This window comes from Hylaeus anthracinus, unplaced genomic scaffold, assembly GCF_026225885.1.
Source record: "Hylaeus anthracinus isolate JK02 unplaced genomic scaffold, UHH_iyHylAnth1.0_haploid 12002, whole genome shotgun sequence".
In the NCBI taxonomy this organism is placed as follows: domain Eukaryota; kingdom Metazoa; phylum Arthropoda; class Insecta; order Hymenoptera; family Colletidae; genus Hylaeus; species Hylaeus anthracinus.
In genome coordinates, this window is record NW_026534349.1 from 18,293,206 (window position 1) to 18,359,903 (window position 66,698).

The following is a 66,698-nucleotide window of genomic DNA, read 5'->3' on the forward strand; positions in this document are numbered from 1 at the left end:
ATATGACGTTTTAAAAAAGTGTCCCTTTAATTTTGTCCGTCAGTGTATATCTAGAACTGGGCAGTATTTATATAAATTGACTAGAAATTATTTCATACGTTTTAGTGCAGTTTTAATACTTTTTCGAAGTCGGTTATATTTTTTTTCCAAAAATTATTTTATTTCACCCTTTTTAGTGGCAATCAATAATCAATAAGTTTCATGGAATAACAATAGTTATGAGTAATATACAGGGTGTCCCAAAAATATTGGAGCTCCTTGAAAGGGGTGGTGCGGGGGGTGGGGGAGGTGGTTTAAAACAACTTTTTTCTTAGTGAAAATGTTGTCCAATGCTTCGTGAAGAAGATATTAACAGAAAACTCCGGTCAATCAGAGCACGAGTATGCTGGTAGAGCACCTGAGAAAGTGTAGGCTACGTGATAGGCGTCCGAAGGCGCTGCACCGGCATATTTGCGCTCTGCTTGATCTGGGTTTTCTGTTAATGTCTCGTTAATGAAGTCTCGGGCAACAGTTTCGCTAAGGAAAAAGTTGTTTCAAATCATGCCTCGAACCACCGATTTCAAGGACCTCCAACATTTTTGGGACATCCTGTATAGTTGCAAATGAGATCATCAGGAATATATGTGCAACTAAATGTGAAAGGATTGATCGCATTTGGTAAATTCCTTGTCGAGCTACAGCAGAGAATAGAAATTTTGCAGCAACAATGGTATTAAAAAATGAAAGTGTCCATAAATTTTTGCAAACGGGAACATCACGAAATCATCTGTCATTAAATCCAGAAAGCTCCATCTCAATCGGGTAATTTCTTGACGAGTTACAGAAAAGAATAGGAAGGTTGCAATAACAATAGTTAAAAACAATAAAAAAATTCATAAACATTTGCAAATGTAATCATCGCAGAAACCTGTCCGGGAGCAAAATATATGGGGTTTCATGGATTTTGTTAATTTCAGCCCGAATATACATGAAAAATAGTACTCTTTGCAATAAAAAGTGATATAAAGTGGTAAAAAATAAAACAACGCCAAAAGTTTTTTTATGGGATCAAGTGCCAGTGATACTCTACCAGATGCAAGGGGTTTCATACCGATTGGGCAAGCCATTTCGGCATAATCGGCGAACAAACATTAAAAAAAGAAAAATATTCATGTAGAATTGAGTAACCTCCTCCTTTTCGAAGTCGGTTAAAAAAGACAGTTTGATGAAGAAGAAAGAGAGACTGATGAGGAATGTTTTTCTGTGTCCGCCTGCGATTATTTTGATTTTTGGATATGTTTTAAAGGACTGAAAAATAAGATACAGTCGAGTACCCGTTATAAGCCTGGTTTAGGGGACGTAGGAGAAATTTTAGCGCCACCATTACCGCGCAGTTAGTTTTGTTGCCCGACTACCTCTCATAAGCTTGTTCATTTTTTTTCATAATTTCAAACATCATATTTACGTTTAGTATTGATTTAATTATTTGCCGCAAAGTATATACTGTAATTTTCCCGTATTATTTTGTGCTTTTTTTCTATTGTTAATTAATAATAACAGTAATAATGAATTTTATCTTCATGCATACTCCTATGGATTACTTGCAATTTGCTTGCAACGTCTTTTCGATAAGTTACATCTTCTTTAACAAATCAAAGCATTCCTATATGTACTTAGTTTATAATTTTGACAATTTTAGGGCAGGCATATGCGGGGTAGTCTGGCACAAAACGTAAAAGAGTGATGAAGTGGGAGAAGTCGTTTCGACTCAGCAACTGTTGATTGAGGAGAAGAGCCTTATTAGGGACAGGCTTATGACGGGCATTCGACTGTATATGTTCTTTTTATTTTGGTCCGTTTTCATATTTAGGGGGTGAAACGACCTCAGAAAGTTTCAGCTGCAATAGAGTACCTCCGAAATTATCATGGATAGAAGAAATTTTTGTAAGGAAAAGTTTCATGGTTTTAAAATCAATAAAATCAGTCCACGTACAAGAGAGATTTCACAATATCATGTCATGAATCTATCAGAAACGGCTGAGTCTTGTTCTTATTCTTCTGATTCGTCAAGGAATTTTTCGTCAACACTAAGCCAATAGGAGCTAAGGCCGTTCGTCGATTCGTCGACTCTCGGAATCACTCGACAGGGCTCGTCGGCTGGCATTTTAATGCAATAAGAAATACTCGTGTATCGTATGTGTTCAAAAATCTTCCGAATTCATTTGTAGTACTAAGATTATTTGTAGTTGTAAGTGAATTATTTTTATGTTATATTTACAGTTATAATTACATTTGTTGTACAGCTTGTTAAATTGAAATAAACTGAATGTTACAGTTTACGGTCAACCGATCGCGCGGGCGCTCGAACGCAACGCGGCCCCTCTTCGCCTCTCGCACTCCGCCAGAGTCACACGTGGATCTAGTGTTATTGCTTGCTGGTCGGTTGGCGCATGATCACCAAACTAGGTCTTCTAGAGAAAAGATCCGCCTAAACTTCCCCCTTTTTTTCGAGCAGTCACACTGCATAGGCGTATCCTGATACCTGAATAGTGACCTGGCTCCGTTGTTCGTGCGGGCGTCCGGTCTTCGAGGGTTAATCTTACACCAATGATTACTATTGCCCTCTCACTCTATCTTGTTCACGGTCCTCATCTCGCGGTAGCGTTTGCCTTGGCCAATACCGAAAATGCGTAATTTGACCTGGCGAATACCGTAGATGCGTGTGGTTAGGGGTGTCGACCTTCTGCGCGCCAACTCAGCAGCAAGCGACAATAGCACGAGCTGTTCTGCTGGCCGTGGGGGAAGATCGACCGTGATCGTTGCCGTCGGTAAGAGACTCGATCATTGTGTCGTTATCGATAGCCGAAATCTCAAGTATTTATCTTACACGGATTCCATAATATAAGCATAAGAAGCCTCTTACAGAATTATCTCGCGGGAATCGTCGATTTCACTAATCCTCGCGTAATTTACGACGGCTTTCGGGGTTTTCGCGTCTTACATACTACAGATCGCCTGCACTTCGAACATTTTAATTTAGTTCTTGGCAAGAATTAACCTTTCCGTTTTGAAAAAGTATTCTTCGAACAGTATGTATTTAGTATGCATCCCAAAGGGTTTGCATGGTCCGCACTTTCATTCATAATTTCGTTACAACCTATGCTTACTCTACCTTTAAATTATCCTTATTCTACCTTATTCTATCCTTTTTTGTTCGTGGAGAAATGCATTTACGCACCCCTTGAAAGGAGGGGGTGTCCCCACCCCTGGGGCCGTCGGAATGGGCTTCCCGAGCCTCCATCCGGTCCACCCACAGCCCCCGGCGTCTTCGTATCCGTACTGGTTCAGGAAACTAAGAGCTCCCTGAAAGCCAGGACAAGAAGACGCTGACACCGATAAGAGAGAGTCGTCGGAGGCGTGATCCGGCACGCCCCGACCCTCCCCATTCCACTCACCAAGCGCCCCCACAAGACCCGGTAGTCCACGTGGGGATAGGTCGAACCGATATGGTCGGCCCGTTCCGAGGGGAATTATAGCTCCTCGGGGGGCCAGGGTCAGCCCACGCCTCGGTCCCCCACATTCGCCGCCTCTGGGTTTCTTTCCCAGGCTCGCTCGGCGGCCTTCTTCTGCGACATAACCTCCTCGCCAAAGGAGGCCGCCTTTTTTTTTTTTTTTACGTGAGTAAATGCGTTTACGATGGAGGGGCTAGTGTGGGACTCGCCCCTTGATTTGATATCAAGGGGAATACCCACTAAAACCTCACTGTGGCTGGCCTTGGCGCTTTGGGGAGGGGCACCGGGATCTCTTTCGAACGCTACCAGTGCACCACCTGATCGCGGGTGCCACAGCCCACGGTCTCGCCTGTCCCTTTTAGTCGCCTCTTACGACAACCAGAGATTTCTGTGGGCGTATTCTGCTCCCCGCCTCACTGGGAAGAATGCCGCTAGGGGCAAGCGGCCTCCGGTGACGCCAGCGCCGGGCATGGAGGGTTGGGGTCGGTTGACGGCCCCATCACGCCCGGCGACCCGCTGACGGCAGGCGAGCTCGAAATTCGAGCTCGCCGCCTATACATGCGGTGTCGCCCCTACGTGGCAGACGGCCAGGAGGAGATGAGGGTTTATGGAGGGACACCCCCCCCCCCCCCGGCGGCCGGGACGGCAGCTAACCGCCGCCTCCTAGCCCGCCTCAACCTCCTCCTTTCGATGCGAGCGGGATCGGTGCGCTTCCGATCCCGCTGGTCATCCTTCTTCCGCGAGACAGCAGCCTCGCAGGAGGAGGACACCGCTTTCCACGACCCCCGCTCCCAACCATGGCCGAAACGACGGGCAGGGAGCGAGAGGTCCCCTCCTATAGCCAGACGGAGCGCCCGCCTCTCTCTCCAGAAGGTCCGGGCACTCCTCCAACATGTGCTGCGCGGTGTCCACGTCCGCGCCACACTGATGACACACGGGCGCCTCCTCGGCTCCCACCTTATGGAGGTACTCACCGAAACAACCATGTCCGGTGAGCACCTGCGTGAGCCTGTACGTGAGTCGCCCGTGCCGGCGGTCCAGTCAACCATCGAAGCTCAGCAGAGCCGCCCTCACCGCACGCTGCCGAGCGGCGCCGCTCTCCCGGAGCTGGCGCCGCCACTTTTCGCGAGCAAGCTGTCACCTCTGGCGTCGGAACACTTCGACCGCCTCGTCCTGCGGATCGTCCCCGTTCCGGCGGAGGTCCTGCAGACGCCGATGCACATCGGCACTCCGCCTGGAAATCGAATGGGACGACCCTTTGCAGGGCGGCCGTCGCCTCATGGGAGATCGTGCGATACCCCCGCGCGATCCGGATGGCCATATGGCGCTGCATGGGCCGCAACAGATGCCGGCCGCAACGGCAGGCCACCAGATCACACGGGAGACCCGTATAGGGCCATCGATCGCACGACTCCAGGTAGAGGCGGCGGACCTTCTCCTCCAGCCCCCCGAGGTTGGGCAAGAGACGACCCAACAGGGTCGTCACAGCCTCAATTCGGAGGCCAGGCGGTCGAAGTGCCCCTTCAACCGCCAGCGGCTGTCCAGGTCGAGGCCCAGGTACTTCATGCGGCCCTCGACTCGGACAGCCGCATCACCCATACGGATCCAGGTGTGGGGGACCCGTCGCGACATAGGTAGCCCATGGAACATGACCACCTCCGTCTTTTGCGGCGAGATTTGGAGCCCCAAAGCCCGGATCCTTGCGACTACAATCGCGACCGCGAGTTCCGCCAGCCTGTAAACTCTGGTTTCGTCCCGACCCACCGCGATGATCAATGTGTCGTCTGCATAGCAGACCACATAGACACCGGATGGGAGGAGCCCGCGCAACACCGAGGGGTACTTGATCCACCTGTCCGACAGGTAGTCGGCCAACATGACCCGCAGATAAGGAGGCACTCCATGTTCTCGGAGCGCCTCCCGGATCGTGTCCCAGGGCAGGGTGTTAAAAGCGTTGGCGACGTCCAAACTGATCTCCAGCGCCACCCCACCCCGGGAGACCACCCGGTCCGCGAGGGCTCGCACGTGGTCGATCGCATCAAGTGTCGACCTCCCTCGCGGAAACCGTATTGGCAGTCGGCCAACTCAAGACTACCGTCGGACAGGCCCCTCGACATGCGGGCAGCGAGCACACGCTCAAAGAGCTTGCCCACTTCGTCGAGGAGGCAGATCGGCCGATACACCAATACACCAAGGCGAATCCGCGGGCTTGCCCTTTTTTGGACAAGGACCAGCCTCGCCTGTTTCCAGGCCAGTGGAACCCGCCCCGACTCTAGGCAGCTATCGAACAACCGCCTGAGCCGGGGTCCCAGGACGCGCAGCGCCAACACGAGCGCCCGCCCAGAGATACCGTCGGGCCCCGGTGCCGTGTTTTTGACCACCATGCGCCCGACGGCCGTCCCGAACTCTCCGTCAGTGACCCTCAGGGCGGCAGACCAGTTACTGGCCTCCGCCGGGAGTAGCGGCCGCGGGCCCTCTTCTGGGTCTATTGGAAAGAGGGTATCCACGACACGCTCCAGAACAGGGGGGTCGAGAGACTCCGTGACTGGGGGGAGGGGGGGGGGCGGGCACATGTGACCTAGCACAATTCGATATGGCCGCCCCCATGGATCCCTGTCCAGAGTCCCGAGGAGCTCACCCCAGGCACTCGCCTTGGCCCTCCCGATGGCGCGCTGGAGGTCCACCGTGACCTGTCGGTAGACCTCGTACAGCCCAGCCTCCCCCGCCGGGTCGCGGTTGCGTCTTCGGTGGGCCCTCGTGAATCGCTACACGTAGCGCGCAGCGCAGCAATCGCGTCGCTCCACCAGTAAGCGGCCCGCCTCGGGAGCTTCTTGACTCGGGGTATGGCGGCGTCGCACGCCGCCATCAACGAATCCCAAAACCAATCGGCCTCCCGGTCGACGTCCACGACTTGTCCAGCCGGGGCATCCGGCCAGGACGCGGCGAGGGCGGCCTCTTAACTCAGACCGAACCCAGACCTAACTGCAATAAAACATCCATTTTACATCCCATCCATTTATACTTTACAATCTATGCCATGCGCTTGACACTCGTGTCAGCTGCCGACTCTAAGTGCAACTCCGCACGTGACACTGGAAAGCGCTTCACGAAATAGCTACCTGGCTTTATTCCTTACCAAAACCAGTCAAAGCTCAAATTTACTGCAAAAAAAAGAAGCCAGAAATAATGGACATTTGAAATAATGTACTCTTCAAATTAGAACTAGGATGCCGAGCAATAATAAACTCAGTTTAATTCCAAACATTAGGAACCATTAAAACTTCAAAAGAGATGGTATATCACCCTTCCAAACCCTATAACTTATCTGCAATCATACCAGAAATTACACCACCACACCTAGAAATTTTGGAAAGAACATAACACAAAATAATTTTTGGAAAAAAAATATAACCGACATCGAATAAATATTAAAATTGCACTAAAATGTATGAAACAATTTCTATTTCATTTATATTAAATAATATTCATAATATATTAAATATCTATTTTTTTTTATATGAAATTATGCTAAATAATCTTTTCGTAGTCGGCACAAAATTAAAAATTTTTAATTCCTGCTTAAGTTAATTTTTGGTGAAGGTGGCAATGTTGTATGCTGTTAATGTATACATGTATACTGTCTACGCGAAAGTCCAGGTCGGTTTCCTGAGGTTGTTGATGGCAATAGACTTCCCCAGAAAAAGAGAACCCAATGCAAATGCAAGACTGCTTACAATTGCTCAAGACTAGAGTTTTACGTCGTTTACGAGAACTTACCTCGATGAAATGTAATACTGGAGAAGGCCATTGTTTTTCCATTCTCTTTCCTGGTCGGCTGTGTGAGGGTTCGTTAGAATAAGAAACCCTACCAGTGGTCACTGGTACTAATAATCAGATTCCAGGGTCCCGTTTGTAGTTTTACAAACCCATCACCATTGTGTGGGTGCAGGAATGGCCGTATAGCTGAGGTACTATCCTATGGAAAGCTCAGCCAGACAATAAATGTCTATCTGAAAGTACTATCTGCGTAGATTTGGAATAGTTTTTGGTGAAGGCTCCGATGGTGAAAAGTGTTAATGTATATTGTTCCGTGATGCGATAACTCACACCCGAAATCTAGCGATGACGCGGGTTTTCACCCTTTTCAGGATGCGGAGTGCATGGTGCTGTTTTTAGGGAAACAGACGTGCAAGGTGCGAATATGGAAACGAAATGAGTAGGTGGATAGAATTTTCAGTCAGTGGTATGAAAGATCGTTGTAATAATGACGTCAAGTTTATTGTAACACTTATTTGTTAAATGTCGGCCCGTTTTGTTCGTAATTATAATAAGTAAATTTGTATGTTACGTATACAGAAACTCTCCGTTTTTAGAAGCTCGCGTTCATTAATCTTATTTTATCTACCCTTCTGGAATTTGGAGCTCGGTCTCACTGGAGTGCATCCTGCAGCTGCATCCTCTTAATATCATCTTTGACTCGCGTTGCGTGGGATACTTTCTAATCTACCCTTTTCCCAGGGCACACAGCTGCCGACCTCAGAGCAACGAAAATCCTAACCGTCAAATTTCCTAATATGGAAATCACTGGCGGTTCCCCACCAACATTTAGGGGTATATAAACCCACGATTTTCGTTGCTCAGGGGCTAGTACGAAAGAGTTACTCGTTAGAGACACATTGATCGTCTGTAGAGTAGTACTCTAGTGAGATCGGCCTTCAGTTCCTTTTGATTATCGTTACCATATAGATCCGCGAAGACGGTTTTAAAATCTATTACGGCCATAAAAGTACTCTCGACCCCCGCATCGCCAGTGCGTCAACACCGCGCAAGACTTAGGTAATTTTAACTTCATACACTAACCGCGACAACACGACACTGGACACTTGTAATTAGTATAGTTACTTTTGAATATATACTCTTTGTGTAAACTTAAAAGTCTGTAAGATTAATCATCAAACCTTTACTTTGAAATCACCACTCCTAGCCAGTGTAACGATCCCACAACATAATAACTTTACCGCTCGAGTTATTATTCTATTAAATTAACAAGTTGCGAGGCATTATTAACGACGCGTGTTACATTTTAACGATACGATTTAGTCATTGTGTACTCAACCCGAACTTCTAAACTTAACCTATCCTGCGGTTACCCTTTACTGGGAGATACCGATTCCTGCAACTATCTGACTTCGCTTCAGAGTCGTCTGCATTATCTACTCTATCCTCAAATCTTCGGCTCCATTGATACATACTAATTAATCGTATCAAGCAATTCTCGAATCCACCCCACTCGCAGGGCTCACACGCGCATCGCTATCGCCCTGGCTCGTAACATGTATAACCACACACAAACCGAAAAAGGTTCGTTAAACTGACTTGATCCACCGGGAATGTACCTTGGCAATGACGAGCACTTATATGGAAAATAAATGCGCGCGGAAAAATGCACACGCGATTTATTGGACAGTAGTAAAGGTAGGCTGGTTCTAAGCCATGGGGCTCTGAGGGGGGAGCGGGGGAGGGGGGAACCGAGGGCGAGGGGAGGTGTGAGGAGAGGGGAACTGAGGGAGAGGGAGGCGAGGGGGAGGGGGCACGAGTGGTGGGGATTGGTAATTATTACCTACGGTCGGTAAGGTAGGATGCAATTATTACCTACGGTCGTTAAGGTAGAGGGGGGACACCACTGGTCGGTAATTATCAGTGATCGGTAAGAAAGAAAAACGCAAATTTTACATGTAACGAAATAAATTCGTAAGAGTGGGGGAAACCGTTCTCTTCGCGCGCAGGAGTGGGGGCGCCGTTGCGGGCCTCGCGGGTTCCCTCTCTCTCGCGCCCGAGTATTTTCTTCCTCGCACTCATGCCCCGTGCAACATATAATATTACATTACAATCTTTGACTCAGCCATCGGTAGGAACGTCTCGCGACGGTGGCCTCGAGCAGAAGATCCAAAAACGCAAAGTTTGCAAATTACAATCCGGCAGCAAATCTTTTATTTGCGCGATACAATTTTTCAAGGACTAGATATTACAGAAACAGTAGGGGTGACATCATTCTTTTGATGATAAGAATACTGGAGAACGTGCGAAGGAAACATTACACCGGATGAGAATATGATATGGGAGGAAATGCGCTAGAAAGAAAGACACATATATCCAAGCTATTTCTTTTTATGATAAAAATATGAAAAAATGATAAATATATAAAATATGAAACTATAATAAAAAAATGAATAATATGTATATAAATACATATAAAAAACTAAAATAAAAAATGAAATATATAACCATAAGAAAATAAAATAAAATAAAATAAAATAATGAACCACTTTGCATTAGACGGTGACAAACCCGTTGATATAATAAAAAATGTGAAATAAAAAATATGAAATAAAAATGCAAATAAAATAAAAAACTATACGATATCAACGGGTTGCCCCCGTCTTAATGCAAAGTGCTCCATCGGTGTAAATATGAATTGACGTGCGATGCAGACGTGGCACCGCGCCACAGGTGCATATATGTATGATTGTCTCCCTACATCGCGCACAATTCGTGAAATTGATGAAGCGAAGCCGCGGGATCGCCAGATGCGCCCCGGACGGTGGGCAGAGCACCCTCTCCTCCGGTGGGAGCTCCCACCAACACGAGGCGCAGATTCGGCGGCGGAAGGAATCATTTGCCTCTGGGATGACGATGCCGCCTCCAGTCCCTGCATGCACACCAGTGACAGGAGGTACCTATACGCCTCAGAGTGCTCCTCCGGGAGGACCTCATCGAAATCGAACTCCTCAACGTTTTCCGGAATGTTGTTGTTGTCAATGTTGTATACAGGCATTTTTATAAGAAAAAAGAAATGATATTTTTAATATTTCTTTTCACGCACGCACATTCAGGAATATCCATTTCACTGTCGAGTTCGTGGCGTTATCAATATGACACATTTGCCGGTGAAATGCTATATCTACATATTAATAATCTAGTATTTTTAAAAAATGTTTACAACATTTTCACACATCGATAACGCCAGGAACTGGTCACTACTGTTTATGTATTTTTCACTTATTTTCGTTTTATAAATACGGCACTTCACGAATAACTTTCAAGCAATTGTCTTAACCACTGTCGGACTGCGAATGCCTTTGAAAACGTTACAGCGAAAGATCCAATCCAGCAAGAAACAAAAACTGTTGACTACGCATCAGCATTTGTCGGGGGAGACTGATATAATCCTTAGCGAGTATTATGATAAAGGTTTGATAGATCGGATCCAAGAACCGATCTTCCAGCGAGAAACAAAAACTGTTGAGTAGGCATCAACATTTGTCGGGGAGGCTGACAAACATTTCACCGGATGAGAATATGATATGGGGGAAATGCACTAGAAAGAAAGACGCATATATGCAAGCTATTTTTTATTGATAAAAAAAATACATACATTTTTTATTTCTGGTATATCAGCCACCAGTTGTATAATTTAAATACATTTTGTAAAGCGCAATTCGTTACATGGTTTATGCATTGCATGGTATTAGTAACATCAAGATTTTTCAAACACGCGATATCTTTGTAATCAGCATCCATGGTCTCAATAGTTACATTCACATTTCTATCAAGTAGATTTTTCAACCAGTCATGTTTTTGGCTTCCTTTGACATATGCGATAGGCCATGCATCGTCGTCGTCGACTACTGCCGTTGTAATCAATCGTTTCGCCATACTGTATGGAACGAAACCATCTTCCCACGACAGTAATACAAACAGCCCATGCAACAAAAAGTTGTCCGTGTTGCAAAGCGTTTCGTAACAGTCGTATCCGTAATAAGCTTTACGAAAACGTGCATACATATCAAAAAGAATACCATATCTGTTTCTATCAAAATCAAGATTCAAGTCATCGTATGGATAAAAGTCAGAGTTTCGATAAAGTTTCATGTTAGTCAATTTACATGCATCGACAACAGCATGTTGAGCGGTACACAAAAGTTAAAGTAACCTATCGGTATGTTTGACTGTGTGATCCATCCAGCATTCCGTAAAATTAGCGATTTGTCAAATGTTAGGGAAACAAAATGGCGTATGGGTTGTATGTGTGAGTCTCAATCTTGGCGATGCTGTCGTCAAAGATCGGTTCACCTCCAATGTTTAAGATATTAGTCATTTCGTACAACCATACTCAACGGTTTCAGAAATTCAGTATTCGATGCAGTCAGCTTCGCAGGTGATTGTCTTTTCGCCCAATGATTTTAGACCGCCAATATTCGATACAGTGAGTTTCACAGGCGATCGAATTGTTTTCTCTTTGTTTTCACGTGTCGTCTGCTCCGCTTCATTCAATACAAGCATCTCCCACTACGGCCGTTGTCTCCGTATATGCAGTCGAACGGTGATCTGCACCCCTCGAAAATCTAACAATTGACCGTCTTGATCCACGACGCGAATAGTCAAATCCGAAATGCTTCGTGCAGTGATCGGAAGGTAAATGATCTGTGTCGGTCTTTCCGATATCTTATATCCAGGTGGAAGGCGAAAACTCATGTATCGTGTGCACGCTCTTGTTAGTGCTGTAAGCACCAGCCGTCACGTTGCATTAATGCGAATAATATTTACGTCATTACATTGATTGGCGCATCCGATTCGTGCCATTTTCGCGGTTGCAGCATCCGATTCGTCGAAAACCCCAGCAACGAGCCAATAGTATTGGGTTTGGTAAAATTAATGCTGTAATCGCACATGATTTCTCTCTTCATCGTATTGTTGTTAGCTCTAAGTATCAGGGGTTCCCCCCCCCCTCATTACTATGCGAAAGCGATCGTTGCAAATACATGTGAATGTCATCCAGCTCATAAGATCCTTCCGGAATAATGATTTGCTTATCATCGTTATCGTAGTAAAATTTATTATTCGACAAATTTACATTCGGTATGGTGTAATAAGTCTCATAGTCCGTAAGACCGAGCTCGTAATCACCATCCCTCAAATTGATGGACGGAAAATAGCTTATTGCGAGAATGCTACTTTGGCCGGTGAGCGTTAACGTCAGCGACATGTTCAAACAAATACTGGAGTTAAAGCGTGCAATGACTGCCCTTAAATTGATTGTCAATCGTCTGCAGAAACTGCTAACATAGCTGTCCGCAATTGCTCTGATTATAGCGCTGATAAGGCCTGTGATTATACTCGATTACACTATTCTTGAAATACTGTATCAGTTCCCTCGGCGGTTGAAGATTGCCAAAACTATCGAAATATATGGTGCGAGTTCCCCGTTTTGCGTACGCAACCCAATGAGTACCAGGTCCCTCGAAAGTATCCAAATTTACTATTTCGCTCTCTTTCCTGTGTATCGCATCTGTTGGTAAAGTATTGCTCATAAAAATACCCCTGAAATATGGAACACGCATACGCTTTGCCACGTACGCTTTTTTTTTTCTCTTTGGAACTCCTCGTCCGCGTTTGTACGGCGCGAGATGTACTCCGCGACCTTCCATAGCACGATTATGCCGTTGCATTTCTTCCAGCTGTTTTTGCGCAGATTTGGCGTCGTTCACGGCCTTACCCACGCCATCAGCACCACCGGTTAACGCTCCTATAGCTGATAAGGCGGGAAGGAGAAACGGGAGGATACCGCCACGCTTTGTTATCGGTAGAACTCGCTCCCCCTTGTTCTTCTTACTACGACTCTTTTTCTTCTTGAACCCCATTCCAAGCTTCGTCTTAGCTTTCATCGCAGTCCAAACAGCTGCAGCAGTCGCCCTTTCGTCGAATGTAGCGTCCTTCGCAGTTATGCGCTGGACGTTCTCGAGCCGTCCTAGACAGCTGCTTCCAACGGATTTATACCTCGATCGCCGCGTGCTAAACGTTTGTCCAGGCGTGTACCCGGCCCGCAAAATTGATACCATGGTGCGTGTAGCTCAAACGGTAATTTGTTTATTAGAGTATTTATAAGTCCTGCTCCTGTCCTTCTACGCATAGGTAACAATCTTTTTTCATAGGCGTTGGTCCGTCTATGTGCGTACGTTGATCTGGACGATAGTAATGCAAGAGACACTTACGATAAGACTGGACTTCAGGATCAGCTCTTATATGTTTCGGCAGTTTATCCCACGCGTAATGAATGTCGCTAGCGAACCGATTCAAGAGTACTATCTTTGGCACGTATTCCAATTGCTCCACAGTCAAGTCGAACAGTGTATCACTATCGATCAGTATGAAAGCCATTTCTACACTGGCTGATACGTCTGGGTCACGCTAGTATAAATACCTCCCAACATCGACACATACGTTTTCTTTCATTTTTTACCTCAGCTACGATGCGGTTCGTGCGCCAATCACCTGCGATTAGAGTGACTAATGTAGACAAAAAGGCACAGTCTGAGAAAGAAGTACGCAAACATGGAAACATGCTACCGACCTCTATACATGGTATCATCTGTGGCCCATCGAATTGCGGCAAAACGAACATTCTGATTAGTTTGTTAGAAAGTCCGCACGGTGTTCGCTTCGAAGACGTATACGTGTACTCGAAATCATTGCAACAACCGAAATATCGATATCTAGAAAATATATTCTCGTCGATACACGAAATTGGTTATTTTACATTTTCGAATAATAGCGACGTCGTTCCATCAAGCGAGGCACTTCGGAATTCGATTTTATCTTTGACGACGTGGCATGCGATAAGCAAAATGCGGTAAGAGAATACCATGCAATGGGTAGGCACTCGGACGTTGACTGTTTCTATCTTTGTCAGACATATGCGAAGATACCGAAACATCTGATACGCGACAACGCGAACCTGCTGATCGTGTTCAAACAAGATGGTACAAATCTGAAGCATGTATACAACGATCATGTAAATACAGACATATCTTTTGACAATTTCTGCAAATTGTGTACCGCTTTCTGGCAAGAAAAATATGGATTTGTCGTGATTGACAAAGACAGTGCGTTATGGAATGGTCGCTATAGAAAAGGATTTAATGACTTTGCAATATCGTAACACGTCCAGTTATCTCCGATACGTTGAGAAAGCAGTGTTCCAACATGAGCAGTAACAGCGTTGAAGATCGTGAGAGGATAGCGAAACAGATTGCAACAACGAGCGATTTGATTTGCAGAAAGTATTGTGAATTGAAAACTGGTAAAATTGACAAAGAGATTGCGTTGGAAAAACACTTTAAACCTGTTACTGAACCACTGAAGACAATTGTCAGCAACACGTTAAGAAATTATGATCTACACAATAACACAGATATCGGAAGCGAACCATTATCCACTCCGAATATCAAGGAATCGGATAAAATACAATTAATTTTGTGGTTAAATTTCTCGAAACCGCCAAATATAAAAAAAATTGAGATTAAGCAGTTTACCCTAAATGAACCTGATAGCCTCTACACCGACCTCTACACCGATTAAGACAGTACCAACAACAACAACAACAACAACAACAACACGCTTAGCAAACGAAGATGATTTTGAAAGTTCAAACAGCTATTTCTCGACATCTGTTCGAAGCCAATTGCAAACGCCGGAAGGTCCACTGAGTCAAAAATACATCGCACCTGTATTACGCGGTGACGTAGACGTTGGTATGGATTTCGTGTACGGTGTTTATCTCACCAATGATGGACTGATGCTCGGTAACAAGCATGTTGACGTGGACAATGCGGATAACATAATTATCGATGGCATACGATATTCGGGGACACCCGGCCTTTATGAACTGATATTCAAGAAAACTCCGGATAACGACATTTACACTGAGGCTGATGAACGCAAATACAGGGACATACTACTGACAACGAGTGCGCATAAGCACAAGCACAATTTGTATGGTCAAACATTAGGCAACAGAGGATACAAGTACAAACATGTAAGCAAACCTTTATTGCAAGATAAAAAAGTTGAAAAAAGCATACCGTGTTCCATGAGATTAACCAAAAACAACATTGATTACGTTCACTAGAACGATCCCAACGAACTCGTAGATCGGCTTCGATTGCTCGAGGCTTCACGTCAAGCCAGTCACAATGCTCACGACAATGAGATGCTATCGATTATCGAGGAACTTCGCGAGGCAGAATTCATTATAAATTAAGCTGCACCTTGGCGATACAGTCAATCGTTATTAAAATATCAATCAACAAGTTTGGGTCATCGATTGGAAGAATGGAATCATACTATCATTGGAATGGAGTAGTCGGAAATTATGTACGCGACAACGCTCTTTGTGTTGTCGGCACCAATTATGACGCAAAGTCGCGCAGGATTCGATGGGTAGCATCGCCTGTAGAGGATGGCAATGCTATCAACAAGCTGTACTTGCATGAAAACATGGCAGTTATAAAAAGTCGACAAGACGTATTCGACAAAAAGATGATTATGTTTCAAAATTTCGTTCAGAGCTTGAAAGATGAGCTGAATAAATTAGAAAGAGATATTACCGAATTCCGAAATCTAATGCAGACACATCAATAGCTGGACATTGAGCGTATTTACCGACCGACATACTGATCAACAGAGCGGTCAACCGACCGATCAACCGACCGACATACCGGTCAACAGACCGGTCAACCGACCGACAGACCGGTCAACAGACTGGTCAACCGATCGATCGACCAACCAACCGTTGCGTTGAGCACTTATTTAATGTTTGATAAGACGTGTACGTCAAGTCTTTGCGTCAGTGTCGAGTCATACATGACTGCGAAGAGAACTCCTAGTACGGAGAAACGGCGTTTCGTGGAAGAATTGCATGCTCCGGTGAGAAGAAATTTTCCCCGAAGACGCGTCATAGTACATGGGTACGACGACTTATGGCAAGCGGACGTGGTCGAGATGCCACCTTACGCGCGGTATAACAGAGGTTTCCATTGCATACTCACTGTTATCGATGTGCTGAGTAAGCATGCATGGGCCACACCCCTCAAAACCGTGAGTGGAAATGAAGTTTCTACAGCGATCGGAAAGATAATCCGAAACAGTGGAAGGTATCCGAAAAATTTGCAAACCGACAAAGGAAAGGAATTTTACAACGCAAATGTGCAAAAACTTTTGTCAAAATACAACATAAATCATTATTCAACGTATTCAGTGATGAAAGCGTCAGTCGTCGAGCAGTTCAGTCATACACTCAAAAACGACACCTTTCGCCTTTTTCGTATCTTTTTTACCATCTACACGCAGTGCATACATTTTCGCTCTGAGTCCAACAAATTCTGTCATTATTGCCCCATTGTTTTCGTCTTTCATCAAACCGGGGACTTCTTTGTTTACAAGCGGTATATCGTAAACGTTCCCTACCGGATAATCGCTGGTGTCAAATCGATTAATATCGCGTTTTATAGTATCATAAATATTCTCGCACTCGATGTGGTAAATTAAACTATCCGTATCGGTGTACATAACTTTACATTTATCGTCATGTGTGGGTAACATGTAATCGTGATGGAATTCATACAAACAAACCTTAGATATATCTAGTCTACAAATACCCACATAGATTGGTTTGTTGAACTTCATCGCAAGCTTTCGCAGTTCGATGGCAACTAAGTTTTCCGAAAACACGCTACGACTGTGGAAATTTGGTTTGAAATAAGGGCTTCCGTTCCGTACCTCCCTTCCCATTTTGTTACTAATTTTACATCGACGTGATTGCGTACATTCTCCATACTTTTGCCAAATACCGCATTGTTCATCAATTTATACAAATTCTTTTCAAAATAGTTTGTAGCGAGAGTTCTAAACTTTGTATTTAATTCGATGTAATCGCGGAGCCAGGGTGATTGTGCGAATTGGAGGACGCGGTGTACCTTTGTAATACGAATTCCATGTCGCGTGCATTGCTCCAGGTTACGATAGTGGATAACGTAGCGCTGCTTATCGTATAGAGTTACAGCAGCTTGTCCTCTCTTTTGCCAGGTGGTTTGGCACGTGTGGGACAGAACGGCAGGTCCGCGTGAATGTCGTGCAAGCGTTGGGGATATTCTAGATCAACCTCTAGAATATAACCCGTAGGCGAATCGGCAGCAATCGAAGACACGTCAAAGTTTGCAACGTTGTCGACCCATCGAAATTCTGCATATGGCAGTGGTTGACACATTGCCCACCCATACAGATTATTCACATCAAAGTACATTAAGTACGACGATGCTGTCGATGGATCGTACGACTGCATGTACTTATTATTGGCTTTCGCGTATCTACCTGAACATTGACTTAATCCGCCGCGTATACCGCATTCGATAAACAGGACCATGTCGATATCTGTTAGTAATTCGAAATTAACTTTTTTATGCTTCTGCATGGCATCCCACGTAAAACCCGGCAGAGTGTAATAATACGCGGGATCGAGTCCGTAACTTGTTATACAGCTTTCACGAAAATTTTCAAAAATACCGACCAACAGCAAGACATCTGTTTTCAAATACAAATCCTATACTCGCCCAGCGTTTGAATGGAAAACCGTGTCCACACGTTCTCGGCGTGCGCGTACTCGCTCTCCGATACTGTATCACCCGTCAAGGAACTGTAAAATGATTCGCGCGATGGCAAATATGATTGTTCCAACTTTTCGGCACAGTCAATGTACTCGTATGGAAAAACACCCTTTCGCGTCATAATTCGAAATCTTCGGTAGACAAATTTTGAAACTCTGTTCGTAAAATTCTTAATTTGCTTTTATCTAAGAAAGACGCTAATTTATCGAGACTAGTACTCAAGAATTTGTATGAATCGATGAATCTCAATTGTATACAATTTCGCGACGGTCCATTTAGATCTTTGACACTTTTTGTGAACGAAATGTACTTTTCTTTTGTTATCGGCAATACACTGACGGCATCCTCGAAAGCTATAGTTATTTCTTCGATAATAAAATGCGAATCGTAATCGGACAAATTATAAAAAACTGTGGAAATGCAAAAAGAGTTTGTATAATTTAGATTACGATTGGAGTGCGCGGGACCTCTGTACCGACCGGTTAGATGGCAATGATCGCGAACCCTCGTATCGTTTTCTCCAAACGGTTTTTCGCAAATGTGACAATGCGTCGCGTTGCGAAATGCCTCCTGCTGTTCACTCGTTATATCATCCATTTGTATGTTATTTGATAAAATTAATTTAACAAAATGTGCCAAATTCTTTAATTCTTTGACGAACCAGGAAACACAATTCGCATCACGATGACATTGGTACACCGACAAGGATGAATCGTACGCGCATTGAACATAATATGCAATATTAAATACTTTATGATGTTGGTATGTGGATCTTGGTGCTTCTCGATCAGTTTTCTCCAGAATGCACTCGAGGTCGGCGTACACCACAAATCGCTCTTTTCGGATGTAGTTATCGAAACTGAGCCACTTGCTTTCATCATCTGGTAATACGATTGCGCATTCGTTCATCTTCTCGCAATCTACGGTGTGAGCTTCCAGCTTCTCACTCGAACTAAAGTAGTGCAAGCATCTGCAATAAAAAGACATAAATTTTTTTTCAAACATAACATATTTAGAAAAGGAAAAAGAATTATTATATACATACCTATTGCAAAAGTATTTTCGTATATGCTCAAGCACAACGTCTCTCGCAACCTGAAGAAAGTTACGCGGTTCGATGTAGTGCGAATTTAAAACAGCGCTGGTTAATACGCGGCTCTCGAACGCAGTGTCTATTTCACGCCGAAAGAGTCCAGTGCTTGAATGGCCGGCACCTTCGTACACGAAACGTCTGCGCAACGAATACTTTAGACTATCGAGACGCGCGATACGAGCGATCAACGATTGTTGAACGCCGATCGATAATCGAGGGCGTTTTGCTCGACTATGTTCTTCCAGCGACTCGAGGCACTCGTTGCATCGTTCTTCCCATGCGAGGTATTCTTTTTGCGAAGTCAATCGATCGGCCTGGTCCCACAATCGACTTTCCATTTCCAAGAGTTCTTCCATGGTTGCACTCACTTCTTCGCTGGGGGTCACTACAGAACGGTTTGAATGCAGTTCAATCTGCAGCACAATTTTTATACTCTAGGTCACGTGATTTTGTCACGTGATTTTGTTACATGATTTTGTCACATGATATGCTCCTACTATGATTTCGCTGCCTGCAGATTTTCATAATCCCCTCATATTCCATATCGCTGTTTTCGTATGTTTTCCAGAGAACGTATATATATATTTTTGGGAATTACACCACTGATGTATCAATTCATTAGAACGACTCCGCGATGATGAGGGTCTTATTACGTATAAAAAAAATTGGATCACGCGCTACGTAAAGATGTGTATGCTAAAAATAAATGTGGATAAGGAAGGGAAATGTGTGTGGGAAGGGAGATTTGCTGTTTCAGCATTTTTTTTTGTTCATGTAACAAAGAGTGGGGGGTGTTAAATAAAAATGTCTAAATGCGTTTTTTCAGTCATTGTTTGCAACATCGTTTTATCGCCTCGTATCGAAACATCAGCGATGTGGTTCAATGCTGAAATCGCTCGAGTAACGCGAGAGAATCTTCCGAACAAGGAGTTCAACCAACCATTAACAAAGAAATCGCGCACACAATAAGTTCTTTGACAACATATTGCAAAATATGCAGTCAAAATTCAATATCCTTTATAATTTTTATTTCTCTTGTCAGCGATAGCGATAATGTTCATTCGGAACGTAGAGTAACACGCGTGGTGCGTATACTGGGGAGGAGATATCCCCTGACGGATACATTCTACAAGTATCTCGACATCGGGGTTCGAATCGGTGGTTCCTGCGACGTAGAGTTGGCTATAGGAGACTCTCGTGGAAACGAAATTAAATTTTCTATGGATACGTGGAAAGATTTCCTACGAAAGAGGCATAACATTCTGCAGATTTTTGCTGATACACCAGTAACCTCGAGCGAGCCGATAAGCATTAATGATGTAACAGTGAAACTCCGACAACTAAACGACGTAAAACTCGCAAAACTCTCAAATTCTACCGTCTCTATGTTCATGAGTGAAAAAACCGTACAAAAGTTGTTCACTTTCGAATATTGTGTCGATCACATGTACAGTTGGCTGTCTGAAAACTTGTACCTGGTAGAATCAAAGTACAACAAGTTTATAGATATAATACACAATGCTGAAATTAAGGATTATGCAAATGCAATTGTTGAACATGAAAATTTTGAGCGTCATTCATTGATTGACTCTGAATTGTTATCATTAGGTTTAGATGTAATGCTGGAATATAGTTATCAATAAAAAAGAATTAGCTTGGATATATGTGTCTTTCTTTCTAGCGCATTCCCTCCCATATCATAGATTGTAATGTAATATTATATATTGCACGGGGCGTGAGTGCGGGGAAGAAAATACTCGGCCGCGAGAGAGAGGGAACCCGCGAGGCCCGCAACGACGCCCCCACTCCTGCGCGCGAACGGGACGGTTTCCCCTCCCTTACGGCGTGCAGGCTTTCCTCCCGCGAAGACGACGAACATGGTTTCCCCCTCCCTTACAGCGTGCGCGCTTATTTCGTTACATGTATCATTTGCGTTTTTCTTTCTTACCGATCACTGATAATTACTGACCGGTGATGTCCCCCCTCTACCTTACCGACTGTAGGTAATAATTACCGACCCCCTCCACTCGTGCCCGCTCCCCTCCCCTGCTCCCCCCTCGCCCCCCTTCCGCTCCCCCCTCGGAGCCCCATGGCTTAGAACCCGCCTACCTTTACTACTAACACATCTTTAAGCGCATCAATTAGAACTAAAGTTCCAAACCGTGGAGCCGATGAAATTTACGGAACAGGATTCGGTAAATTTTAACGAGTCTAACCATTGTCATGTGTGTGAAAAGCCGTTCACCACAGATGATGCAAAGGTTCGTGATCATTGCCATTTCACGGGAAAGTACAGAGGTGCGGCGCATAATAGTTGCAATCTAAATTATCAAAATTCATTCACAGTGCCTGTAATATTTCATAATTTATCTGGGTACAATGCGCATTTTATAATTAAACAATTGGCCAACGCATTTGAGGGTAAAGTAAGTTTGCTGCCGATGACAAAGGAAAAGTACATGTCTTTCACGAAACATGTAAAGGACACTGCGCGAGATAAGAAAAATGGCATAAATTTCGTTTCATCGATTCAGTAAACGTTTGGAATTATTTTAATATTAAAACATTAGGCGAATACAGCGATTTGTATTTAAAAATTGATGTATTATTATTGGCTGATGTGTTTGAAAATTTCAGAGACGATTGCATTCAGAGCTATAGATTAGATCCGGTATATTACTATACTCTTCCTGGTTTTACATGGAATGCAATGTTAAAGTTTACAGATATCAAATTTGAATTATTAACTGACGTGGATATGTTAATGGTTTTCGAGCGTGGAATACGTGGTGGTCTGAGTCAATGCTCGCACCGGTACGCCAAAGCAAATAACAAGTACATGCCATCATACGATCTATCGAAACCCTCGAAATATTTAAGGTACTTTGACGTAAACAATTTGTATGGTTGGGCCATATCTCAACCTTTACCGTACGGAGGCTTTGGATGGATCGACGAACACGAGGCATCCGAGTTCGATGTAAATTCTATTCCCACGGACGGGCCCGCGGGGTACATTCTAGAAGTAGATTTAGAGTATCCCCGTGAACTTCATGATTCGCATGCCGATCTTCCGCTATGTCCCGTGCGCGAGAAACCGCCAGGTAAACGAGACGAGAAATTGCTTGCCACGGTATGTGATAAAGAGCGCTACGTCATACACTACTGGAACCTGCAGCAATGCCTACGTTACGGACTCCGCTTGAAAAAAATTTATCGCGTTCTAAGATTTGATCAGTCTCCATGGTTGCGCAGCTACATCGAACTGAATACAATATTGCGAACGCAAGCTACAAACGAGTTTGCCAAGAATTTGTTTAAATTAATGAACAACGCTGTATTCAGTAAAACGATGGAAAATGTGCGTAATCATGTAGATGTGAAATTAGTTACACGTTACCTTATTTCCAAACCGAATTTTCATAGTTGTAGCATTTTTTATGAAAATTTAGTAGCAATAGAATTGCGTAAATTGAGAGTTAGATTCGAAAAACCCGTGTACGTAGGTATGTGTCTTTTGGACATATCAAAAAAATGTTTGTATAGTTTCCATTATGATTACATGCTTCCAAATTTTGGTCAGAAATGTAAAGTTTTGTATACAGACACAGATAGTTCAATTTACGAGCTCGAGTGTGAAAACATGTATAATATTATGAAACGTGAATAGCTAGATTCGATACGAGCGAATACGCCGAAGGTAACGTGTACGGTATGCCACGCGTCAACAAGAAAGTGCCAGATCTGATGAAGGAAGAGAATAACGGCGTGATAATGACAGAATTCGTGGGACTGAGAGCAAAGATGTACACTACTCGCGTGCTTGACAAGGATGATGTGAAAAAAATTAAGGGAATAAAAAAGAATATTATAGTAGACAAAATAACTTTTGATGACTACATACAGTCTTTGAAAAATCATACAGAAACAACAATTAGACAAAACTGCATTCGATCAAAATTACATAACGTGTATTCGATTAGCGAACAAAAAATTGCTCTTAGTCCACACGATGATAAGAGATGTGTGTTGACGAATGGCGTAAATACCTTGCCGTGGGGGCACTACTGTATTGCGGAAGAAAATGATGATGACGTCGAAATGATGTAAATAATTATCGAAATTTATACATTGTAAATATTTATTTTCATTATATTTATTATAATTATTATATTTATATTTACTTACTTTTTTCAATAATTATTTCTTACAAAACATTACTTTTATCAATCCATGAATTATGAAACGAATCCAATCCCAACGATTTCACGTACACTTTATTTCCTTTCCTACGTATTACCTTTTCTACCAGGTACACGTCTGGATCTGCAACCGAATGTAGCTCGTACTCGTAAAGTCCTCCTGCGACAGGATTTTCTTGGGAATCTGTTAACAGGTACGACACCGGATTTGTTTGCTGAATTTGATCAATTTTAAACACTTCGGTCGATCAATTTGGTGTATATCCTTTAGTAAAAATTGTCTTGTACTTGCTAATGCATACGCAATTAGCGCCAAGTGACCACACTTGTACGCGTTCGTAACGAGTAATATGTTCTTGTACATCTGTAGATCGACACTTGAGTACAACGCATCATCCGGTATTCGTTTAAATATTAATTCGTACAGACCACGAATACCTCTGTACCTCGTACCGTTTATGATGATGTTGTCGTTGTTGTCCACATCAAAGTTGGAGTTACCAAGCATTAACCCATTATTTTTAAAGTATACACCGTAAACGTTGTCTGTTTGTTTTTTACTGTCAAGTGATTTCTGATAGGTGCGCCCCATTATTAATTTCATCTTTACTAAACGAGGATGTCTCTAACGTTTACCTTGACGGGTAAAAGCAGCGTGCTCTCGGTGACGTACTTTCCACCGATAGATTTGGGCGATGGGCAGTATGAACTAGGTCTCATGGATTTCGCGACGTTTCACACGATACCCAACGTTGATTCGAGCAACAATAAATTTTATTTTGGAGAAGATGATGAAGAAATTGTGATTCCTGAAGGATCGTACGAATTGGAGGCGATCGATGAATACTTGATACGTGAAATATTGAGAAGATATCCCTCTAAGAATAATTCGTACGATGAATACCCTCTCATCGTGCGAGCAAACAACAACACTATGAAGAGCGAGATACATTGCTCGTATAGAATCGATTTTACGAAACCAAACAATGTGGGATCTCTGCTTGGATTTTCCTCGAACCGTGTTTTATCGTCCGATGTATGGCACGAGTCGGACTCACCCGTAAACATTACAAGCGTTAACATGATTCGTATAGAGTGTAACGTAACTACGGATTCTTACAGTAATGACAGACCTGTTCACACGATACACGAGTTTTCACCCAAAGTGCCTCCACGATATAAGATTTCGGAAACCCCACCACGTGTCATATATCTTCCAATCGTCACGCGATCAATAGATGATTTGACGATTCGTATCGTAGATCAAAACGATCGCCTAATAGATTTTCGTGGAGAGGAAATTACCATCAGATTGCACGTACGATGACGAGACCAACGCTCTGCGTACAATTAAAAAGAGAGGCAGTAATATTATGCTAGTGTACGGTAACGTGATCAGTAAACCTAAAACCAGGACAAGCGTAACCGCGGTTCTTGATAACACCCTGAAGCCACTTTCTGTCCTACCAAGAGGAAAAGAGCAAAAAGATACGAAGAAGAAGACACTGAGCGTGCAAAACAAGCGTTTTCTACAATCATTGGGATTCATCGTGAAGCAATAATGTCGGATATATTAGATACTGACGGTACACCTGTCTTTGACAATCGCATAACCAGCACAGAGACACACACCTATAATCCATATGCAAATACTAGACTTGGAAACAGTAATGAGATAAGGATACCGATATAGCAGCAGGATCTGTACATCCTACCGTGTGAGAGTCACTTATACATCGAGAGAAAACTGAGTCCACTGGAGAAAAAACCGGAGGGAGTGAAGGAAAATGTTGTTCTTGATAACAATTGTGCTGCCTCTCTGTTTAATGAAATTCGATATAAACTGGATGGGGTTGAAATAGATCGTTGCAAAAATCCGGGAGTAACGACTGCGTTAAAGAATTATGTATCTCTGTCCATGAAAAAAGTAAAACGTTAGGTAATGCTGGCTGGTATCATAAGCAAAATGCTGCAATTGCAGATTTTAATTTTTGTGTGCCGCTTGGTATGTTATTCGGATTCTGTGAAGATTATAAACGCATCGTAATCAATGCATGCTATGAATTGATTTTAATTCGATCGCGGAACGATGAAAACGCCCTGATTGGTCCTACCGTTTTGAAACCTGTACTCAAATTGTGTAAAATTCAATGACGAATGCCTTACGTCGGATTGGATGAATTGAACAAATTGGCGCTCTTACGTATTCTTGAAAGTGGCCGACTGATTTCGATGAGTTTCCGCTTCTGGGATTTGTATGAATATCTGTTATTACAAACAACCACGAAGTATACTTGGTCTGTGAAAACAGCAACGCAATTAGAGAAACCGCGATATGTGATATTCGCTATGCAAACCGATCGAAAGAACAAATTGGACAAAACATTTAATCACTTTGACAATTGTAAACTATTAAACATACGACTACATTTAAATTCAAAATCTTATCCATACGATGACTTGAATCTGAATTTTGATAAGAACAAGTATGCGACACTTCACACTATGTACGCAAACTTTCGAAAATTATATTACGGACACGGTGAACCCCTACTGATGTTAGGATAGATTTCGAATGCAAAGATAACGTGCCGCTCAATACAACTGCTTACTGCTTGATTATACACGATCGCATAGTCGAGTACAGCCCTCTGACGAATGTGGTACGCAGAATAAACTAATACAGTAAAAATCTCTGCTGAATGTTCAGTCTCTTCGAAACTGTCGATACAGCAAAATGGCTCACCTAACGTTCGTAGACTTGCAAGGTTTCAAAACGGACTCGAATGATTTTATCGTAAAAGAGGTGGCTGTCCTCACGCAAGGAAAAAAGTTAGTGCATTGGATATTTGAACCTCCATTTGGATTGCATTGTCTAACGTCTAACGAAAAACGTGGTGTTTGGTGGTTAACGAAAAAACACCATGGAATCAGATGGACGGATGGTTACGTACCCTACGCGAAGGCGAGCAGCCTGTTACGAACCGCATTGGAATGCGCTGACAGAATTTTAGTTAAAGGATCGGAAAAGAAGAGATGGTTGTACAATTTAACTGGAATGAAAGCTTTCGATGTCAAAATGGATTTAGAAGACAGAGAAATACCATAATTGTCTACAATGAGTGAAGGACATTACAGATGTACGTTTCACGATGGCGTTTGTGCCATGGAAAATGTGTTCAAAATATATACGCTATTTGATGTAGAAATGCAAACTGTTTGGAAATATGAAATAAACATGACGTCATGGTACAGAAAAAAGAAATGCTGCATCATCAATAAATTCCTACACGATAAGGGGTGATGGAGGGGAGTGGATTCGATATAAACCGGAAATTTGCGATACAGCGGTTAGGAGATTGTTAGATTTTGTCCAATTTAAACGTCAGCGATGTGGATTGCTGCTGAAGTTGCTCGAGGAAAGGGGGCAAAATTTTTAGATAATAATTACATATTGCGGCCAGTTTCCAAGAAAATGCGTACATGTTCGTTTCCTCGATGTAAAACGTAGCAAAAATGTGCATCATTTTTTTCATATTCTTTTCATTTACACAGCGAAACCAATGATTCGCCCGAATTGAAGTCGAGCCGCGGAGTACGTATTTTGGGACGGAGATATCCTTTGACAACTACCTAGTATAAGTATTTAGATATTGAAATAAGAATTGGTCATTGCTGTGATGTGGAATTGGTTATTGGAGATAACCACGGCAATGAAATCCAATTTCCAATGTTTACCTGGAAAAAGCTATCGGAGAGGAAGATGGACATTTTACGGAACTTTTAAATGACGTCTAGTGATCCGATACGTGTTTGCGATATAACGATTGAGTTTTGCTGCGTGGACGATGTTAAAGTCGCGAAACTCTCTACTTCCGTCAACGCCTTGTTCCTCACGGAAAAAACGATTTGTAGAATGTTTGATTTCGAATACTGTATCAATCATATGTACACGTGGCTTTCCGAGAATACGTTTCTCGTCGAGCGCAGATATGAAACTTTTGTAAAATTAATACATAATGTAAAACCAAATGATATTGTAAGAACAATTACCGAAGATGAAAATTTTGAACGTCATTCATTGATTGATTCTGAATTGTTAGCCTTAGGGTTGAATGTAATTCAGCATGGTGATCAAATAAAATGATGTATTTACAATTGAATATTATTTCTTTCTTCATAAGCGCGAATCACTGGCGGCAGGTGCGGGTAACACAGAACGTTTAGCTTGCAGTTTTTGACTTTGTCCCTGAAACAACATATCGGGGTCTCGAATATTCCACCGCGAAAAACGCATTCCTTCACGTATGCCTTTGAAATAGAGTATCCTGTAGCCATGGTTCGATCGCGAGTCGGTATGGATTTTTGATGATCTAATCTTCCGCGAATAATACATTTGCAAAGAATGCATTTCATCGCGTATGACATTAAGATGGTAAAACAGAACGTTTAGCTTGCAGTTCTTAAATTTGTCCTCGACTCGCGAAACTTCGCGAATCTTTGTACGTGTCTTTGAAATAGATCCATTAGCGCAGTTTAAAGGAGTGTGGGCAGCCGATTAAATGGCGCCTCAAAAAGGTGTTCAATCAAAAGTGGGCGGAGGTAGGGCCTTATTAACTAATTAAAAAACATGAAGAGTCGCAGCCAATTAAAAAACACGAATAGGTGGGAGGCAGCCAATTAAAAAACAAAATGGCGCCTTGAAGGGGGTGGTCAATCAAAAGTGACGTCACACTCCCCACCCACGAGGCCCGGCCCTCGCTTCCCCCACCCACAAGCACCCGCTCCTCGCTTACCCCACCCCCCCCTGAGATCCCACTGTTCCAGAACCGGCATACCTTACCTACTATCGTTTTCTATAAAACAAAATTAATTTTTGAAAAGTCGGGTGCCAAGTTCACACAGCTTTCTCCCTAAAATACCACGGTAAAACTTTTTTTGACAATACCATTTAAAAGCTGAGACTTCGAGGAAGTTTTCCCCGAGGTGTGCCCCCCAAACAACTATGTATTAAAACCGATAAACGGATAGAGAAAAAGTCAAATTTTTTAAAAATTGTCACAATGTAAAGTTTGACCTAATTTTTCACTTATTAAACCTACGTAATAAATTTTGATTTTGCATCATGGAGATGAAATATTTAATGCTCCTACGAATGGTGTATTGATTTTTAAGTTTGCACTGTAATTTAGTGGCGTTATGACCGTTTAAAAAGTGTGAAGTCGAAAACACAGAAAAAAATTAAAAGTGAAAATACTCGAGAATAAGGCGACACAAAGAAAATGTTTAAGAGTAATTTTTTGTTGGAAATTTGTTATAGAATTGATACCCTGCGTATGTCCGGACTTATACATAGACACCCTGTATATGTATATTGTTTGCGAAAAACAATATCTACAACAAAGATAATGACCGTACGTCTATATCTGGTATGATGGCGACCCAGCGTATTTGCGCGATGTATACAATAAACCCCCGCTCAGAAGTATGTGGACACTATCTAATAACAGTTGCATATCTTTTAATATCAATTATATTATTTATCTTTCGATATGTCTATGTTGTATTAGCCAATATATTTTATTAATAGTTTTTTTTAATATTACATTAGTAATGATAAAAAGCTTTAGAGATAACTAGATAATGTTAACATTTTTCTTACCAAACTTCGATAGTATTAATTTCTTCATTGTATGCGAAGTAATATTATCTGGTTTATTCTGTAATATTTCGTCATAAATACGTTTGATATATTGAACATTGTTTCTAATCTTTTCTATCTAAACGATCTCATAGTTCCACTATAAAATTAAATATGGCAGTCGAAACATTGAGTATAAGTATATGTTGTTAAATACATCCAATATAGAATTTAACCACAAAAGTTGTATAGTAATAATTTATGATGTATATTAATTATTCATTGAAAGTTGTACGTGCCTACATATTTATGAACGAGGGTGTACGTATAAGATTAATGCGTAAAAATGTAAGAGGCAAACATAGTATACCATACATCAATAAATTCAGACAAAATGTGTGTTCTTCTTAGTTATTATATAAACGGTAATTACTTTTAAAATAATGTGATAAACAAATTCTTTATTATAAAAAAATTAGCGAGTCCACACGCTCACTTCTATAATAAACTAATTTACTTATTACAACAAGATTGTTGTCTATATACTCTGCTCACCCCATAACAACAGGTTATGGGCCCAGTTATTTAAAAAAATAAAAATAAAATCAGTGAAGTAAAGTAGAGATTAATATTCGTGAAATTTCGTAAAATCGGCACGTGACGTCTGAGGTTATCTGTGAAAACGTGCTTGTAAAAACCAAGTAAAAATGACGACGTGTAATGATCATAAAAGTGAAATCGATCAAATTGAAAAATTAAAAGATGAAACCAACTTTCAACTTTGGAAGTTTCAAATAACAATCTTAGTAAAATCCATCAATGCGCATGATATTCTCATCGGAACAAGTGTGCCTCAAGCAGATTGGTCTGAAAATAAGAAGAAAGAATGGGAACTCCGCGATGCAAAAGTACAAAAGGCAATAGTGCTGTCTGTCGATAGAAAAATGCAAATGCTTCTTCTAAACTGTAAAACCTCAAATGAAATGATGGACAAATTAATATCGATATATGGGAATGATACGGAACAAAAGAAGTGCGCACTGTTACAAGAATTTTTCAACTATTCCTTTGCAAAAGAGAGCGACATAGCAACACATTTGAGTACCCTTGAAAATCTGTCTCATAGACTAAATTCATTAGATTAAACTATAGACGACACATTGCTGATTACAAAGATATTATCCACACTACCTACTCAATGCAAACATTTCGCTAGCGCTTGGGATTCTACGACGTTAGAAGAAAAAACGTTAACTAATCTTATAGCCAGATTACAGCTTGAAGAAAATAGGTTAAAATTGGAGGAAACTGTACAAGAAAATGTAGCCTTCAAATCCTCAGTAAGAAAATGTTATAAATGTAACGGTCTTAATCACATAGCAAAGTATTGTGTGACAGAAAAATAAAACTCCTTAACATTCGAAAAGCGCGGTCACTCAATTATCGACAAGATCGCTGCGGTAGGCATAGTAATTAATTGCCAAAATACCCGCAAGGAGTGCCAGCGGCGAGCACGTGCGATCGCGTTCGATTCCCAGCACTCTGTTTCGGGATCCCGAATCGGAGTCTGTTCCGAGATTCGATACAGAAAAGTCGTACCGAGCTGAGCGAGCGTTACCTTACATTCTTATATTTTACCGTTGTATTTTGTATTATATTAATTTAGTTTTATTTTAAGAAGTGTTTCGACAAGTAGTCGATTAGCGAAGATTATACGTGCTGTACGAGCCGTTATAGATAGCCGTAATCCATCGACAAGTACTGTAAGTTGGAAAATCTCATTCTACCTGAATAATAAACTTTCTTTATTCTATTTCATTCTCTATTATAGTTTCTTCTCTTTCTTACCTCTCACGGGTCGTCCAACTCACCCACCCTGAGTGAGTCAACTTATCCGTTTGCCGATTTGCCGTAAAATCGGCTGGCGCCCTAAACCTTTGTCTTGCATAAATTCAATTTTTATTCTTTAGAGCCCCGGCAGCCCTTGACCCAGGCCGCGCCGAGTGAATTTCTTCTCTCGACAAAATAACATATTCAGATTATTAATTAAATTAGACCTTACTGATTGTCGAGAAAAGTAAATCGGTCTCAATTGTAAGAAAGAATCAGCAGGACGCAATTATCAGAAGGACAGCAACAGAGGCCGACACACAACAAATACAGGGGATTACTCTAAAAACAATTACATGTGCAATATCTGTAAGAAGACAAACCATGCTGAGAGAGATTGCTATTTTAAGAAAAATAAAACTGTTTCAACAGGTAGACACAATGATGAAAAGGTATGCTTCTTTGTTAATAATAATAATAATAATACAAAAGAGGATAACTGGATAGTCGATTCAGGAGCATCAAATCATATCATTAACGATATTAATCTATTAACAAACGAAAAAATGATCAATACCGAAATTTCCACAGCAAAAAAATCAGTAAAAATGGAAGGTAAAGGTATGGGTGAAGTTGTAATCGTAAAAACGTAATACTAATTCCAGAGCTAACAAAGAAATTGCTATCAGTAAATTCTATAACGCAAAATGATTGCGAAGTTACATTTACTAAAAACAAGGTCAAAATTCGAAAAGGAGAGACAACAATCTTAGAAGGATCAAGAGGTCAGAACGGATTGTACGTCGTAAACATGGCAGGAACGCACACCACAGAAAGTCTCTTGACAACAAACAAAGACATATTACACTGGCATCGGAAGTTAGGACATCTGAGCTTCTCCAATATGGAAAGATTGATGAATATAAGTAAAGATATGAGTTTGTCATCTAAATTCAATACTAATTCAGAATTTTGTGATATATGCATAAAGGCTAAACAATCTCGCAATCCGTTTAATGGAGAGAGAACTAAAGCATTGAAACCTTTCTACGGAAATTCTTCATTCTTCATACGGATGTATGGGGTCCGATAGAACCCGCTACTTGGGACGGGGTGAGATACTTTATAACATTCCTCGATGATTTCACGTACTTTGCTGCCGTTTTTCCAATAAAAGGTAAATTTGAAGTGTCAGAAATAATAAAATCTTATGTAAAACAATGTCAAGCAAAATGGGAGAGGAAAGTAGTTAAACTAAGATGTGACAATGGCAAAGAATATGCCAACAAAGATCTACAGGGTTGGTGCAAAAATAATGGAACTATTTTAGACTTTACAGTACCATAACTTTACAGTACCATTCTCCACAACTCTATGGTAAAGAAGAACGGCTAAATCGTACTATTTTGGAAAAAGGTAAGAGCTCTGTTACTTGACTCAAAAATAAGTAGAACAATGTGGGGAGAAGCAGTTCGTACGGCAGTTTATCTATTAAATAGAAGTCCTACTAGTTTTATTATCCAGTTAAGGTATTGCGAGTTTTGTAAATGACTTGTATTTGCTATAATAAAAGACCGTGCGCGGGTCTTAATAATAAATAGTGACAAAAATTAATAAATAGCTAATTGTAATTATTTTCCTAAATTATTCTACGCATTCGCGAAGTGAAATCCAATTTAATTAATTCCAGCGGCTTGAAAGGCGGAATTTCTTTATTTTCAAATATTTATCGTTTTGATTTATGACTACAGCGTCGAAGCCGGTCATCTAGAATTCCTAACGATGGAGATATTGCTCGGTCGTGGATTTCTTTTCCATTATCGCCCTCGAGTTCCAAATCGTTTTCGTGTTCACTGTAACGGTTAACTATGGCGTCAATGCCGGTTTTCACAAACAATGGTCACGGATTTGATTGACGTCACTTATTTGTGACTCTAGGTAGAGCTGATGCCCATAAAAACCTTCATAAAAGTAGAAAAAATTACGCCAAGTACATGAAAATGTGGAGAACTCAAGGAGTTATAGAAAAATAAAAGATCCCCATTAGAAACTACAAGAAAGTAGAAAAAGGTGTGAAATCAAAACGAGCTGCCAGTACATGAAAGTCCTTTCCAATAAAGTGCAAAGGCGTCACTATGTAACACAATGTAAAATTCGGTGGTCTCCAACTATGCGCAGCTAAAATGCTGTGTTCAACAGTGCGGACGTTCAGATCCTAATGACAATTCATGTAAAGTGACTGCTCCGCACTTTAGCGGTGACATGAAGACGCTAAATAGCGTATCATCCACAAACTGAGGCTGTTTAAAAATTAGCCTAGATGTCTTGGTGGTCAGGGCCTATCTGCGTGACAGGTGGATAGAGTATCCAGGCCGGTACGAAGTTGAGCGGAGGGAGGTGAACCGTGGGGTCCCACAGAGCTCAGTTTTGGGCCCGTTGTTGAAGGACCTCGGTTATGACACGGTTCTGCGGGCACTGCTCCCCGACGGCGCCAGTCTCGTCTGCTTCGCAGACGATACGTTAGTGGTCGCCGTCAGGAGCACGTTCGAGAGGACTGTCCGCCTAGCAGAGGTGGGAGTGGCGGCTGTCGTCGCTAGGACCCGCGGGCTTGGGCTGCAAGTGGCCCCCGAGAAGACCAAGGCCATCTGGTTTCTCAGTGGCCCTTGGTGTCGGCCACTCCCAATGTCGTGGGTCCGAGTAGGTGGAGCCTGCGTGGAGGTCGGGAACCGAATGAAATATCTGGAACTCGTCCTCGACAGCCACTGGCGTTTCGAGGCACAGTTCGACCGCCTGGCCCCCCGGGTGGAAAGGATGGCGGCCATGCTTGGCCGCTTCCTGCCCAACATTGGTGGGCCTAGGGATTACTGCGCCGGCTTGAGAGGTGGATGGCCATCAGGGTCATCCACGGATACCGCACCATATCCTATATGGCGGCGCATGCTCTGGCGGGGGAAATTTCCTTTGAACTTCAGGCTGCACGCGCGTCAGTCTATGCGCGAAAAGAGCCAGAGGCGGTCGAGGTGTTCAAACGCGAGGTCTGGCGGCTCGCACTCGCAAATTGCCGTTTGGAGCTCAGCTCCCACACCAGCGACCGCGTCCCCAAGGCTCTCCTGCCGTACTTCAAAAGATGGCGGGAGATGGGCATTGGTAGGCTCACCTACCGAACGACGCAGGTCTTCACCGGGTATGGTTGCTTCGGCGTCTACCTGTGTCGCATAGGACGGGAAGCGACGGAAGTCTGGCACCACTGCCACGAGGAGGAGGACTCGACGCAGCATACGCTGGAGGAATGCCCTGCCTTTTCAGCGCCGGCATTTCCAACCTCCAGGTCGGGTCAAAAACCACAACTTAGCTGATATTCCCTTATACCAGGGAGGCGCTTTGGCGTCCTCTTGGGCGGGGAATTTCGGCGAAGTTGGCGGGCTGCGTCCGGTCAAGACCACTCACCGTACCTCCTCGTGGGGCTCCTGGGTCTCCGCTTCAGTAGTCGGCGCTCGCTCGCGAGAACCGATTTGCTGGATGCGGGGAGCGAACGCGATGAGCTGGCGACAGAACGGATCACTTGTGGACCACACGGTAAGCGAGAAGGAGTCTAGGGTACGGTGCCCACCCGCAATGGGGCACCTTATTATGAACAATTGACACTAAGGGAACCCAAATTTACGGTGCAGGGGGCTTCGGATCCTCCAGTACCAGCGCGGTAAGGAGTAGTCGACCAAGCTCCCCCGCGTCATTATCCTACGACTGGGAGAACCCCGGGGTGGATCACCAGGCCCCGGGGTTCTTCAATGCATCTGGTGAGGAGGCGACTGTGGCGGGGACATCCTCCGCCGCAGCGTCTGCTTCGGCAAACATGGCGCGCGATGGCACCCTCCTCACTCGGGCCGTTATACGAATCGAGAGGTTGGGAGATCGTCGACTACGATCCGGGCGTCGATTATGGTCGGGGGTGGACCTGACTACCGACGGTACCGACTCGGACGCCTCGACAGGCACCGTCGTTTCGGCTTCGTCCCGCCGGTCCTCCTCCAGTGCACGGAAGAGGGCCCGCCTGCCTACAACGAGTCACTCTTTCGCCCTCGCCGAGGCAAAGCGACGACTCTTGAAGCTTCAGGTTCGGGAGGCCGGGCTTCGGCCGGAGCCTGACGCGGGAGGCCCTTTAATGGCCCCACCCTCAACCAGGACTTCGAGGCCGAGGTCCGGTAAGCCTCCCAGGGAGGAGATGGAGCTGGCGGCAGAAATGTGCCACACGCCCACGGCCGAACTGGGGGCGAAAATATTTGAGTCACTGGATGCGATCCACAAGGTTGCCCAGTGTTTAAATAACCTGAAAGGGCCGCTGGTGCGCTAGCTTGCGGCGTCGACTATAAAGTCCGCCGCAGTCGAGCAGGCAAAGCGCACGACCGTTTCAGGGTGGGAAGAGCAGCTCGAGCGGACCGTCTCGGAGCTCCGCAGCCGCGTCGCCGAGCTCGAGACCCGACTGGCACAGGGGCCCGAGGCGGTCGCCCCGGCTCGGGGGGCGCGTGCTCCGCCGTCCGCGCGGTCATCCGCGGTCCCGCCGGCACAGGACCTGTTCGTCCACAGCCTGGCCGAGTTGTGCGTGGAATTGGCCGTCGCCGCGGAGCCGTACCGTGTCTGTGACCGCCCTGATTGGGCGGCGGACGCACTGGACTCCGTGGCGATCGTGAGCGACGGAACCGTGCCCCTGAGCGTAGTTTCGCGGGGGCGCGGATTCGTCGCTGCGTTCTTCGTCGCTTGGCGGTGATCGGCGTATACGCTCCGCCAAGCCTTTCCCTTGCGTCCTTCGAGAGGTTGCTGGACAGGATGCGGGAACTTTTGTTCCGTAAATCCAACCCGCCCAGCACTGGTCCTGGGGGATTTTAACGCGAAATCCACCCTCTGGGGCAGCCCCAGGACCGATGCGAGAGGGGAGGCCGTGCTGGAGTGGGCGGCGGGCGCGAACTTCCGGCTCTTAAACCGGGGGTCGGTAAGCACGTGCGTGCGGTGGCAGGGCGAGTCGATTGTCGACTTGTCGTGGGCGACGCCTGCCGCCGCGCGCCTTGTGTCCGGGTGGAGGGTGGCGGAAGAAGTGGAATTACATAGCGACCACCGCTACATCGTTTTCGATGTTTCCGCCACTCCGCAGAATCACCTCGCGCTACGTCAGCCGACGCACCGACTACCGCGTCGATGGGCGCTGAAACGCATGGATGAGAACGCGCTGATGGCGGCAGCCCTCGCGGTGTCCTGGCTGGACGAATCGGCCGGGACTGATCGCGGACGTCGATCGGGAGGCAGAACGGTTCCGAGAGGCGATGGCGGCGGCGTGCGAGCCTGGAGAGAGCTTCTTGGAACTCTGGACCAAGACCCATGGGAACGGCCGTACTGCGCCGTGTTGGGGCGCATGCGCCCGGCCGCACCCTCGGTAACGGAGTCCCTCGACCCCCAGGTGCTCAGGGGAGTCGTTGACGCCCTCTTCCCATCGGGACGGGGATCATTCGTTTGGCGGAAATGGCGGTGGCCATCGTCGTCGCCAGGATCCGGGCAGTGGGACTGGAGATCTCGCCGAGGAAGACGGAAGTAGTTATGTTTCACGGACTGCCTCTGTCGTGGCGGGCAGCCAGGTGGGGGAGGGGGGATGTCGCTCCCCACCGGAGATGGAACTCCTCCATTGCAAGGGAGGAGGCGCAGGGGGGGCACCGGTAGCGTTCAAAAGAGATCCCGGTGCCCCTCTCCAATGCGCAGAGGCCGGCCATCGTGGAGTTATAGTGGGTATTCCCTTTGATATCAAATCAAGGGGCGAGTCCCACACTACTCCCTCCTTATGAGGGGGCGTCCGTAAACGCATTTCCTCACGTAAAAAACGGCTCATTGGAAAGAGGAAGGCCCGACGAAAGGTGCTCCGGTCATCATTTGAGTCACAAAATTCATTTAGCAACCTAAAAATACATTCATTCTGCGGGTGCGTTCTGCTCAACTGTTGTTCGACTTTGGACGCTCTTGTTATAAAATATCAACACACTCTCGTCCAATCATGATCAGAGCAGCCTTCCTTGGACCTTCTTCTTTCGAATGAGCCTTTATTGAGCCCAAAATACACTAATACAAGGACGAAAAGCGAGAAATTCTGAACCCCTTTTTAGGCGCATTTTTGCCGGTAATGTCACTTCGCTGCATTACCTGTGTCTTCCACCTTAAGGGGATAGACACGGGTAATGTAGCGCGCTGTAAACCTACAAAATCTGACCCGAGATATGGGTTTGTTTGCCCACAGATTTTGTCCTTTGTGACGGGGCAGACTTTTTCTGCCCGTCACGAAAGCACCCTGACCCCAGAAGGGCCTCGCTTCCTCCCCGCCACATACGCCCGCGGAGGTGGTCGAGAATGGAAGGATGCGTGACCGCGGCCAGGATAGGGACTTCTCTTTCTCGAGCCCCGTTGTCACTCTCCCCCGCCGCGAGCAGGCGCCGCGTCGTCGCGAGAGCGGCAAGTCGCCGGTCGCGGTGTCCTCCACCCAAAGACCCCGTTGTGGCCACCACCAAAAGGACTTGTCACCCTCTGAAGATGGTCAACCCCCGCCATCGCCCCGGAGCTGCAACGGCAGAAGACATCGACGCTGCTGGAGATGCTATGGTGATGGCACACTGTAAGGAGCCCCTTAAAGTTTCTGGGTGGGGAGAACCGCGAGCCGGCGACGAGAAGAGCGCGATTTTGGGAATCGAGGAATAAATAACGAGTGAGTCGCGAAAGGAGCGCATGTGCGAGTAAGCGCCTATACGTAGTCTAGCCCAGCCCAGTTCGAGTTCTTGTTGTGCTTTTTTCACGGGTGTGGTGCCTCCAGGCTGTCCACCGTAGAGGACCCCCAGAGGACGATACAGGACCTGAGGGTCAAAAGTCAGGTAGGACCCACTGGTTGGGTGTTCTTTGAGGCGTGCGTGTGTGTGAGAGCGCGGATCGAGCGTGTGTCCGCGAGCGTGCTCCGGAGCACCCTTTTCGTCCGCGACAAGACCACCACTGGAGGCGAAATCCGTTAGAGTTCTCTCCGTTCGTTTCGCGAATCTCCCGCGTGACCTTGCGCGGTTTGAGGACGCCCCGCGTTTCGACGGAAAGGGACCCTTCGAAACGCGAGTCCGTTAATTGGCGGCGTCATCTTTTTTTCGGTTGTATTTAATTCTAGAGCGGATCCATTGTTTGCGAAGCCCCCTATAGAATAAGTCGCGCCGGTTTTTCCTCCGTTTTCGTAACGTAGAGTTGTTTCGGGAATTCCGCGCCGCGTATCCCCTTCGGCGCGTAGTCGTCACATCCTTTCCTCAACGGTGTGTGTACCGCGGAATTCTCCGCATAGGTTCGATTAACCCTTTCGTTACGGATGCCGACTATAGTCGGCTGCCGCGCGACGTCCTATGTGTATGGGTGCGGCACACTTCGCGGCGCGATGCTCCGTTCAGTGGTGTCACTCCAGCAGCGCGTACTGCCGTAAAGAAGGGGTTAAATAAAGAAATCCACTTAAACGTACGCGGATCAAAGTTTATTTCCTCTTTCGACCTTCCCTGAGTTTCGCTCTCCTCTAGAGCAGCCGGAAGGACGAAAGTAACGGACGTGTGCACTTGGCACTGGGGCCCAATTTTTATAAACAAATTCGTCCGTGGAAATTGTGCGACCAAGCTTGTCGATTAGCGGCTTTCCCGGCCGCCCACGCAAGGTCCGTCACACCTTGTATGAGCATATTCTGGGTTCAATGAGAGCTCATTAGAAAGAGGAAGGTCCAAGGAATATCGCTTTGGTCGTGGTTGAACGAGATTGTGTCGATATTTAATAATATGAGCGTCTAAAATCGAGCAAAATACATCGGTAGAACAGTTGTATTTTTAGGTTACTAAAGGGATTTTGTGACTCAAACGACGACCAGAGCGACATTCGTTGGACCTTCCTCTTTCGAATGAGCCCTCATTGAGCCCAAAATATGCTCATATAAGGACAAAATCTATGGACCAAGAATTGCATTCCCAGAAACGAAGTTTCGCCATTTTGACGATAATACAGAGTAAGTAACGTCACAAATTTAGTTCAGACAATCGATAGGAGATGGCTCTTACTGAAGACGACTTTTAACGTAAATTCGATACAATTGTGATATTGCCGTTCTCACAATGGCGTCTCTCTACACTGTTGCCATTTCACTGAAGTCGAAATCGCGCTTAGCAACCCGTGTCCTTACATTTGATAACGTCGACTCTCAGTCTCCCTTCCTTATTCATCCAACTGTTTCTTTCTACTTTCGTCGTCGCTTCGAAACTCTAGCTTTGCGCTGAACGCGGTTGGATCCCGGTAGGAGTCACATATTTTTTTTTTACTTTTTCTTCCGTTTGTATCATGTTTTGTTATAGAAACTACCTTTTTATATATTAAGATTATTTTCAAACAATTTTGTGCAATTTTTATGTTTTTTATCGCTTTGAAAAGGAAGTTTGGATGTAAAAGGAGTTTCTACAAGCTTTTATTAAAACTTACGTCATTATAGTTTGTAAATAACAATTTAATTACATTAAACAAATATTGCACAACTTTTTTCTTCTTTCGTTTTTTTTTTTCTCGGTCCCACCTCCGAAAGGGGGGAGAGGATAAGGTTGAGTGCCTACCGGGCGCGTCCCCGGGTGACGGATAGGGAAATGACCAGGCATGCCGAAGTCAGACCCGTACCGAGGCGCGGAACTCAACCCGCGATCGGTCGGGAAGGCCAAGGTGGCAGGTCAGTGAGGGCTATAAGGTGCCCGCCCGACGTAAAACCCGGCCCAGGGGAACCAAGCTCCGCCGCGACCAACTCCCCAAGCCAAGATGTAGGCTATCGTGCCGAGGGCTGGATAGGACCGGGGTGACGGTGTCGTGAACGATGCCCGATGGGGCACCAGACGAAACCCCATTGTATTTTAGCCTTACCCCCGCAAGCAGGCTCTGCGGGGGTTGACAGAATATTTCCTGCCTTCTCGTGGGATTGTTTATGGAACCACAAAGTTTTTCTCAAATAACTCAACGCGAAGGGACCCCGACAGGGGGACGTTCGACTACGCCAGGTGTGGTTGGGGCGGACCTCTGTGTCAGCGAGGTACTTACCGACCTGACGCGAGGGCTGTCGATGGCCATACCACAATCGTCTGTGGAGACGGAGGGCCTGGCACCGACTGGGACCACTGAATCCACAGACATCAAACGTACGTGGAAGAAGAAGAGTTGAGCCGCTAAGAGGAAGGCGCGCAAAGCTAAATTGGCAGAGCGTTTGTCGGCCTTTGAGACGGCTAACTCGAGTGAAATGGCAGGGAACTCGGGAGGGGTCCAGGATCAGGGCTTGAAAAGGCCCAGATCAGATGAAGAGACCCCTCCACAGGCCCTGAAAAAGAAAGTAAAGTTGCCCTCCCCAACAGGTTACGCCGAGGCGTTGTTTACCAAGGGGAGGGCAGGTTCTGGAGAGGGAGCAACTCCCAAGCCTTCGCAGGATGGCAGCGGTCTTCCCCATGATGGTGGAGAGCACCGAGGTCATCCTGAGGAGACTAAGACATGCTAACCCTGGCCTATGGACCTCCTTATGGAGGCTGTGAGACAGGAAGGTAGTTGGCAGCGCTACGCACATAGTGCTCGGCGTCGACGCCGAATCCCTCAAGATCTTGGGGGAGGAGGGGCTTAGACCCCACTGCGGGCAGGGGAGTTCTCACATTTATGAGACCCGTACCCGGACCTAAGAGAGGAAGAGGAAAAAGGACTCGGGATTAGGGGTCAGGGGAAGGGGTAGGCCCTCCAAAAACCAAGTCCTGATTAGGGAGGGCCTAGAGGAGGCCCAAAGAGGGGCACAAAGACCCTCTTAGGAAATCCGCAGAAGAAGGCCAGAGGCGGGGAGAAACAAGGGGGAGCTATACCCCCCGCGCGTCAACGAGCGAGGATCGGCATGGCTTCTACCAACGTGGTAGGGCACGGCCTTAGATGCTCGCAGATTCGGCGCCAGCTCCTGGAGAGCGGCGCCGCTCGAAAGCTGGACTCCGCGCAGCACTTGCTGGAAGAGTGCCCAGCTTTCTCGCGAGAGACTACTGTCTTGCGGAAGGAGGATGACGAGCGGGATCGGGAGCGCACCGATCCCGCTCGCATAGAGAGGAGGAGGTTGAGGCGGGCCAGGCAACGGCGGCTAGCTGCCGCCCCTGCCGCAAGGGGGACTGGTCCCCCCCCGTAAACCCTCACCTCCTCCTGGCAGTCTGCCGCGTAGGGCGGCCCTGCACTCGTTGCCGGCGAGCTCAAGCTTTGGGCTCGCCGACTGTCAGCAGGGCCGCCGGGCATGGGGGGGGGTTCGTCACCCGACGCCCCCCCACTCCTTTGGAACATGCCCGGCGTATGCCGTTGGCCCCATAGCGGGATATTTCCCTGTGGGTCGGTGAACAGAATACGCCCACAGTAATCCCTGCTTGTCGTAAGAGGCGACTAAAAGGGACAGGCGAGATCGCGGGCTGTGGCACCTGCGGTCAGGTGGGGAGGTATTCACTTCCCACCGGAGATGGCACTCCTCCCTTCGTTGGGGGGGGGGGGGGGGGGCGCGGGGGGGGCCCGGGGCGGTCGGAAGAGAACCCGGGGCCCCTCCCCAATGCACCGGGGCCGGCCACCGTGAGGTTTTAGTGGGTATTCCCCTTGATATCAAATCAAGGGGCGAGTCCCACACTACTCCCTCCTTATGAGGGGGCGTGCGTAAACGCATTTCCTCACATAAGAAAAAAAAAAAAAAAAGTAGATGCTCGCAGATTAACTTGCAACACTGCAAAGCCGCCTCGGCCGTCTTAAGCCGGGGCATTGCAGTGGAGCAAACAGATATTTACCTCATCCAAGAACCTTAGGTGTACAAGGGGTCGATCAGAGGGATATCTACCAAGCATGGCGTGTTAATAAGCCCCCCCTCGATCCAGGACCTAGGGCCTGCATCTACGTAAAGCGTAGTCTCGGCATCCCAAGAATGGATAAGTACTGCAGTAGGGACATAGCTGCGGCGAAGATCAGCCATATGCAGGGGGGAGTCAACACCACAATTGTGGTGTGCTCAGCCTAGCTCCCCGATGACTCTGAGGAAGCTCCACCAACCAGGGAACTCAGAGAGTTAATCACCTAATGTACAGAAAAAAGACTGGACCTAGTGATAAGGTGCGATGCGAACTCGCACCACATATTATGGGGAAGTTCTAACATCAACAACAGGGAAAGACCTCTTAGAGTGCATTTCCTCCACGGACTTGGAAACCCTAAATAAGGGATCCAAGCCTATGTTCGCCACCTCCAGCAGGAAAGAGGTGATTGATCTCACAGTGGGAACATGAGCGGTTGCACAGTGGATAAAGGTGTGGCGAGTTGTTGTGGACGATGATGACACACTATCGGACCACCGTCGTATATCCTTTAAATTAATGATAGACCACTAGTATAGCTAGGCGGGTTCTAACCCACGAGATCCGAGAAGGGAGCAAGGGAAGAGGGAACCGACGGCGAGGGGTGTACGGGGAGGGGGGCCGTGGTTTTAGGGGCGGAGGGGCTAGAAGAGGGGGCACGAGTGGCGGGGATCGGTAGTTATTACCTACGGTCGGTAAGGTAGGATGCAATTATTACCTCCGGTCGTTAAGGTAGAGGGGGACACCACCGGTCGGTAATTATCAGTGATCGGTAAAAAAGAAAAACGCAAATTTTACGTGTAACGAAATAAGCGCGTAAAAGTTGGGGGAAATCGTCCTCTTCGCGCGCAAGAGTGGAGATGTTTTTTCAGGCCCCGCGGGTTCCCTTTCTATCTCGCAGGCAAGTCTTTTCTTTCTCGCACTTATTAATACTATTAATAAGCAATTAATAAAATAATAATAGTATTAATAATTTTAATAAAGCAATTTATAATATTATATTACAATTTTTGACGCAGCCATCGGTAGGAACGTCTGCAACAATTTCTCAGATGTCGATGCATACTCATTCTGTTTAACGCTGGAAGATCTGTTTCACAGCACGGTCTCGAATCTTCAGCGCATGATCCAATATTCTTTACCATGCAACATGTAAGATTAGATTGCAATCTTTGACATAGCCATAGTAGGAATGTCTCGCGGAGATGGGCTCGAGCAGAAGATCCAAAAACGCACGCTCGAGAACTGCCCAACTAGACAGCTGCGAGTACCACTTCCATTCCTACTAAGACTGAATCCCCGCCCAACTAATTTACTATATGAAGCATTGTACGACCAGCCCTTACCATTTATTGTAAAAAAACAGTGAGATTCGCGAATCGAAAAGTTATAAAAAAACATTAAAAATGGTGGACCAGTGAAACTAAGGTATTTAAACAGTAATTCTTATTTTCATCAATAATACCTACCACCGCTTTTTCATAATCTCTACTACAAACATAAAAAACACTATTATAATATCATCATTCTCTTCCACTGCAGATTACCCAAAATTTAATGATGTTGGCGTGGTAAATACGCTAGCGGAGGAGTTGCTGCCGACAAATTTACTAAACCAGTTGCGCAGGCGAGAGTGCGTCGACGGACATTGCTTAAGGGATGGCTACGGAAAGCAAATATGCAAGATGTGTCAGATGAACTTTCCGCGGGACGAGGTCACAAAATTTATTGACGCCCCAGCGCACATGCTGGTTGTGGAGGGGGCGAGGGCACATGCAGCGGCCAAATGCCAAATATGCGGAGGCTACCTATTAAATCGCTGGAGTGCTGAGGAATTCTGGAGATGCATTAAAGCACTCCTAAGAACGCCAAGTATCAAACTTGCGGTGCGGCCAATAATTGAATGCCATGATAGACATTAATCTTATTTTATATATTAATATTTTTCATTATTTTTTTTTTGTTCATCATTTCCTATATATATACGAACAATTGATGTTCTTCTTCTTCTTTCTTACCGATCTCTGATGATTACCTATGATAATTATCTCATCTTTTTTAATCTTACATGTTACATGGTAAAAATATTGGATAATGCGCTGAAGATTCGAGAACGTGCTTTGAAACAGATCGTCCAGCGTTAAACAGAATGAGTATGCATTAACATCTGAGAAATTGTTGCAGGCGTTCCTACCGCTGGTTGCGTCAAAGATTGTAATGTAATATTATATGTTGCACGCGGCATGAGTGTGAGGAAGAAAATACTCGGGCGCGAGAGAGAGGGAACTCGCGAGGCCCGCAACGACGCCCCCCACTTCTGTGCGCGAAGAGGACGGTTCCCCTCCCTTACGGCGTACGCGCTTACCTCTCGAGAAGACGACGAGTATGGTTTCCCTCTCCCTTACAGCGTGCGCGCTTATTTCGTTACATATTTTTTACCGATCTCTGATAACGATATAGTATATTATGCAACAGAGGCGTAAAGTTCGATTTTACGCATTAGTGTGATCGCTGCGCACGAGTGTCCGGTGAAGCCGGACACGAGTGACGTCCGATCACACGAATCAGTAAATCGTACGCCCGAATTGCATACGATATTTTTTGCAACACTGTGTGTAAAATTCGTTACATATGTACCTATATATCATTGCTGGTCAGACTTCGCCTGTGCGGGTTGAGTGTCATGTTACCGTGGGCGTAAACGAATCGGCGAGCTCTGAATCGGGCCTTTGCGGGCACTCATGCACACGTATTACTACTACTATTGTACACACTTACTACTACTGTTTTCAAATGCAAGTTCGATGCACGTCGGCAAGCATCGGATAATATACGAGAACCCTAAATAAACTATAATAAAAATAACAAACATACAATAATATTACATTCTTAATTAATTATTTTTCTTAATTAATTATTTACATTCGAAGGTCTCAATTGTATATACGAATTGAGTGTTTCGAAATATATGCCTTCGAAGGTCTCAAATGTATATACGAATTGAGTGTTTCGAAATATATGCCTTCTAGTGTAAACGTTCGAGGTAATTGATTTTTCGTTTCAGGAATGGTTATTATACCATATGAATCGTGTACTGTTATATTGTCTATAATCAATTTATGAAGCTCCTCCCTCCTACATGCGGCATGAATACCGAGTATCAGGGCAACCTGCCATTAAAATAAATGTTAATTTATTGAGTTAATAATTTGAATTTTAATGATCAAAAATATTAAAAATTCACCTTGGTTGCTAAAAATGAATCATTTGGAGCGTCACGTAGAAATTTCTTTCTCATTTGTCGTAAAAACTTTAGCTTTCTTTAGGTATCCTTGTAGTTTATTATGTTTTCCAATATCTATGTTTTTATTTATTTTCACCATAGTTTTCAACATAGAAAACTTAGACCACAGAGTTGATGATTTGTATTTTGTAGATAATTTATGAAAATAAGCTAGGAATACTACTTCGTCAAAAGACTGTATTTTTTTGCTCTTCATCCTTTTTACAAATTCATCATAACATGACTGATAAATAAGTTTTGATTTATCAGGTAGTGATTCGTTTAAAGCTTTATCAGCTGCAGTTACAATATCTTCATGAATGAAGTCTCCATCTGCACCAGAGTCACTTGTATTATCACTCATTTTGGCACGTAGGACTACTTCACTTGACAACACCAAATGCCAGACTGAATTTAATGTGTACTAGGAAATAACAAGCTTTCGCTACGTAGGCATAAGAGGAAGAGAGACATCGCGATACTACGTAAATATTATTAGACCGATTCTGCAACGCGTAATTTGCGCCAAATCTCTGAATTTTGAAATTTTTATTTTACACACTGTATCATAAAGTTACATTTAACGCACTCAAAATACGAAGTAAAATCGAATTTTGCGCACAGTGTTGCAAAAATAATACTTACCAAACGTCGAACAATTGATGTTTTTCTTCTTCTTTTTTACCGATCTCTGATAATTACCTCACCTTTTCTAATCTTAGGGGATAGAGAGGGAACCCGCGGGGCCTGAGAAAACATCCCCACTCTTGCGCGCGAAGAGGACGATTTCCCCCAACTCTTACGCGCTTATTTCGTTACACGTAAAATTTGCGTTTTTCTTTTTTACCGATCACTGATAATTACCGACCGGTGGTGTCCTCCTCTACCTTAACGACCGGAGGTAATAATTGCATCCTACCTTACCGACCGTAGGTAATAACTACCGACCCTCGCCACTCGTACTCCCTCTTCTAGCCCCCCCGCCCCCTCGTCCACGGCCCCCCTCCCTGTACACCCCTCGCCTACGGTTCCCCCCTCCCCCGCTCCCCCCTCGGAGCTCCTGAGTTAGAACCCGCCTCTCTTTACTACTGTCGTGTTGCGGCGGTTAGTGTATGAAGTTAAAATTACCTAAGTGTTGCGCGGTGTTGGCACACTGGCGATGCGGGGTCGAGAATCGGAGAAGATACGATTAGTTCTGTTTATTTCAATGGATCCAAAGATTGAGGATGGAACTCACTGAAGCGCAACTCTGAAGACGATCGACGTGACTTTACCAAGTAACTCTTTCGTACTAATCTCCCGAGTAACGAAAATCATGGATTTATATACCCTTAAATGTTAGTGGGAAACCACCAGTGATTTCCATATTAGAAAATTTAACGGTTAGGATTTTCGTTGCTTTGAGATCAGCAGCATCAAACGACGGTGAATAACAATAAAGTTTAAATAGAAATTATTTCACACTTTCCACTGGATTTTCTCATACTTTTAAGCAATTATATCTAGAGCTAGTGCGTATTCATATAAATTAACTAGAAACTATTTCATGCTGTTCACTGCACCTTTTTCGAAGTCGGTTAAATTTTTTTCCAAAAAATTATTTTATTGTTATTAAAGAACGAAATCCTGAATCCCATTATGGAAAACCCTAGTTTCGATACAAGTCCTTGTAATGGCAGTATACTTTTAAAATCGAGAAATTAATGTTTTCATATCCTCATAAAAGTAGTTTTATCTTATGCTGTTTAACTGCTTTTCAGGATTTGTTGCTTAAAAAAGAGTTTTCTCTTTTGCATTCGATAGACTATTCTCAAATCGTTGAAAATAAAAGTGTAGATTACAAGGGCGTCGATTACAAGGGTATAACGTACAATATTTATAATCCAATGGGATCTTCAATTGCCAATCGTCAATAGAGAATAAAAGGCAAGAGTATTGAGCTGTACTGTAGCTAGGCTTTGCGGAAGATTAGAGAAAACTAGGGCAAATAATAAGCTATATTTGAAAGGAAAGTCTTTAGTGAACATCTTTGGGCTTTTAATATTTCATTTTGAATACTTGGGCGTTCGATACCTAAAATGAAGATCTTTGGGCTTTAATGTTTGCTTCCCGTGGGGCTTAAGTACAGAGTTTAATTAATTACAGTTTTGGGCTCTACGAATTAATGATTTAGAAGATACAATTTAATTCAAAGTATTCGAGCCGATGTATTTTCTTCCTTTTGAGCAACACAAACAGTTAACCAGACGAGATAGTTTGCATACGTATACTTTCAAAAAAAGTATAGTCCTTCGAAAAAAGTTATACAGAGTAATTCTAGAAACTGAGACAAACCGTAAGATGAAAGGATTATAGAAAATAATGGACAATACGTCATCGAATAAAAATATTTCCCCATCTTAAAAAACCTCTTTCCATTTATGTGTCAAAAATCTCACGAACTTTTTGGCTAACTTAATAAATTTTTGTATTGTGAACTAAATGAACAGTTCAACAGAATATCCAAGAAGCATTCAAGGAGAGTAGTCGTGATTTTTAATTTCCAGGAGCAACCGAAACAACTGGGAATTGTCGAATAATTTTAAGGGTAGAGAGGAAGGAACAGTGATAGAAGGATCGATGAATACCGAGCAGGACTGCGTGCAAGGCCACGGAAGATTGCGCAACAGTCAATACTGTCGTTCGTAGGCTGGCATAAGTCGTACGTGCTCGTGAATGTTAAGGTACTGTAACCGTGCTGGTTACATATAACTACATAAACGATTAAGGGGCGATCCCCACTCATGGAAGACTTGTATCCACGTCCTTCCGACGAAGAAATCGTCCTAACATTGGCACGACACTTTACGCAAGCGGTAGATGACTGCGTACTCGGGGAAAATATTACGAGTATCGATGCATTTCTGGCTCTGCTTGAACGTTTCGATAATGGGGGAACCGTCAATCGACAAAGAAGCAACGACCGTCCGAGCGACAATCGAGACTGGAACAGCAATCCACCACGTGATGTAATGAATCGATCGATGCAGAATCCGTCTCGACCACCTATACAAAAACCCACCTATGATCGGCTCCAAGGAGAAGATCCAAGACAAAACAACGAGCACCGGCAATCATATGACGTCAAAAACAGAGGAGAGCATCGTACTAATGAGATGCCGTCCCGAATTCGCACGGTGATCGTCCACAACGATAAAAAAGAACAAGAATTGGAACACGAAGCAGACGAGCAGATTCTGCAGCCGGAAAACTAGACTCGAAGACCCCTGGAAATCGTCTGAGAAATTTCCCCAGTCAGTCAAAGGTGTTCTCCAATGTGAAAGATGGGGAAGAACAACGTCTTATTATCGGTTCGGTATTTCAAGATCTTCGACATGAGCTCACCGTAAAAGAAGGGTCGTCGTTGCCGCCTCAAGGAATAAACCAATGTCCAGAAATTCCTATCAACGTCCAAGGGATTCCTGTCAACGCCCTAATCGACACTGGTAGCACGGTAACAGCAGTTTCAGAAGAATAATAAAATTCATATCAATACCAACTTGTTAAATGTCCAACCTTGCCAATTGCTGGAGCATACGTGATTGGGGCAACGGGGAGCAGATCGACTCGATTGAAAAGACAACTATGGGTGACCATCAACCATGACGAGGCGACGATCGAAACATCGATCATAATTGTTCCAGGCCTAATTTGCGAAGCTATTCTCGAAATCCATACACTGAGAAGAATGAAGGCCAAATTAGGTTTTGAGCAAGATATAATTACCATCAACACTGGTGCGAGTGTGATCAAGAGCAAGATGACACAAAACAACGTGTTAAAGGTGGCAATTCAAACGATGCATCATCGATCAGGAACGGAAATTCTCGACGCTCGATCGGTAAAAGAAATTTCTACGTCAGTGTTAGAATCGGTTCAAGCAACACAGAACCAAAAGAAATATCTAGAAGACGTCATCACCGCCTTTCCTCGCGTTTCGAGGGATGAGATTGGTCGCGTAAGGTGCTATCAACATCGGCGTTTCGGGTCCGGACTGGGCACCGTCTGGTTCCGCCGGCCGGCGGCTGCCATGAGGGCCCTCCTGGCGGCAGGCCGCCTGCTCGTCGGCTGGTCGTCCGCCCGAGTGGAGGCCTTGCCCGCGCGAGCCCTCCGATGCTTCAGGTGCCTGGAGCTCGGGCACGTGCGGCAGAAATGCCCCCTCGAGGCGGACCGCGGAGACCGGTGCTACAGGTGCGCCGGTGTGGGCCACCGGGCACGAGAGTGCACGACGCCCCTGCGCTGCCCGGTCTGTGCTGACCTGGGCAGGTCCGCCGACCACCGGCTCGGGGCCAAAAAAGGTCAATCGACCGGCGGTAGATGCGCCGACGTTGGCGTGGGCTGAGGCGCTGCGGGCGAGATCGCCCGCTGTGATGGAGGGAGGATCCGGCCCGGGGGAGGCCATGGACATGGCCTAAAGTTCATGCCCCCGGTCCGGATCCTCCAAGCCAACCTCAACCACTCGGCCAGGGCGCAGGACTTATTCGTCCACTGCCTGGCCGAGTTAGGTGTGGGGTTGGCGGTCGCCGCGGAGCCATACCGCGTCACCGACCGCCCGAACTGGGTGGCCGACGCGTTGGGCTCCGTGGTGATAGTGGGCGGCGACATCGCGGCCCTCCGCGTGTTCGCCTGCGGCGACGGGTTCGTCGGGGCGGAGTGCGGCGGCCTGGCCCTGATCGGGGTCTACGCCCCTCCAAGTGCCCCTCTCGCGGCGTTTGAGTGGCTGCTGGACGGGGTCCGGGACGCATTGTCCCGCTCACCAGTAGCCCGAACGCTCGTGCTGGGCGACTTCAACGCCAAGTCCACGGCGTGGGGTGGCCCAGCAACGGACGCGAGGCGTCGGGCAGTGCTGGAGGGGACGGCGAGTGCGGACCTCCGGCTGCTTAACCGGAGGTCCGTGAGCACGTGCGTGCGGTGGCAGGGCGAGTCGATCGTCGACTTGTCGTGAGCGACGCCTGCCGCCGCGCGTTTCGTGTCGGGATGGAGGGTAGCGGAGGGAGTGGAGTCCCTCAGTGACCACCTCTACACGCTGCCCCTCAGTACCATCCCGCTTGCGGACCCGCGCCGGGCCGACCGCCGCGCAGATAGGCGCTGAAGCGCTTGGAGAAGGACGCCCTGATGGCTGCCGCCCTCGCCGCGTCCTGGCTGGGTGCCCCGGCTGGACCGGTCGCGAACGTCGATCGGGAAGCTGATTGGTTTCGGGAGTCATTGACGGCGGCGTGCGACGCCGCCATGCCCCGAGCCAGGAAGCTCCCGAGGCGGGCCGCTTACTGGTGGAGCGCGAGATTGTCGCGCTGTATGTAGCACGCAGCGCGGCGCGACGACGCTTCACGAGGGCCCGCCGGAGACGGAACTGCGACCCGGCGAGGGAGGCGGCGCTGTATGAGGTCTACCGAGAGGCCACGGTGGACCTCCAGCGCGCCATCAGGAGGGCCAAGGCGAGCGCCTGGGAAGAGCTTCTCGGGACTCTGGACAAGGATCCATGGGGGCGGCCCTACAGCATTGTGCTGGGCCGCATGCGCCCCCCCCCCTATCACAGAGTCCCTCGACTTCCCCGTTCTGGACCGTGTCGTGGATTCACTCTTTCCGGTAGATCCGGAGGAGGATTTGTGGCCGCTCCTGCTGGCGGAGGTCAGTAACTGGTCCGCCGGCCTGGGGGTCACCGAAGTGGAGATCGGGATGGCCGTCGGGCGGATGGTGGTCAGGAATACGGCACCAGGGCCCAACGGCATCCCTGGGCGGGCGCTCGCTTTGGCGCTGCGCGTCCTGGGTCCCCGGCTCCGGCGGCTGTTCGACGGCTGCCTAGAGTAGGGGCGGGTTCCGCTGGCCTGGAAGCAGGCCCGGATGGTCCTTATCCCGAAAAAGGGAAAGCCCGCGGATTCGCCCTCCGCGTATCGACCGATCTGCCTCCTCGACGAGGCGGTCAAGCTCTTCGAGCGTGTGCTCGCTGCCCGCCTGTCGAGGGGCCTGTCCGACGGGAGTATGCAGTTGGCTGGCTGCCAATACGGTTTCCGCGAGGGCCGGTCGACGTTCGATGCGATCGACCACGTCCATGCCCTCGCGGACCGGGCGGTCTCCCGAGGTGGGGTGGCGTTGGCGATTAGTCTCGACATCACCAATGCATTTAACACCCTGTCCTGGGGCACGATCCGGAAGGCGCTCCGAGAACACGGAGTGCCTCCATATCTATGGGTCGTGTTAGCCGACTACCTGTCAGACAGGTGGATCGAGTACCCTGGCAGAGGCGGGGTGCCGATACGTCGGAGGGGCAGCCGAAGCGTGCCCCAGGGGTCTGTTTTAGGACCCCTGTTATGGAACTTGAGGTACGACTCGGTGTTGCGCGGGCTCCTTCCACCCGGTGTCTTTGTGGTCTGCTACGCAGACGACACATTGATCATCGCGGTAGGTCGGGATGGGACCAGGGTCCACAGGCTGGCGGAACTAGTGGCCGCGATCGGGGTCGCGAGGATCCAGGCTCTGGGGCTTCGGATCTCGCCGCAAAAGACGGAGGTAGTCATGTTTCATGGGCTACCTCTGACGCGGCGGGTCCCCCAGACCTGGATCCGCGTGGGTGATGCGGCTGTCCGGGTCGAGGGCCGGATGAAGTATCTGGGTCTCGACCTGGACGGCCGGTGGCGCTGGGAGGGGCATTTCGACCGCCTGGTCCCCCGACCCTGTTATATATCCTGCCCAATCTCGGGGGGCCGGAAGAGAGGGTCCGCCGCCTCTACCTGGGGGTCTCTCGATCCATGGCCCTATGCGGGTCACCCGTATGGGCGCGCGACCTGGTGGCCTGCCGTCGTGGACGGCACCTGCTGCGCCGCGTGCAGCGGCGTATGGCCATCAGGATCGCGCGCGGGTATCGCACGATCTCCCACGAGGCGGCGGCCGTTCTAGCGAGGGTCATCCGCTTTGATTTCCAGGCGGAGGCACACGCTGATGTGTATCGACGTGTGCAAGATCTCCGCCGGAACGGGGGCGATCCTCAGGACGGGCGGTCGAAGCCTACCGGCGCCAAAGGTGGCAGCTGGCCCGCGAAAAGTGGCGGCGCCAGCTCTTGGAGAGCGGCGCCGCCCGAAAGAGGACGGTAGCGGCGGTCCTGCCGAGCTTCGATGCTTGACTCACCTATCGACTCACGCAGGTGATCACCGGACATGGTTGTTTCGGTGAGTACCTGCACAAGGTGGGGGCGGAGGGGCCGCCCGCGTGCCACCAGTGCGGCGCGGAGCTGGACTCCGCGCAGCACTTGCTGAAAGAGTGCCCGGCCTTCTCGCGAGAGAGGCGGGCACTCCGCCTAGCTATTGGAGGGGACCTCTCGCTCCCGGCCGTCGTTTCGGCCATAGTCGAGAGCGAGAGGTCCTGGAACGCGGTGACAGTAGTCTCGCAGAAGGAGGATGACGAGCGGGATCGGGAGCGCACCGATCCCGCTCGCATAGAGAGGAGGAGGTTGAGGCGGGCCAGGCGACGGCGGCTAGCTGCCGCCCCTGCCGCAAGGGGGACTGGTCCCCCTCCGTAAACCCTCACCTCCTCCTGGCAGTCTGCCGCGTAGGGCGGCCCTGCACTCGTTGCCGGCGAGCTCAAGCTTTGGGCTCGCCGACTGCCAGCAGGGCCGCCGGGCATGGGGGGGGGGGGTTCGTCACCCGACGCCCCCCACTACTTTGGAACATGCCCGGCGCTTGCCGTTGGCCCCATAGCGGCATATTTCCCTGTGGGTTGCGAAACAGAATACGCCCACGGTAATCCCTGCTTGTCGTAAGAGGCGACTAAAAGGGACAGGCGAGACCGCGGGTGCCACAGCCCGCGGTCAGGTGTGGAGGTATTCACTCCCCACCGGAGATGGCACTCCTCCCTTCGTGAGGGAGAGGCGCGGGAGGGCACCGGTAGCGTTCGTAAGAGATCCCGGTGCCCCTCCCCAATGCGCCGTGGCCGGCCACCGTGAGGTTTAAGTGGGTATTCCCCTTGATATCAAATCAAGGGGCGAGTCCCACACTACTCCCTTCTTATGAGGGGCCGTGCGTAAACGCATTTCCTCACGTAAAAAAAAAAAAGGTGCTATCAACATCGTCTTTGCGTAAAAGAAAACGCACCATACTTTAGTCGAACGTATCCAATCCCACTAAAATACATCGAAGCAGCAGATGCAGAAATTGAGCGAATGTTAACACATCACATCATTAGGCCGAGTACCAGTCCATACATAAATCCAGTCGTGCCAGTTTTAAAAAGAAACGGGTCGGTGCGGCTCTGTTTAGACGCGAGAATATTAAATAAGATTTTGATGGACGATCACGAAATGTCTGAATCGCCAGATGCTATTTTTCAAAGATTCAAAAGGGTTGACTATCTAACGAGCCTCGACTTAATAAGTAGCTTTTGGCAAATTCCACTACCAAAGAATCGCGCAAATTTACGGCTTTCATGTACCGTGGTCGATGTTATGAGTACGAGGTCACACCATTTGGTCTTATGACGAGTAGCGCAAGTTTAGTACACGCATTACGACAGGTACTGGTTGGAATAGAAGGGTTTGTAGTTAACTTTATTGATGATATTCGTTGCTTCTCGGAAACCTTCGAAGAACACATGCGGCATCTATCTGCCTTATTGGAAAGGTTAGAACATCATAACATAGCCATTAACTTAGAAAAATGCCGATTTATGCGACGAGAGATAAAGTTTCTCGGTCATATCTTATCGGTGGAAGGGCTAAAACAAGATCCAGAAAAATTAATAGCAATTCGACAATTTTCAGTTCCCCAAACCGTAAAACAGCTGCGCGGATTCCTAGGTCTTATTAATTATTACGGCAAGTTTACTGATAAACAGGGAGAAACAACGACCCCTTTATTAACATTATTAAAAAAGGGAAAACGTTGGCCATGGAATGACGAGATGCAACTAACTTTTGATCGAGTTAAAGCCCCAAACCCCAAAAAGGGAACTTCCAAGGACTGAGACACCAACTCCAACGGAGGCTGGCGCGCCTACAGCGAAGGCTGCTACGAGCGGAAGAAAGTCCCAGCCACCTACTGCGTCGCTCATGGACCTGAACCTCATGATCTCGAGCTGTCTTCGGACTCCGAAATATCGATCGAGGTGCTGGAACTGGACCCCAAGGATCCCCTGAGGCTGCTCAAAGATTTGGAGGAGCAGGCCCTGTGTCATCCAAAGTGACATTTTATGTGAAATGACACGAGTGTCAGACGTTTTCCTTTGTTGCTCTCGTTAGAGACTAGTGTGTTTAGTTTCAACTTGTTTTTCCTTTTGTTTTGCGAAGGTGCAAAGGATAATTTATTTTGATTTCATTTATTTGGCCTGAGTGCAGTGGAGACTTAGTTACTTAATTTTTGTATGTATTTTTCTCTTGTTGCGAAGATGCAAAGAACAATTTATTCTGATTTCATTTATTTGGCCTGAGTGCAGTGGAGACTTAGTTACTTAATTTTTGTATGTATTTTTCTCTTGTTGCGAAGATGCAAAGAACAATTTATTCTGATTTCATGTATTTTTACCTAAGTGCAGTAGAGACTTAGTTTATTTAAATTTATGCGTGTTTTTCTTTTGTTTTGAGAAGGTGCAAGAAACAGTTTATTTTGACTACGTAAGACAGTAAGTATCTATTTGTTTTGGGCATGACAATGAAGTATTTTTGTTTATTTATTTGCCTACGTGGAATTAAAGATATGTTCTATTACCGTTTGCTCAGTGCATCGAAAGAATCCATTGTGCTTGTAAATACAATTCCTTTTCTGTTATCCGACACCGCTAAAAGGGCACTATTTCGCGTTGATTATGGTGCACAGCGGGACGCAAGTTGATATTGTTATAAACGGTGCGAGCGTGTATCTAATTTCGTTAATGACAGTCGTCACATGAGTGATCGTGACACAATTTATTTTGCTTTCCTAAATGCGCAAATTAAGACTGCATATAGATTGTAACCGTGCTGGTTACATATAACTACATAAACGATGAAGGGGCGATCCCCATTCATAGAAGAATTGTATCCTCCGTTTATTCGCGAAGAGGAGAATAGGGGATAGTCGCGGCATCTGACACGCGTGCGCATCGATCCCACTCGATCCTGGATCGAAGGAACTCGAAGCGAGAACTAGGACCGACACTCTATGTTTGGAAGCGACCGCGACAGCACGTTCAATTCCTTCAGCGAAAACCGGTATCCAACTAACCGGTATCCGGTAACTAACTCTCGTTGCATACGCGCCTCAAACCCAGGAGTCGCTCTCCAAAAGAGGAGGGTGTAGAAAAACGCCTCTTTGAAACAGGTCAGGATGACGGAAGGGGTTGGAAAATTCAAAAAAACCTATGAGGCGACTTTCCTTGATGCTCTCTACAAAATGCATCCCTTGAAATCCCTTTCGTACAAACCCACCCCCCAGAACCTCCCACCCCCTCTAAAATCCACAAATTTTGGACGACGGTCTCGATTTTGGGCTCAATGCATTCTCTGTACCTCTCTGATCCAGAAAATGCTATCACCCATACCGTCCACCTCACAGGCACCCTTTGGGGGGTGGAACATCTCGAAAATTTTCAACCTCCTTCATAAGGGAGTACTTCCGCACATCGGAGGACGATGAAATTCGCCATGTTTGTTCTTGATACGTTAAGTATGAATGCCGAAAAGGTCCCATTTCGAAAACTGCCCCCAGAGCTGAAGGGAGGAGCGCAGAGATAGGGGTGGTCCACCCCAAAGTGTAAGGGTTGGAACAATGTTTCGTTGCATGGAACACATGTGGTACGGTCCAAGGCATTGGGGCGACACAGCTTTGATATCTTTTTTTTTGAGGGAATGGCAATAAAATACGAAAATGTCGTTCTTTTTAAAAACTCGCTTCCAACTTCAGGCCCATCTGCAGGGTGAACGAGTAACCGCACGTCAACGCTGTTCGCGGATTCTGACACAGGTTAACATCTGTGAGGCTTTAGGGAAAGTTTAGATAAAAGGTTACCCACGCAACGCGGGTTAAAAGATGATTCTGAGAAAAGTATGGTACAGCTTCAGGGTGCACTTCGGTAAGACCAGACTCCACATTTCAAGGGGTAGATAAAAGAAATGAACGCGAGCTTCGAAAAGAACGGATGTGCATACGTAACACATCATAAGATTTATATTGCAAAGTTATATCCGCTTATAAAAAAAACATGACGGCAAAATTAACGAAAAATAATTGAATTTCTACAAGGTCAATCTAACTGTCGCGATTGCGGATTTTTTGCGATTGCATTTGCAGTTTTATTATTATTCAATATATCACCAGAAAAAGTAACGTACAATCATGCGTTGATACGTCAACATTTGATAAAAATGTTTAAATCTAACCGTATAGAACATTTTACACGCATTCAGAATCATTAACAATTATCACGTTGTGTGCATGAATATGAATCTGCAAATAGTAGTGCAATTACTGAAAATCCCTCTTGTGGAAATGATGATAAAAATCTTCTTTAGAGATAAAGAAGTCACCATATATACAAGTACAATTTAAACAGATTTACCATCTGTTTCGCAGTCAAAAATCAGCAATGCACATGTACCAAGTAATAGAACAGAATACATGTCTATTTATTATAAAAGACACAGAGAGGAAATTAATTTAAAAAATAAAGCTATTTATAAAGCAAAGAAAGGGAAATGTAATTATTATAACGCACATAAAGAAGTGATAAGCGAAAAGGGAAAAAATTATTATAATGTACACAAAGAAGATATAATAAAACGGCATAAAAATTATTATCAGCTCACTAAAGAGAGGATAATTAAAAAGGGGAAAGTGTATTATGACATAAACAAAGAAATGAAATGCGAAAAGCAAAAAAATTATTACCAGATAAACAAAAAAGGTATAATAAAAAAGGCAAAAGTGTATTATGACGCCAACAAAGAAGTGAAATGCGAAAAGCGAAAAAATTATTACCAGATAAATAAGGAATGTATAATAAAAAAAGGTAAAAGTAGTTTATGACGAAAATAAGGAAGTAATATACAAAATGCAAAGATATTATTATCATCTGAATAAAGAGGTATTATTATCATCTGAAAAAATGGAATATGTATTATGATAAAATACGTAAAGAAGACGATTATAATAAAGTAGCAAAGCATCGTGCTTCACAGAGAATAATAAAAAAGTATCGTTATATTGCTGTAACAAATAACAATATAGCAACCAAAAATAACAAAGAAATGTATATTAGAAAACTTATAAAAATGATTAGAATGCCGTCCCGAGAAAAAAGTAGATTGGAAGCTGAGCGTATAATAAAATGGTGATTTGATATTAGACAAAAGTACATTTTGGAAATGTGGAAACTCTTGAAAGATTGTAAAGGAAAAATGGAAATTTCCTTAACGCGTGCAGCAGAATGTTTAGAAGTTGATGACAGGATTAATGCTTTGTGTGGACAATCCAGACATACATCTTCTTCAGAATCATATTTTGCTGAAAGTTCGTACCATACTTTCGACGGTTCTAAATCAATTATACTGAATTCGGAAGGGAAAGCTATAAGCGTTCTACCTGTATTGAAATCGAAGAATACAACAAAAGCATGGTGTTGTAGTTATCTATGTAAAACAAAAGATGTTGAAATTCTAAATAATTTACAGGATTTCTTCAAACAACTTTTGGAATGCTCATTAAGAAAGGTACATAAGTTGAGCAACCATATCTGTAGCTGTTCTAATAAAATGCATACTGATAAAGTTGGTCATTCTCATGGTTGTTACATAAACCCTAAATTATGTAAGTCAAATTTTCTAGCCTTAGAGATTTTGGCGTCTCATTTTCCACATTTACGATATTTGAGGAGAATGATATACAGAATAGCGAACATTTGTAAACAACTGTTACATAATTTAGACAAAGCTTTAAAGGATAGTGACCTTGATACACTTCGACGAATAACACAGCAAGCTCGGAAAGAGGCTGAAGCATTACAAAAAGATAATACCGAAATAGTAAGCTTGAACGAAGAAAAGATTATATCTCGATATTATTTGGCATTTAAAGTTTTCTCAAAGCGGTCTTTGGACACACCACGCCTCCCGTGTTTCCTGCGAAAAACTCTGTTTTGGAAGAGAGGTTTTTAAGCTTAATATTTCTAAAAAAAACATATAAGGGAAATGTAATGCAAACATTGTTAAATCATATTGGATACAAAAATGGTGATGTGCACTTTATTTGTCGATATTGTTACGATAAGATTCGCAACGATTGTATACCACCCAAATGTATTTTAAATAACCTTGGTGTACATTCAGTTTCAGAAATAGCAGTGTTGAATGAGTTTGAACGAATTCTTATTCAAAGAGCTAAACCTTTTCAAACGATTGTAAGAATGGGCACAGTGATGCATACAAATATGCCGCATAAACATATGTTTCCAAAAGTAAAGGGGAGAACATTTCACCTTCCATTGCCGTTAGAAGAAACTTTAAAAAAAATCTGTCCTTCGACTGAAGCTTTAAATTTAAATCATGAATTATACATATTGGTGCGGAGCGTTCCAACAAAATCCAAAATAGTTTGGGAAAATTGAGTTGACTTGAAGAAAGTATGGAATGCCTTAGTATGGTTGAAAGCGAATAACCCTTTATACTCAAAAATTGTTTTACCACAATCTCACGATTTACTGCTGAGTGCCAAATTAACACATACAGAGTTTCAAGAAGAAGTTCTTGATAATGATAATAATCACGAAACTATTGAGGACGTTGAAGGTAAAACATTTAATATTGACGATAACAACAAACGTGCATTATTGACGCAAACGTCACAATCTGATTATTATTATGAGCAGTTTACGATTTATCCAATGTATGACAAAAGGATTAACGAATCTGCTACTGCGCTCTATCAAATGCTTAAAGTTCATGACATCCCGTTAGGTCATCGTGCTGAACACTTAGATATGAAATGTTTCCCAGAATTATATCCTTATGGAGTGAACGGACAGCATGAAAATAGATTGGTTCGTTTGACTGATCATAAATTCATTAAGTCAAAACTAATGTCCAAGCATTCTCAACTTCGATCGAACACGCAATATATTTTTCATTTATTACGCGATACCAATATGCGGCAATTGAACGCTGGAATTTATCACAAAATGAATGTCGCTAATCCACGTGAAAAATATACAGCTGCTGGTTTTCTAGAACAGCTCTCTAAAGATCAGCTGCAAATGAATTTGAACACTATATTTTTCAGATTACGTAATACAGCCCATAATTGGCAAAAACCAAGAAATGATTTGAACTGTATGATATACCATTATGGACCAGCTACGTGGTTCCTCACGCTCAGTCCAACTGAGTGGCTATGGACAGATTTAATAGAATATCTTCGTGAAGTAAACGGGCCATCGATGGCTAAAATGTCGCCGAACGAACTTATTGCTTCCGACTCCGTTTCAACTGCTTGATTTATAGATAATAAATTCCACGCTGTGCTGGATTTCATTTGTTCGCCCGACAATCCGATTGGAAAGGTCACTCATTACTTTTGGCGTAGAGAATATCAAAGCCGGGGATTACAACACTTTCATCTTTTAATTTGAATTGAAGATGCTCCTATAATCGACAAATCCTCGAAGGAAGAAGTAGCAGCATTCATTATGAAATACGTCACTTGCAGATTGCCGTCACCGCATGTGTCGCCAGAACTATATAGACGTGTAATTACACATTAAATGCATAAATGCAATAGTTACTGTCTACGCAATAAAAAAACTAAAAATTCCTTCTGTAAAGTATGTAGGTTTTCATTTCCACGTCCAGTTACAGAGGCTATGACAATAAGGGATGTGGCTGTTTCTATAGATGCTAGAAAGCAATTGAAAGCAAAAGGTAGACTCTATGATCTTCCACGTTCGAGAAACGAAGTCCGTATCAATGATTTTAATCCTTCTGTTCTCATGGTTTGGATAGGTAACATGGATATACAATATATTGAGGAAAAGACGAGGGTGGTATCATGTTACTGTATTAAGTACGTGTTAAAGCCTGAAAAAAGTTACGTTACGGACACTATGGCAGCAATAAATTCTACTAAGTCATTGGGTAGTCTTCTGTGTAGCCTTGGAATGCGCATACTAAATCATAGAGAATGTGGAGCGCCTGAATGCGCTGATACTCTTTTAGGATTAGCATTGCATGGCACTGACTCCAGTACTACTATTAGATGGTTAGATGTAAATATATTTAGAAGCAGAAAATTGAAAACTTGCAAAGAAATTGAGAATCTGGAAGGTGAATCCACAGACATATTTTGTCCATCCATCATAGATGATTACTATCCTAGCAGACCTAAGGAATTAGAATCTATGCATCTGTACGATTTTGCTACGTGGTATGACGTTACTAAAATTAGACCTTCTGAAAAAACTGAATATTATGACAACCGTGTATCTTTGTTTTTTAAAAAAAGGAAAAGAGGGTATCTTATCAATCATTATAAGTACAGTGTTCAAACCCAACCTGGGAATTATTATTTTTCATTATTATTATTATTCAAACCTTGGAGAAACACCGATGAATTGAAAAATGGATTTGACACATATACGAAAGCTTTTTTGTCGCTACAATCGCAAGTGACAAAAGCAATTAAATATCACGAACGAATAACGAATATTCAACAAGCGCGTGATCGTATAAAGGAACAAATTGAAAAGAGCATGTTGAATACTATAGAACTGGAAAAAAATGATCAAGACAATCACCCAGTAGAGTGTGTTCCCGTTGAAACTGTTGGCGCCATGAAAGATTTTAAAGACGCAGGAAATAAATTTGACTGTGATGATCTTGCAGAAATGATTTCGGAATTAAACCTTGATCAAAAGCGGATATTTGATCAAATTACTAAGTCCTTGACGTCTAACAATGACATTCTCAAACTTTATGTGAGTGGAGAAGGTGGCACTGGGAAAAGTTTTTTAATAAAAACTTTTACACACTGGATCAAGCAAATTATGGGAAAAGACACAGCAGTAACTGCTCCTACTGGAATCGCAGCTTTTAATATTGAAGATCTTACCATACACCGATTGTTTCAGTTACCTGTAGAACATGGGTATACAGCTCAGTATAGACAACTTAGCGACGCAGCCCTTCAAGTTGTACTAGATTAACTAAAAAATGTTGCTTTAGTAATCATCGATGAAATTTCGATGGTTTCTAACGTAACTTTCCTGTACATACATTTGCGACTTGCAGAAATATTTGATACTACAGATTCCGGTGATGGTTGGTTCGGAAAAATACCTATGCTACTATTTGGTGACTTACTACAACTTCCACCTGTTCACGAAGAACCTGCTTTTATACAATTATCAAATAAGGTTATGGAGAAAAATGTTGGAGGATTAGGTTCTTATAATCTATGGTCTGCCTTGTTTAGTTACGACGAATTGACAATAAATATGCGCCAACAGGGTGATAATGTTTACAAGGAATATCTTGTCCAGAATTCGTACCGGAGTAGTGACTAATTCGGATACAAAGGTTTTAGAATCGAGGAAAATAAATTTTAAAGCAACAAATTGTAATGACCGATTAAAGGAATTATGTGATTACATGCTTAATGTGGAATCTAATACGGTGCGCTTACTTCCCACATGTGTTCAATGTGATGTTCTGAACGTTGCAATGCTGAGTCGATTTCCATCTGAAAAAATCCATTTGATTGCTCATGATACAACGAATTGTGCACCGTACTTGAAAAAAAGGTGTCAAAACTACTAAACGATAATGACGATGATAGCTCGCGAACGGCGGGGCTCGCAAGGGTCATAATTGTTAAAGTAGGAGTGCAAATCATGATTAGAAGAAATATTGATGTTACACTAGGTCTTGTCAATGGTACCATTGCTAAACTTGTTTCAGTTATACGAGGTCTTGATAATGACGTTGAAAAATTGAAAACTATATTATCCACGGAGCAGGAACATATAATAGATCGTGTAAGTGTTAAATTTGAAGTAATGGATAGAGCGTTCGTTGTTAAAAAACAATTTCCGATTTGCCTCAGCTATGGTATAACTATTCACAAAAGTCAAGGGCTAAGCTTGCAGAATGCTGTCATAGAAGCAGGTAAGTCAATATTTACTTGTGGGCAAATTTACGTTGCTCTTTCTCGGGTGACCACATTGCAAGGACTGCATCTAATCAATCATGATCCATCTTCCGTAAAGGCACAAAAATCGTCTATAATAGAATACAATAGGTTGCGAAGAAAATATAGACCTGATCTTATGACTATTTCAATTTCTAAGAATCGTGTTCGCAATGTTCGTGATGCTGTTTGGGCAGTACTTAATTATAATGATGTATCTGAATGTCAGAGTACTAATGATTGCACCGTGGATAACACTCAGTACTACGTAAGAGGTCTCCCGAATTCTGATGGTGTGTCTTGTTATGCGAATGCCACAATCCAATGCATGTTATATTGTTCATCCATAAGAGAAAACTTATTATTGACTGAACAAGCTAAACATGTTATAAAAGTCTTTATAAACCAATATAAATCGTCGAATCAAAATCTTAACATATTATCATTACTGCAATTCGCGGGAGAAAAATATGCTTACAATCAGCTACACGATGCAGCTGAGTTTATTACCTCTCTTTGTGATCGTGAGATTCTTATTAAAAATACAGTAGAACACGAAATAACAATGGTATTAAGATGTGTAATGTGTAATCACACAAGTACTACTATCAGTACAAATTCTGTGGTACACCTTGCACTGCTCAAGATGCTGAAAAAATCGTTTGAATTTCAAGATATAATAAAACACAATTTCATAGGATGAATAAATCTGAAAGGTGCTTGCAGTAATTGTGATAGTTCAAATTCAAACATGATGAAGAAAATCGATATAACTGCTTCCAAACAAATTCTTATTGCGAAATTACTTTTGTTTGATCAGAATACTAGTGGAACAACGAAAGTGGAAAATTTCTGTATCAAAGCAATACCTACTACTAAAATACAAATGGGAGATCACTGTTATAAGCTTAAGGCAGCGATTTTCCACCACGGTAAAACTATTTCCGATGGTCATTACACGAGCATGGTAAGAGGTAAGGGCACAACATGGGTAGCCGTTGATGATTTATGAGTAATAAAACACGCTTGGCCACGAAATGCTAAAAATGCATACATATTTTTCTTCGAAAGGTGTTAATTTTGGTTGTTATTACAGTTCAATGTTCAATACGTTCAGCGCCATAAGCTGCTTCGCATACCATGAATTGTACACAAAGTATAATACATATAATATAATATAAGAATAATTTAAAGTCATTCACTATACAAATTATCTTTGTAAAAATAAGTGAGATCCCCATTAAAAAACTACAAAAAAGTAGAAAAAGATGTGAAATCGAAATGAGCTGCCAGTATATCAAACTCCTTTCCAATAAAGTGCAAAGGCAACACTGTGTAATACAATGTATCACAAAAAAATAGAAGATCTCCATAAAAAAACCACAAGAAAGTAGAAAAAGATGTGAAATCGACATGAGGTGCCAGTACATCAAACTCCTTTCCAGCAAAGTGCAAAGGCGACACTGTGTAACACAATGTAAAATTCGGTGATTTCCAACTATGAAGACTGTATAAGGAGATCCAGCTCCCTAAGAAAGTTACTAGAAATCTGTTAACAAAATCCCAAACTTGAGGTTATGAATATTTCGTCCACTCGCAGCGCAAGTGCACACAGACAATAATATATACCCCTAAAAAAATTCAAGAAAGTAGAAAAAGTAGTGAAATCGAAATGAGGTGCCAGTAGATGAAAGTGCTTTCCAGCAAAGTGCAAAGGCGACACTGTATAACACAATGAAAAATTCGGTGCTTTCCAACTATGCGTAGCTAGAATGCTGTGTTCAACAGTGCAGACGTTCAGACCCTAATGACAACTCATGTAAATTGACTGCTCCGCACTTTGGCGGTGAAATGAAGAAGCTAAATAGTGACACAAACTGAGACTGTTTAGACATTTGCCTAGATGTCCGTGGCCTGGAAGTCAAATGCTTGGCGTGGTCAGGCAAAGCATTCTTAGATCACCAATACTCATACTTTCTCTCTCGCAGACTTTCACATAATATGTCAGTTCAAAGCGCTGATAATATCAGTACATTTTCATTATTTTACATTTTAAAATAATTTTTATTTATCAAAACCTTGACCTTGCCTGACTTCCAGGCCACGGACATTTAGGCAAATGTCTAAACGGTCTCAGTTTGTGGTTGATACACTATTTAGCTTCTTCATTTCACTGCCAAAGTGCGGAGCAGTCAGTTTACATGAGTTGTCTTTAGGGTCTGAACGTCGGCATTGAAAAAACACACAGCATTTTAGCTGCGCATAATTGGAAAGCACCAAATTTTTCATTGTGTTATACAGTGTCGCCTTTGCACTTTGCTGGAAAGAGAATTCCGCGGTATACACACCGTGGAGGAACGAGGTGTGGCGACTACGCGCCGAAAGGGATACGCGGCGCGGAATTCCCGATACAAAAGAAAGTATTCGACAGAAAGAAAACGAATACATAACCGGCGCGACTTAACTCTATAGGGGGCCTCGTAAACAAATTGTCCGCCTTAGAATCAAATACAATCGAAAAACGTTACACCAGGAATTAACGGTATTGCGTTTCGAAGGGGCCCTCTTCTTCAAAACGCGGCGCGTCCTCGAACCGCGCAAGGTCACGCGGGAGATTTGCGAAACGGACGGAGGGAAGTCTAACGGAGTTCCCACCGGTGGTGGTCTTGTCGCGGGCGAAAAGGGTGCTTCGGAGCACGCTCGAGGACATACACACACGCACACCACAGAAGGAAAACGAAAAGTAGCCGCGGTATTTCAGGGCGCTCGCTGGTCGCGTATACGTCCGGGTTCGCGGGTTACCGTTAATTCGCTCTTCAAATTGCTCGCTCATCGATCGAGATCTTCTCGCCGCCGGCTCGCGGCTCTCCCCACCCAGAAGCTGTTGGGGCTCCTCACGGTGTGCCACCACCATGGCATCTTCCAGTTTCCCCTCGTGGCAGCGTCAAGGGGCGATGGCAATGGTATACTTGGCGAGGGTGGTCAGTCCTCTTGGTGGTGGCCACACCGGGGTCCTGGGGTGGAGGACACCGTGACCGGCGACTTGCCGCACTCACGCGAAGACGCGGCTCTATCGCGGAGGGGTAAGAGGGTGCGAAAAAGGGGTCTCTAATGCCCGCGGTGCACTCATCCCTCTACTCTCGCGGTCCACTCATCCCTCTACTCTCGCGGTCCACTCATCCCTCTACTCTCGCGGACCACCTCCGGCCTGAGGTGTCCGGCGAGGAGGGAGCGAGGCCCTACCGGGGATCAGGGTGTTTTCGTGACAGGCAGAAAACGTTTGCCCTGTCACAGTATATATTATAGTCTTTGCGCACTTGCGCTGTGAGTGGACGAAATATTCATAACTTCAAGTTCGGGATTTTCTTAACAGTTTCCTAGTAACTTTCTAAGGGAGTTGGATCTTCTTATACAGTCTTCATAGTTGGAAATCACCGAATTTTACATTGTGCTAAACAGTGTCGCCTTTGCACACTGCTGGAAAGCACATTCATGTATTGGCAGCTCATTTCGATTTCACATCTTTTCTACTTTCTTGTAGTTTTTTTATGGAAATCATCTATTTTTTTATGATTACTCCTTAAGTCCTGCACTTTTCCATGTACTTGGCGTAATTTTTTTACTTTTTTAAAGTTTTTTAGGGAATTGTTTATTGTCACCGCCGACGTGCTAGATTCACAGGAAAGTGAAAAAGTTCCTCGAGACGTATTGGTCCGCCGTGCGCGAAGAGACTCGATACATTTCCAAGTACCAGCGGCGTATTGCTTTCTATCATGAGCACCCCGTAAAAGCTGAAACATCGTCCACAGACAAATTCCAATGCTTGATTGAGCTGTGACCAGACGCTCCGCTCTACTTCCGATGATATTTTAACCGATTCGGTTCTTATTCGGTTCTGAAAATACCGAAATATCGTCGAGTCGTGTTGGTCCGACAGTCAAACACGACGATGATCGATTTTCAACGATAGATTTTTTTAGGCTAGGCTAGATTAAAGATATTCAGTATGCTTATTGTCACGGTCGACGTGCTAGATTCACGGGAAAGAGAAAAAGTTCTTCGAGACGTATTGGTCCGCCGTGCGCGACGAGACTCGTTATAATTCCAAGTACTAGCGGCCGTTTGATTGAGGGTAGAATGCAGTGGTTTTAATATGGGAGATCTTAAATTTCTTTGCTACTACGCTCATTAATGCGCTTGTAAGTTTTGTACCTTGGTCTGTTAATAACGCCTTCGGACAGCCAAATCGGCAGATAAAATCGTTTGTAAATGCTTCCGCGATTTCGATGGAGGTAGTTTGTGTTAAAGGTAGTGCTAAACTATATTTCGTTAATAGGTCCTGTATTGTTAAGATATGTGTGGAATTCGATGGAGTGGGAGGAAGAGGTCCTACTATATCCATGGCAATTTTATCGAAAGCTAGTCCGGGTGTGTCTGTCAAAGTCATGGGTTGTCGTGTCTTTTGTCTCGTTAATTTCTGTGTTTGGCAGCTAGCGCAATTTTGAATAAATTTCTGTACATCTTGCTTGAGATTAGGCCAAAAATAGTTTTGTCGGATTCTAGCATATGTTTT

General features: G+C 44.7%; 2 protein-coding genes across 2 annotated transcripts; one reads left to right on the forward strand and one right to left on the reverse strand.

Moving 5' to 3' along the window:
* Positions 1–16,598: 16,598 nt before the first annotated feature.
* LOC128892496 (uncharacterized) lies at positions 16,599–19,645 on the reverse strand. Its single transcript, XM_054152940.1, has 3 exons — positions 18,442–19,645; positions 17,390–17,759; positions 16,599–16,977 (listed from the first exon to the last, which is right to left on the reverse strand). The coding sequence occupies exons 1-3, from the start codon at positions 19,439–19,441 to the stop codon at positions 16,599–16,601; spliced, it is 1,749 nt and encodes a 582-aa protein (XP_054008915.1). The 5' UTR covers positions 19,442–19,645.
* Positions 19,646–33,685: 14,040 nt separating this feature from the next.
* LOC128892497 (uncharacterized) lies at positions 33,686–34,114 on the forward strand. Its single transcript, XM_054152941.1, has one exon. The coding sequence runs from the start codon at positions 33,686–33,688 to the stop codon at positions 34,112–34,114; it is 429 nt and encodes a 142-aa protein (XP_054008916.1).
* Positions 34,115–66,698: the final 32,584 nt, after the last annotated feature.

Coding starts and splice junctions, on each gene's coding strand:
- LOC128892497 (XM_054152941.1), top strand. CDS start 33,686: ATGGCGGCGCATGCTCTGGCGGGGGAAATTTCCTTTGAACTTCAGGCT.
- LOC128892496 (XM_054152940.1), bottom strand. CDS start 19,441: ATGGAAGAACTCTTGGAAATGGAAAGTCGATTGTGGGACCAGGCCGAT. Junction 17,760..18,441: donor AGGTCCCGCGCACTCCAATC/GTAATCTAAATT, acceptor AATTACTAACAG/ATATCGACATGGTCCTGTTT. Junction 16,978..17,389: donor AAAAGAGAGGACAAGCTGCT/GTAACTCTATAC, acceptor GGGTATTTGTAG/ACTAGATATATCTAAGGTTT.